Source organism: Stegostoma tigrinum, chromosome 42 (genome assembly GCF_030684315.1).
Source record: "Stegostoma tigrinum isolate sSteTig4 chromosome 42, sSteTig4.hap1, whole genome shotgun sequence".
NCBI classification, from domain to species: domain Eukaryota; kingdom Metazoa; phylum Chordata; class Chondrichthyes; order Orectolobiformes; family Stegostomatidae; genus Stegostoma; species Stegostoma tigrinum.
Window position 1 is genome coordinate 9,055,436 of NC_081395.1, and position 71,940 is coordinate 9,127,375.

Genomic DNA, 71,940 nt, shown 5'->3' on the forward strand with positions numbered 1-71,940 from the left:
GTATGTGTGTGTGAGTGAGTATGTGTGTGTGTGTGTGTGTGTGTATGTGTGTGTGTGTGTGTGTGTGTGTGTGTGAGAGGATGCGTGAGTGAGAGTGTGGGTGAGAGTGTGTGTGTGAGTGGGTGAGAGTGTATATATGGGTGAGAGTGTAAGTCTGTATGTGACTATATGCGTGTGTGCCTGTCTGCGTGTGAGTGTGTGTGAGTATGTGTGTGTGCATGTGTGTTTGTGTGTGTGTGAGTGAGAGTGTGTGAATGTGTGTGTGTGTGTGTGTGTGTGTGTGAATATGTGTGTGTGAGAATATGTGGTAGTGTGAATATGTGTGTGTGTGTGTCAGTGTGTGAGTAAGAGAGAATGTGTGTGTGTGAGTGAGTGTGTGTGTGAGTATATGTGTGAGTGAGTGAGTGTGTGTGTCTGTGTGTGAGTATATGTGTGAGTGTGTGTCTGTGTGTGTGTGAGTGAGTGTGTGTGTGTCTGTGTGTGTCTGTTTGTGTGTGTGTGTGTGTGTGTGTGTGTGTGAGAGAGAGAGAGAGAATGTGTGTGTGTGAGAGAAAATGTGAGTGTAAATATGTGTGTGTGAGTGAGTGTGTGTGTGTATGTGAGTATGGATATGTGTGAGTGTGTGTGTGTGAGAGAGAGATTGTGTGAGTGAGTGTGTGTGAGAGAGAATGTGAGTGTGAATATCCATGTGTGAGTGAGTGTGTGTGAGAGAGAATGTGAGTGTGAAAATGTGTGTGTGAGTGTGTGGAGTGTGTATGTGAGTGAGAGAGAGAATGTGAGTGTGAATATGTGTGCGTGAGTGTGTGTGAGTGAGTGTGTGGAGTGTGTGTGTATGTGAGTGAGAGAGAGAATGTGGGTGTGAGTGTGTGTGAGAGAGTGAGTGTGAATGTGTGTGTGTGAGAGAGAGAGAATCTGTGTGTGAATATGTGTGTGTGTGTGTGTGTGTGTGTGTGTGAGTGTGTGGGGTATGTGTGTATGTGAGTGAGAGAGAGAATGTGAGCGTGAATATGTGTGTGAGTGTGTGTGAGTGTGCATATGTGTGTGTGAGTGAGTGTGTGTGTGTGGAGTATGAGTATGTATGTGTGAGAGAGAATGTGAGCGTGAATATGTCTGTGAGTGTGAATATGTGTGTGTGAGTGAGTATGTGTGTGGAGTGTGAGTATGTGTGTGAGAGAGAGAATGTGAGTGTGAGTATGTGTGTGAGTGTGAATATGTGTGTGTGAGTGTGTGTGTGGAGTGTGAGTATGTGTGTGAGAGAGAATGTGTGTGTGAATATGTGTGTGTGAGTGTGTGTGTGTGAGCATGTGGGGTATGTGTGTATGTGAGTGAGAGAGAGAATGTGAGGGTGAATATGTGTGTGAGTGTGTGTGTGTGGAGTATTAGTATGTGTGTGTGAGAGAGAATGTGAGCGTGAATATGTGTGTGAGTGTGAATATGTGTGTGTGAATATGTGTGTGTGAGTGAGTGTGTGTGTGGAGTGTGAGTATGTGTGTGAGAGAGAGAATGTGAGTGTGTGGAGTATGTGTGTGTGTGTGAGTGAGAGAGAGAATGTGAGTGTGAGTATGTGTGTGTGAGTATGTGAGTATGTGTGTGTGAGTGAGTGTGTGTGTGGAGTGTGAGTATGTGTGTGAGAGAGAGCATTTGAGTGTGAGTATGTGTGTGAGTGTGAATATGTGTGTGTGTGGAGTGTGAGTATGTGTGTGTGAGAGAGAATTTGAGTGTGAGTATGTGTGTGAGTGTGAATATGTGTGTGTGAGTGTGTGTGTGGAGTGTGAGCATGTGTGTGTGAGAGAGAATGTGAGTGTGAGTATGTGTGTGAGTGTGAATATGTGTGTGTGAGTGTGTGTGTGGAGTGTGAGCATGTGTGTGTGAGAGAGAATGTGAGTGTGAGTATGTGTGTGAGCTCTGCTGAGGACCGGTGCCCTGGCTTGGCCCAGTCTGCCCGTTTGATTGCTCCCATCCGATTGACCTGGCCAAGGTAGGGTTCACTTTGGCTTCTTTTTAAAATGGCATTAATCCGGGCAGATTCCCGGGGGCTGGGCCTGACCTCAGCGTCTTGAGCACACAAAAACCTTCCAATGTTCTCCTATTCAAGTGCTCCTTGAGAATGTCTGTTGTGAAGGATGTCGGCTTTGATTATGTTATTAGGGGTCACTTCTACCAGTGAGGAACCGGGATGAACAATTCAGCTCCCTCTACATTCGGAAAAGGTCATGGCTAGTCTACCTGGGTCCTCAGGTACACGCTCCTGTCCAACCCCAGTCTGTGAGACAGAGTTCCGTCCACAACAAAATTCTGGCTGAAATTACTCTGAAGCACTCTCCTTCCTGACCTCTCCCCTCACCTACAGTGTGATGACCCTCAGGTCCAACCAGTCCAGCTGTCTCTCTCCCTCGCTCCCTAGTGCGAGGGTAGCCCTCTGAGTTGGTGGAATGGTGTCATCCTTACCTCCTGTTTTAGTCTCTTCCACAAGGATAAACATCCCTTCCAGCATCTCCCCTGTGAGTTCCCTCAAGGTCTCTTCCTTAACACACTTTTCCTCTTTATTCGTTCACAATTTGAGAGCGTGGCTGGCTGGACCCAGCATTTATTGCCCCCTCTCTAATTGCCCAGAGGGCAGTTAAGAGTCAGCCACATTGCTGTGGGTCTGGAGTCACATGTAGGCCCAGATCGAGTAAGGATGGTAGTTTCCTTCCCTAAAGGATATTAGTGAATCAGGTGGGTTTTTACAACAACGCTCATCATTAGATTCTCAATTCCAGATTTATTTAAATTGAATTCAAATTCCACCACCTGCCGTGGGCGGGATTCGAACCCGGGTCCCCAGAACATACCCGGGTCTCTGGATTGACAGTCCAGCGATAATATCAGTAGGACTTGCCTCTCAACCCCACCGCCCCAACTTTGTTGTGGGGCAGATCAGACCCCCTCAAAATATTTTAAGATGACAGCCATACCCTAACTTTTTCTTATTTCTGAAGCAAATGTAATAGATCCAGATGCAATATGTCTGTTAAATCTACAACATTAAGTGAAGCATAATTTATTCAAACACTGTAGTTAAAATACATCAAAAGAAAGAACTTCGAATAACTGAAACTCTGTTGGAAAACTTAACAGAATAACAGAGACAGTCACTATCATTAACTAACTGTTCCAATATAGTAACATCCCATAAATGCATCCCTTGGCAAAAAATGCAAATTTCGAAAATGTAGATTTTCCTCATGGGTGACCCAGGGCAGAGACAGATACCCCAGCTTCCATCTGTAACTGAGAAAGGGAAAAGATAGTCTGAAAACTCCAGCCCTTTGAGACTCCAACAGCAATTGTCTAAAACTAAACCTAAAAACTGAAAATTAAGCTGGAAACCCTGGTCTGTGAGAGCTGGCTACACCCGGCCAGGCTGCTTCTATTGTTCCAGCTTCAAAATGAACACACCAGGCCTCACTTCACTAGCATTCCAAGTAGACAGTTTGGCATCTCTGTCTTAAAACCCATCCTCAAAAAAAACAACAGGACCAAAATAACCTCTTAAAGCTACCGCATTGTCACAGACTCACACAGGGGATGTGGGTGTGGTCGGCTGGGCTCAGCAATTATTTCCCTCTTTGGGAAGGTGGTGCCTTCCTGAACTGTTGTAGCCCAAGTGCTAAAACGTTTCAATATCATTGCTTCCATTTATCTAAACTGCAACGGACACTAGCCCAAACAATCCTGACTCAGGCATCAGGCCAATGAACCTTCTCTGAACTACTTACCCCCAGGAGTGGCTCGGCAGCATACTACTGATCGAGCCGGTCAGGTCCGACAGGACATAGCTGCTAGACTGGGTCTGTGGCAGGTGGTGAGGAAACCAACTAGAGAGATAAACATAGTTGACCTCATCCTTACTAATCTGTCAGCTACAGTTGCATCTGTCCATGACAGTGTCGGTCAGAATGACTATTGCACAGTCCTTGTGGCGTTAAAGCCCCACCCTCACATTGAGAGCAACCTCTATCGTGTTGTGTGGCACTATCACCGTGCTAAATGAGACAGACTTCGTATACAACATAGAACAGTGCAGCACAGTACAGGCCCTTTGGCTCACGATGTTGTGCCAAAGTTTTACCCTAAAGCTAAGGTCTGTCTAACCCCCACCCCTACCTTATACTACCATCCATATGCCTATCTAATAGCTGCTTAAATGCCCCTAATGAGGCCAACTCCACTACCCTCTCCGGGAATGCATTCCACGCCCCGACCACTCTCTGAGTAAAGAACCTACCTCTGACGTCTCCCCGATATCTGCCTCCTTTCACTTTAAAACTATGCCCCCTATAAAAGCTACCTCCACCCTAGGAAAAAGTCTCTGACTGTCCACTCTATCTATACCTCTGATCATTTTATACACCTCTATCAAGCCCCCTCTCAATCCTTTGTCGTTCTAAAGAGAAAAGCCCTCGCTCTCTCAACCTTTCCTTGTAAGACCTTACCTCCATTCCAGGCAACATCCTGGTAAATCTCCTCTGCAACTCTTCCAACGCTTGCACACCTTTCCTGATATGAGGTGACCAGAACTGGACACAATGCCCCAGACATGGCTGAACCAGGCATAGATTTAGCAACTCAAGACTGGGGATCCATCACACGGTGTGGGCCATCAACAGCAGAATTATACCCCAGCACAATCTGTAACCTCATGGTCCAGCATGTCCCCCACTCAATCACTACCATCAGGCCAGGGGGATTGTTATTTTGCAAATTATCGTAAGCTATTTTTAATTTGGCTACTTATTAAGAAATATCACAGGCAATCGAATACTAAAACAGTGATTTCAACTCTTAAAAAAGACCCCTCAAATAACCTGACAACTCATCTTAGCAGTCCTGATGAAGGGTCCCGACCCAAAGCGTCAGCTTTCCTGCTCCTCTGATGCTTCCTGACCTCCTGCGCTCCTCCAGCTCCACACTGTGTTATCTCTGGCTCCAGCATCTGCAGTCCTTGCTGTCTCCTCACCTTAGCAATTATCCAATTAATGGTGGAATTAGGTACGGTTCCAACCAATGGTGGCATGTCTTTGGAGGTGGTCGGAGGGTTAATCCAGTCCCATTCCCCAGCATTTGGCCCATATCCCTCTAACCCCTTCCTATCCATGTCCCCATCCAGATGTCTTTTAAATGCTGTAACTGTACCAGCCCCCACCACTTCCTCTGGCAGCTCTTTCCATACACGCACCACCCTCTGTGTGAAAAAGTTGCCTCTTTGATAACAAGGTGTAGAGCTGGGTGGACACAGCAGGCCAAGCAGCATCAGAGGAGCAGGAAAGCTGACGTCATGGCCCGAAACCTCAGCCTTCCTGCTCCTCTGATGCTGTGCTCATCCAGCTCCACACCGTGTTATCTCAGATTCTCCAGCATCTGCAGTACCTACTGTCTCTTTAAAATCTTTCCCCTCTCACCTCGAGTCCTGAGGAAGTGTCGCCGGACCCGAAATGTTAACTCTGTTTTCCTTCACAGGTGCTGCCAGACCTGCTGAGCATTTCCAGCAACTTTGTATTTGTTCCTGATTTACAGCAGTTCTTCTGTTTCTTATTTATCTTGATTTCTCAGATGGTGGTTTGCTCTCACTCTGATTTTCGAAAAAAACCCTCTCCTTATATACCTTTAGATACATCGATTTCCTTACAACAGCATTGACCCCAGATTGTCAAAACCATCATTTAATTTAGAATCAAAGCCAATTTTCTGTGAGTCGCTAAGTGCTTGGTTTAAATTAATTGGCTAATTCCAGCTCGTTGCCAAAACATCAAACCATGCCCCCGTTTCCAAATTACACAGCTAACTGATCCTTGTTTCAGTGTCAGAACTGGCTATACCCCTTCAGCTGCTTACAGACACCTTCTTTTGGTCACAGCTCTGAGCTTAGAAAAGCGCCTCACCTCTTTTTCCTGGCCTTTTTGTTTTATTAAACAAACCAGTTCTAGATGCTTGCCTTCCAATTCAGGGCTCCTCTGCACAACTTTGTAACAGTTGCGCAAAGCGTTACCTTGTTTTCCTTTATACAGGATCACGTTAGAGATTAAAACATTCCTGCGTCCGTGTCGTAATCCCTGCCTCAAAGTTTATTTATGTTGCCGTGGGTTGATTTTCATGCTCGGCCTCCGAAAAGAGTACAGGATAGTTTTTGCCTTCACTAAACCTTTCATATACCTACGTATATCTTATACCTTTACTAAACATTGCCGATATAATTCACTTCCTTTTTAAACAGTCTTATTGCTGAGTCCTGTGGAGGGAACTGGCCTAATTTTTTGGGATCGAAGCAGTTACTGAGAGCACGCAATGCTACTATCGCCATCTTCTCACTTTTACACATTCTGACTTCCTCTCCTGGAGCTGCTGCCTTTGTTGAACATGAGACCATAATAAACAGGAGCAGGATTAGGGCATCTGGCCCTTTCAATAGGATCATGGCTGATCTTTTCAGGGACTCAGCTCCACGCACACACCCACTCACCAAAACCCTTAATTCCTCTACTGTTCAAAAATCCATCTGTCTTTGCATTAAAAACATTCAACGAGGGAGCCTCACTGGGCAGGGAATTCCATAGATTCACAACCCTTTGGGTGAGTAAGTTCCTCCTCAGCTCAATCCGAAATCTGTTCCCTCCTTATTTTGAGACGATGCCCTCTACGTAGAACATAGAACATTACAGCACAGCACAGACCCTTTGGCCCTCAAAGTTGTGCTGACCTGTGAAACCAATCTGAAGCCCATCTAACCTACGCTATTCCATTCTCATCACTATGTTTATCCAATGTCCATTTAAATGCCTTCAAAGTCGGTGAGTCTACTACTGTTGCAGGCAGAGCATCCCATGCCCTTACTACTCTCTGAGTAAAGAAACTACCTCTGACATCTGTCCTATATCTATCACCCCTCAATTTAAAGCTACGTCCCCTCAAGCTAGCCATCTCCATCCGAGGAAAAAGGCTCTCACTGTCCGCCCTATCTAATCCTCTGATCATCTTGTATGTCTCAATTAAGTCACCTCTTAACCTTCTTCTCTCTAATGAAAACAGCCTCAAGTCCCTCAGCCTTTCCTCATAAGACCTTCCCTCCATACCAGGCAACATCCTGGTAAATCTCCTCTGCACCCTTTCCAAAGCTTCCACATCCTTCTTATAATGCGGTGACCAGAACTATACACAATACTCCAAGTGCGGCCGCACCAGAGTTTTGTACAGCTACAACATGACCTCATGGCTCCGAAACTCAATCCCTCTACTGATAAAACCTAACACCCTGCCTCAGCTCGAGACCTCTCGTCCTGTATTTTTGGTGGCTCGTCTTAATTTTGGGAGATTGTACCCACCAAAGTTACCACGAGCGACTGCGAATTTCACTCTGATTAATTCCAATGATGCCCCTGCTCTGATATTTGCATTGCTCGGCTCAAATGATGACGTCGTGTGCAAACTCTTCTGTATTAAAATAAAAACCTGACTGATTTATTCGAAGCTGGGTCTGCTGTTGAAAGGCGACAAACTGCAACAGCGTGGGCTCAGGGTGCGTCGATAAGGTCATTTCTCACTCCCCTGGCACCACAACATGAAGCACCCCCTTCCTTCGGTTGCGAACCTCTGTCTCTGCCATCACAGATTCAGTTGCTCCCACAAGCATGTTGCAGAGATATCTCCAGAAGCTCAGAATCTTTTGTTAGAATTTAAGACCCGTGATGACGTCTTTACACAGACCCGATATTGGTGAGAGGCAGCTTTGCGCAAACGTAGAATCCCTACTGTGTGTAAATTTGAATATTTTACCGATTTGAGACTCTTTAATTTCCTTTTTCTGAACACGGGGCTTGTTGAGCAGAGTTAATTGTTAAGCTGATTCGGCTAAGTGAATATACAGGGTATCACGCACTGAATTCTACCATTCCAGTATGTTTTTACAAGTTGCGCCTTTACAAACTAACAAAAATGCAAATTGGATCCATCCAGTCCATGCCGACCATAATCCCCAAACTAAACTAGTCCCACCTGCCTGCTCCTGGCACATATCCCTCTGAACCCTTCCTATTCATGTACCCATCCAAATGCCTTTTTAAATGTGGTAGAGTCATACAGCACAGAAAAAGACCCTCCGGCCCAACCAGTCCGTGCTGACCATAATCCCCAACCTAAACCAGTCCCACCTGCCTGCTCCTGGTCCATATCCCTCCAAACCTTTCCCTGTTCATGTACTTATCCAAATGTCTTTTAAATGCTGTAACTGTACCCACACCCACCACTTCCTCTGAAGCTCATTCCACACACGGACCATCCTCTGTGTAAAAAAAGTTGCCCCTTGTGTCCTTTTCAAATCTCTCTACTCTTCCCTTAAAAATATGCCCCTCAAGTCTTTAAATCCGCCCCCCCAGGGAAAAGGCAGCTACTACCATTAACCCTCTCTATACCCCACATGATGTTATAAACCTCTATAAGGTCACCCCTCAACCTGCTCCACTCCAGTGAAAAAGAAAGTCCCAGCCTCCCCTGAAAACTGAAGCCCCCCATTTGCGGCAATATCCCGGTAGATCTCCTCTGAGCCCTTCTCTAGATAAATGATATCCTTACTGTAATAAGGAGGCCAGAACTGGACACAGTATTCGAGAATGGGCCTCCTGTACAACCTCAACATGACGTCCCAGCTCCTGTACTCAAAGGTCTGAGAAATTAAGGGAGACGTGCTAAACTCCTTCTTAACCCCCACCCCCGTCTACCTGTGATGAAAACTTCAAAGAATTGTGGACCTGAGCCCCTAGGTCTCTCTCTGTTCTACACCACTGCCCAATCTTGTTGCAAACAGTGGTCAAAATCTGTGTCCAATTTTCTCTGCATTGGCACCCAGTCGCCCAAAGCAGTGCATTGGCGATCATGGGTACATCAACATTGGCATGACTAAGCAATTCAACATTGATTCGAACTCCTCCACTCAGTTCCCTTAACTGGTTGGCAGACCAAATTGGGTCCACCGTTCTGCACAGGCTATTCCTCAAAGTTGACCTCAACCCCGTCGATAGAGAAACTAAACAAGGCGCGTTGGGCAATTCAGGTTTTCGAAAAGTAAATCTGTTATCACCGGATTAAACATTACTCAAATCCGTGAATGCTGCAGTGTTTCTGAAAACTTAAGTTTCCTCACCAGTTATCACGATCTCTCAGTCCCTGGCAGCCTTCCGTCTGACATCTGTCTCTCTCCTGCCCCCCAAGACGGAAACATGAGCTTTGCCGATGTCCTGGAGACGGTCGGGAGTGTGGGAAAATTCCAAGTCATCCACATTTTGCTGCTGGCCATTCCCGTTCTCTTCATGGCGAGCCACAACCTTCTCCAGAACTTTGTAGCCATAGTGCCTGACCATCACTGTCTGGTCCAGTTTACCGGTTTGAACGGGTCTGGTCAAGCCAACGCCATGGGTGACCTTCAGACGGAGGGCCTTCTCCGCGCTTTCATCCCCCAGGACCCGGACGGGCAGCCGGAGAAGTGCCTGGTGTACTCCTCGCCTCAGTGGCACCTCCTGAACCACACCGAGAGCTGGGAGAACGCCACGGAGACCAGCACGCGCCTCTGCACAGAGGGTTGGACGTACAACCTCTCCAAATTTAAAGCCACCATTGTTTCCGAGGTATGGCACGAAGTGTCTGTTTCCAAGGGCCGTGGAAATTCCGTCGTGTTCTATAAAGCAAGTTTTCTTTTCATTCATTCACGATTTGAGGGTGTCGCTGGTTTTTACATAAACGCCAGCATTTATTACCCCACCCCTGATTGCCCAGAGGGCAGTTCGGAGTCAACCTCATTGCTGTGGGTCTGGAGTCACATGTAGGACAGACCAGGTAAGGATGGCACATTCCTTCCCTAAAGTACGTTAGAAACCAAGGGTAAGGGAGTCCAGAACTAGGGGGCATAGGCTCGAGGCAAAAGGGGAAAGAATTACCTGCGTCTACCCTGTCTACCCCTTTAAGTATCTTGCATCATCGAGATCACCTCTTGCTCTCCAAACTCTAGTGTTTGTCCGACCTCTCTCCATTGCAAGTGTCCCACTGTGAACCAGAGGGGTATAGGTTTCAAACAAATGGGGAAAGATTTAACAGGGGTCTAAGGGGCATCTTTTTCACACAGAGGGTGGTGCGTGTATGGAATGAGCTGCCAGAGGAAGTGGTGGAGGCTGGTACAGTTACAGCATTTAAAAGGCATCTGGATGGGGACATGGGTAGGAAGGGGTTAGAGGGACAGGGGCTAAATGCTGGCAAATCGGATGGATTAATTTGGGATATCTGGTCGGCTTGGCTGAGTTAGGATGAAGGGTCTGTTCCTGTGCTGTGTATCTTTATGCCTCCAAGTGAGCTTTGATTTAATGGCATAGATCACAGTGGGAAGGCCAACTCACAGCAACACAAGACCAGAGATAACACAGTGTAGAGCTGGATGAACACAGCAGGCCAGGCAGCATCAGAGGAGCAGGAAAGCCGACATTTCAGGTCGGGACCCTTCTTCAGAAATGGGCAGGGTCAGAAGTGTGTGCATTAGAGAGGTGACCAGCACAGGACATTCCAGTGAGTTGGAGAATCTGGAGGAGATGAGATAGTTCTCCTAACAATCATACGAATTGGGCTGGGCCATTCACATCTTCCATATGATCATGACTGATTGAACAGCTCAGTACGTTTTACTGATCCCATCGTCATAACGCTGTAGACCCCTGGTAATCAGAAATCTATCATTCTCCATCTCAAACTGAACGTCCACAGTCTTCTGAATTCCAAAGGCTCTCAGAAAAAGAGAAAGATCATTTCTCTTTGTTTTGGAATAAATTCATCTATCCTGTCCAAAATGACCTTCCTCATATTTTAAATTGTGCCTCCCAGCTACAATCGGGGACAGCCCATACCTGCTTCTACCCTGTCTATCCCTTCAAGTATTTTGTATCATCGTGGTCGCCTCTCGCTCTCCAAACTATAGAGTCGGTCCAATCTCTCTTCCCACCTTCCCTGAAACAACTCCCGTGAACCTTTGTCATAATCTCTTTCCTGACAGAAGGAGATCACACAGTACACCGGGTGTGGTCAGATCAAGCTCCGACACAATTAAAGAAAGATTCCTTGCTCTTGCAAGAACGGCCAACATCCAATGATCCTTTGCCCTAACTGCATGCGGCACCCGAACATTCACCTTCAGTGTCATTTCGTTCAGAGGCTGAGCGCGCGATCAAGAAATCTGCTTTCACCTCCTCATTAAATGTTCTGCAGAATTTCTCTCCGAGGGCATTTGGGGGCAATGACACACTACCTGGGCCCTGATTAAGGCTGGAGGACAAATTAGCCCCACATCTGGAACAACAAAAGTCGCTGGAAAAGCTCAGCAGGTCTGGCAGCATCTGTGGAGGAGAAAACAGAGTTAACGTTTCGGGATCCGGTGACCCTTCCTCAGAACCCGAAACGTTAACTCTGTTTTCTCCTCCACAGACGCTGCCAGACCTGCTGAGCTTTTCCAGCAGCTTCTGTTTTTGTTCTTGATTGACAGCATCCCGCAGTTCTTTCGGTTTTTGTAGCCTCGCTTCTGTGTTGGCTCAGTGCTTAGCGCTGCTGCCCCACGGCGCCAGGGACCAGGGTTCGATCCCACCCTCGGGCAACTGTCTGTGTGGAGTTTGCACATTCTCCCCGTGTCTGCGTGAGTTTCCTCCGGGATCTCCGGTTTCCTCCCACAGTTCAAAGATGTGCAGGTTAGGGTGGATTGACCGTGCTAAATTGTCCCATAGTGCCCAGGGATGTGCAGGTTAGGGTGGATTGGCCGTGCTAAATTGTCCCATAGTGCCCAGGGATGTGCAGGTTAGGGTGGATTGGCCGTGCTAAATTGTCCCATAGTGCCCAGGTATGTGCAGGTTAGGGTGGATTGACCGTGCTAAATTGTCCCATAGTGCCCAGGGATGTGCGGGTTAGGGTGGATTGGCTGTGCTAAATTGTCCGATAGTGCCCAGGGATGTGCGGGTTAGGGTGGATTGGACGTGCTAAATTGTCCCATAGTGCCCAGGGATGTGCAGGCTAGGGTGGGTTGGCCGTGCTAAATTGTCCCATAGTGCCCAGGGATGTGCAGGTTAGGGTGGATTGACCGTGCTAAATTGTCCCATAGTGCCCAGGGATGTGCAGGTTAGGGTGGGATTGGCCGTGCTAAATTGTCCCATAGTGCCCAGGGATGTGCGGGTTAGGGTGGATTGGCCGTGCTAAATTGTCCCATAGTGTTCAGGGATGTGCGGGTTAGGATGGATTGGCCGTGATAAATTGTCCCATAGTGCCCAGGGATGTGCGGGTTAGGGTGGATTGGCTGTGCTAAATTGTCCCATAGTGCCCAGGGATGTGCGGGTTAGGGTGGATTGGACGTGCTAAATTGTCCCATAGTGCCCAGGGATGTGCAGGCTAGGGTGGGTTGGCCGTGCTAAATTGTCCCGTAGTGCCCAGGGATGTGCGGGTTAGGGTGGATTGGCCGTGCTAAATTGTCCCATAGTGCCCAGGGATGTGCAGGTTAGGTTGGGTTGGCCGTGCTAAATTGTCCCATAGTGCCCAGGTTCGGGTGGATTGGCCGTGGAATATGCAGGATTACAGGATACAGCGGGTTTGGGCAGGATGATCTCCAAAGGGTCAGCGTGGACACAATGGGCCGAATGGCCTGCCCCCACACCGTAGGGAGTCTACTTCACAGTGTCTCGAGCTGGGAAGTTTCACGTGTGGGTGAAAATCCGCTTTTGCCACGGCCAAACGCTGAACTTTCATCCTCTGAGCCAAGTGCTACGTTCGAAGAAGGGGTTCTGTCATTTGTGTTGCTGTTTGAACCAATAAACCCACAGCGTTGAATTTTAATGACCACACCCTGACCCGTAGGGTTTAAGAATGTTTACTCTCAAAGTGCACAAGCACCGTAGCAAAATTGCACAGATAAAGGAGATGATTTATGTGTTAACGTGAAGCTGGGATCACCTGAGGGGGGAACATTGTCCCCAGTATGGCAGCCCTCTGCTGATAAAGCAGCGATATATCAGTGCTGCGCTGGAGGGTCAGACTGAAAGAGATACAAGGGTCAAGGTGAACCTCATGATCGGGCAGCTCTGAAGATTTCGCGGTGTCGTCTCCTGTCTCCGGCCGCTCCACCCAGCCAGTCAGCCGTTCCACCCTTCACGCTCTCTGCTCCGTGTCTGATCAACTCTAGCTGAGCGAAAAAAGGGATAAAAATGAGCCTCTCCCACCCCTGCGAGTTTCTCAAAGTCGCACATTAATCTTTGAAGGCGATCCTGGCCAGCTGTGGGCTGCGTGGGCCAAGCCTGATGCTTGGGCACTTCGACGCGTCAGAGTCTGAGGGCAAAATAAGAGAAAGGCCCTTCTGCCCGGCCTTGCTAGCACCGAGAGTCCTGGCAAGAAGGATCCCTAGAGCTGATGGACCTGATCAGTCCCTACCCCTGCACCCTGCTGGGGGTGGGGGGGTCCCGCTGGTGAAATTGCCATTTCACCTTTCGTGTGGCAATGATGGATGATATTAAAGACACTAAGCGTTGGACGCAACCAGAGGCGAGAAAATGCAGCCCTGCAAGAAGGAGTGAGTCCTGTCTTGAACACGCTGCAGTGAATTCCAACTGCAGGCAGGGCAAGCCCTCCGCTCCCTCACTCACCTCCCCACTGTGACCGAAATGGCAAAAATTCATTGTGTTGCATTGATGTGAAAGCTCCCGTTTCGGGACTGGCTAATGGAACGGCCAGACTCAGGAGGAGGCCAGAAAGTTACGAAGGGAATAGATAAGGTAGAAGCAGGGAGCTTGAGGTGGGGGGGACAGTGAGACCAGGACTAGGGGGGGGTGCACAGCCTCAAAAATAAGGGGGGAGCAGAGCTGGGACTGAGCTGAGGAGGAACTTCTTCACCCGAAGGGTTGTGAATCTGTCGAATTCCCTGCCCAGTGAGGCGACCTCGTTGAATGTTTTTAAGGATTTTTGGTCAGTAAAGGGACTAAGGATGAGGGTGAGTGAGCGTGTAAGGGGAGCTGAGCCCATGAGAAAGATCAACCATGATCTTATTGAGCAGGGGAGCAAGCTAGAGGGAACAGATGGCCCACTCCTACCCCTTTAAGCTCTTATGAGCTGAATCTCTGCAAGCCTTCCCACTATTCAATTATAGTATGGCTGATCTGTGGCTTAACTCCATTCACCTGCTTTGATACCCCGATGGGCGCATGAGGGAGAAAGGAGTAGGATAGCCTGGCAAGGTGAGGGTGGACTCTCAAATATACCAGGAGACATCAACTGAGCTGAATGGCCTATTGGATATTCCATCTTTTAAAACTCTTTCATGGGTTAGCAAGGTTATAGAACATAGAACATAGAACAATACAGCGCAGAACAGGCCCTTCGGCCCTCGATGGTGTGCCAACCTGTGAACTAATCTAAGCCACTCCCCCTACAGGTTCAGTGCTCCCTGCCAATCACAGATTCCCAACGGAATGAAAGGAGAGCATTTGGCACATCATGTCCACACACCAGCACTCCAAAAAGCATCCCACCCTAACCTGCCCATCCCTGGGCACTATGGGACAATTTAGCACGGCCAATCCCCCCTAACCTGTACATCCCTGGGCACTAGGGGACAATTTAGCAGGGCCAATCCACCCTAACCCGCACATCCCTGGGCACTATGGGACAATTTAGCACGGCCAATCTACCCCAACCTGTACATCCCTGGGCACTATGGGACAATTTAGCATGACCAACCCACCCTAACTTGCACATCCCTGGGCACTAGGGGACAATTTAGCACGGCCAATCCACCCTAACCTGCACATCCCTGGGCACTATGGGACAATTTAGCACGGCCAACCCACCCTAACTTGCACATCCCTGGGCACTACGGGACAATTTAGCACGGCCAATCCACCCTAACCCGCACATCCCTGGGCACTATGGGACAATTTAGCACGGCCAATCCCACCCTAACCCGCACATCCCTGGGCACTATGGGACAATTTAGCACGGCCAATCCACCCTAACTAGCACATCCCTGGGCACTATGGGACAATTTAGCACGGCCAATCCACCCTAACCTGCACATCCCTGGGCACTATGGGACAATTTAGCACGGCCAATCCACCCTAACCTGCACATCCCTGGGCACTTTGGGATAATTTAGCACGGCCAATCCACCCTAACCCGCACATCCCTGGGCACTATGGGGCAATTTAGCACGGCCAATCCACCCTAACCTGCACATCCCTGGGCACTATGGGACAATTTAGCACGGCCAATCTACCCTAACCCGCACATCCCTGGGCACTATGGGACAATTTAGCACGGCCAATCCACCCTAACCTGCACATCCCTGGGCACTATGGGACAATTTAGCATGACCAACCCACCCTAACCCGCACATCCCTGGGCACTAGGGGACAATTTAGCACGGCCAACCCACCCTAACTTGCACATCCCTGGGCACTAGGGGACAATTTAGCACGGCCAACCCACCCTAACTTGCACATCCCTGGGCACTAGGGGACAATTTAGCACGGCCAATCCCACCCTAACCCGCACATCCCTGGGCACTATGGGACAATTTAGCACGGCCAATCCACCCTAACCTGCACATCCCTGGGCACTTTGGGATAATTTAGCACGGCCAATCCACCCTAACCCGCACATCCCTGGGCACTATGGGGCAATTTAGCACGGCCAATCCACCCTAACCTGCACATCCCTGGGCACTATGGGACAATTTAGCACGGCCAATCTACCCTAACCTGTACATCCCTGGGCACTATGGGACAATTTAGCAGGGCCAATCCACCCTAACCCGCACATCCCTGGGCACTATGGGACAATTTAGCACGGCCAATCCACCCTAACCTGCACATCTTTGGACTGTGGGTGGAAACCCACGCAGACACAGAGAGAATGTGTAAACTCCACACAGACAATCACCTGAGGGTGGGATCAAACCCGGGTCCCCTGTTGCTAAGAGAGAGCAGCACTAACCTCTGAGCCCACACACCAACCCCCCTCACACTGCTCCCCCGCCGACCCTGCTACCCTGACTCGCATGATGACCTTGAGCTGAGGTGATGACCTAGCAGTATTTTTGCTAGACTGTTAACCCAGAGGCCCAGGCATTGTTCTGGGGATCCAGGTTCAAATCCCTGCTGTGGAAGAAGGCGGGATTTGAATTCATTAGGAAATCTAAAGATTACCTTGAATCCACTTCTGATTGTCCGGAGAAAAAAACGCCATGTGATGTCATTTAGGGAAGGAAATTGACATCCTTACCTGGTCTGGGCCTACACATGTGACTCCAGGCCCACAGCAATGTGGTTGACTCTGAACTGCCCTCTGGGCAATTAGAGATCGGTGATAAATACTGGCCTAGCTAGCGAATGAATAAGTTGAATAAAAAGTGGTCTAGCTGTGACATTTCAGAGGGAATTTTAAGAACCAACTGCACTGTATTGGGTCTGGAGTCACATGTAGGCCAGACCAGGTAAAGATGGCAGATTCCTCTCCTTAGAGGACAGTGATGAACCCAGTGAGTTTTTCCAACAAATGGCACTATTTTTATTGTCACCATCACTGAGAGCTCGCTTTAAAATGAACAGGTTGGGGTCTCTACACCCTGGAGTTTAGAGGATGAGAGGTGATCTTTTATTGAAACATAAGAGAGCCTCGGGGCCTGTTATGTAGAGTTTGTTTCCCTTTATGGGAGAGTCTAGGACAAGGGGGCATCCTCTCAGAATAAGGTGACATTAAACATAGAGTCTAGGGGGAGTTAGCTTTCTCAGAGGCTATCAGATTTGTGGATTGTTGATTCTGGCTCATTAAGTATACTCAAGGCTGAGATTGACGCCTCAGGAAGGGTTATTGAGGGGGTGAAGACAGGAATAGTGGGGCTAGAGGATGGCCAGATTGGCCACGATCTCGCCGAATGGCCAGCAGACTAGATGGGCTGAATGGCCCATCTTCCTACGCCTCACGGTCTTTTACAGCCTCACTCTAACCGAAGCTTCAATTCTGCATGCGTTGGCTCTTAACAAGGGTCCAGCCCCCTCAGTTGGAGCTTCCCTCACATCTGTCCAAGAAAATTTCCAGATTGGTCCAAACGGCCCATCTCTCACCTGAAGCTTACACGATGATCTGGAATCCAAAATCCCTTGCTTTGACATGAAGAGGGCAATTGGGCATTGGCCCCCTCTGCTGCTCCAGTGCTGTTAGAGGAGACAGGGTCTAAAACATGTGACCGACACAATACTGCCAGTGCTGAGATAACACAGTGTAGAGCTGGATGAACACAGGAGGCCAGGCAGCATCAGAGGAGCAGGAAAGCTGATGTTTTGGACCTAGGCCCTTCTTCAGAAATCCAGGGGCGGGGGGGTTTACTGAAGAAGGTGGATTGGGCGTGCTAAATTGCCCGTAGTGTTCAGGGGTGTGTGGGTTATAGCGGGATGGGTCTGGGCGGGATGCTTAAAGGGGCAGTGTGGACTTGTTGGGCCGAAGGGCCTGTTTCCACACTGTGGGGATTCTAATCCAGAAGGGTCTAGGCCCGAAACGTCGGCCCTCCCGCTCCTCTGATGCTGCTGTGTTCATCCAGCTCCACACCGTGTTATCTCAGATTCTCCAGCATCGGGAGTTCCTGCTATCTCAGTTAGTGCTAAGGTCAGTTTTAAGTGAGTGCACCAGCACTCCCCGTTTGAAGTCTGTTTTTAACAATCGTCTCACGATGCGATTTCCCGAAGTATGTAAGTTGGAGTCTTGTTTGTTTTCTTTTTGACAGTGGGACCTCGTGTGCAGTCGTAAGCCTCTGAGACAAATGGCACAGTCTGTCTACATGGGTGGAGTGTTGACAGGGTCGATCGTACTGGGATGGCTTTCTGACAGGTAAGGCTGGCCAGAGAGATAAGCTACCACAAACAGGAGGTTTGCCCCATTCACCTGGGTGAGTTGAAGCTGCCAGGGAAAGACGTGGCACCTAGCTAGGGCAAGGTTGGCTTCAATGTTGGTCGGGGCTGAAGACATGGCAACATTCATGCCCTGCCCCACCAGTGACCACACAGGAGGCGATCCACAGCAAAGAGAGGCAGAAGAGAGCATGCCATACGGTTCTGGAACCTTCCACCGTGCCCCCCCCGCCGACTTTTACTCTCCTATGCTCTCCAGCATTTCCCACCACCCTGCTGTTCCTCCATCCCACCCTCTTCATGGCCACCTTTGGGTTCCCCAATCCCCTCTTGTCCCTGCCGTTGTTTGTGGGGGTGGGGGGGGGGAGCGTGGCAGGGAGCAGAGGAAGTGAGCCAGTTGCGAAGGAAGCAATGAGGACTCATGGGAGTAAAGTGGTGGGGGATGCAAGGGTTGAGCTGGCAGAGTGGCATGGATACGCGGGAGGGGGTGGCAAGGTGAAGAGGGGCCGGGCCGTAGAGGGAGCAGGAGGAAGTGAGGGGAGAAGTGACAGAGAGAGAGGCAGGGTCATTGTGAAACGGGGTGGGGCGTGGGGGCGAATACTCTGTCGATTGGAAAGGAAGATGGCGATGGCTGCCGGGGGTGGGGTGTTGGGGGGGTGGGGGGTTGGTCAGTCCTCTTCATTCCAGGAAGTCACGGAAGGTGTTTCTTTTAAGAAATTTATTCACAGGATGAGTGTATCGCTGGCCAGGCCCAGCATTTAGTGCCCATCCCTAATTGCCCAGAGGACAGTTAAAAGTCAACCACGTTGCTGTGGGTCTGGAGTCACATGTAGACCCAGACCGGGTAAGGATGGCAGTCTCTTTCCCTAAAGGGGCATTAGTGAACCAGATGGGGTTTTATTACTGTTGGAACAGAAACAAACGCAGCCCCATGCTGCCCACAATAACAAACTAAACTACTGCCACATTGGCCCACGTTCTTCCAAACCTTTCCCATTCATGTACTTATCCAAATGCCCTTTAAAAATTGTAACTGTACCCGCACTATAATTGACAATGGGTTCATGGTGATCAGTAGACTCTGAATTTCTGAATTTGGTTGGATTCAAATGCCACCCTCAGCCCTGAGAGGTTTGGAACTCAGGTCCCCAGAACGCGACCTGGATCTACTGGATTAACAGTTCGATAATAATGCCACAAGATCATTGTCTCCCCTATCCTGCCACCCCTCTGCATTCCCAATTAAAAGTAGCTAGCTCCACTAATAGGCCTTGTCCATTAAAGAGACCAGGCTGTCATGACAGCAGAAAATAAACTGACCATCTAACATACGCAAAACAACAATCCCTGGGAGTTAAGTAATGTTCACAAGCTTATGCCTCACAGCGCCAGGGACCAGGTTCAACCCCACCCTCGGGCGACTGTCTGTGTGGAGTTTGCACATTCTCCCCGTGTCTGCGTGGGTTTTCTCCGGGTGCTCCGGTTTCCGCACACAGTCCAAAGGTGTGCAGGTTAGGGTGGGTTGGCCGTGCTAAATTGTCCCATAGTGCCCAGGGATGTGCAGGTTAGGGTGGATTGGCCGTGCTAAATTGTCCCATAGTGCCCAGGGATGTGCAGGTTAGGGTGGATTGGCCGTGCTAAATTGCCCCGTAGTGTCCAGGGATGTGCGGGTTAGGGTGGATTGGCCGTGCTAAATTGTCCCATAGTGCCCAGGGATGTGCGGGTTAGGGTTGGATTGGCCGTGCTAAATTGTCCCATAGTGTCCAGGGATGTGCAGGTTAGGGTGGATTGGCCGTGCTAAATTGTCCCATAGTGTCCAGGGATGTGCAGGTTAGGGTGGGTTGGCCGTGCTAAATTGTCCCATAGTGCCCAGGGATGTGCGGGTTAGGGTGGATTGGCCGTGCTAAATTGTCCCATAGTGTCCAGGGATGTGCGGGTTAGGGTGGATTGGCCGTGCTAAATTGTCCCATAGTGCCCAGGGATGTGCGGGTTAGGGTGGATTGGCCGTGCTAAATTGTCCCATAGTGCCCAGGGATGTGCAGGTTAGGGTGGATTGGCCGTGCTAAATTGTCCCATAGTGCCCAGGGATGTGCGGGTTAGGGTGGATTGGCCGTGCTAAATTGTCCCATAGTGTCCAGGGATGTGCAGGTTAGGGTGGATTGGCCGTGCTAAATTGTCCCATAGTGTCCAGGGATGTGCAGGTTAGGGTGGGTTGGCCGTGCTAAATTGTCCCATAGTGCCCAGGGATGTGCGGGTTAGGGTGGATTGGCCGTGCTAAATTGTCCCATAGTGCCCAGGGATGTGCGGGTTAGGGTGGATTGGCCGTGCTAAATTGTCCCATAGTGCCCAGGGATGTGCGGGTTAGGGTGGATTGACCGTGCTAAATTGTCCCATAGTGCCCAGGGATGTGCAGGTTAGGGTGGATTGGCCGTGCTAAATTGTCCCATAGTGCCCAGGGATGTGCGGGTTAGGGTGGATTGGCCGTGCTAAATTGTCCCATAGTGCCCAGGGATGTGCGGGTTAGGGTGGATTGGCCGTGCTAAATTGTCCCATAGTGCCCAGGGATGTGCGGGTTAGGGTGGATTGGCCGTGCTAAATTGTCCCATAGTGTCCAGGGATGTGCAGGTTAGGGTGGATTGGCCGTGCTAAATTGCCCCATAGTGTCCAGGGATGTGCAGGTTAGGGTGGATTGGCCATGCTAAATTGTCCCATAGTGTCCAGGGATGTGCAGGTTAGGGTGGATTGGCCATGCTAAATTGTCCCATAGTGTCCAGGGATGTGCAGGTTAGGGTGGATTGGCCGTGCTAAATTGCCCCATAGTGTCCAGGGATGTGCAGGTTAGGGTGGATTGGCCATGCTAAATTGTCCCATAGTGTCCAGGGATGTGCGGGTTAGGGTGGATTGGCCGTGCTAAATTGCCCCATAGTGTCCAGGGATGTGCGGGTTAGGGTGGATTGGCCGTGCTAAATTGCCCCATAGTGTCCAGGGATGTGCGGGTTAGGGTGGGATTGGCCATGCTAAATTGTCCCATAGTGTCCAGGGATGTGCGGGTTAGGGTGGGATTGGCCATGCTAAATTGTCCCATAGTGCCCAGGGATGTGCGGGTTAGGGTGGATTGGCCGTGCTAAATTGTCCCATAGTGCCCAGTGATGTGCGGGTTAGGGTGGATTGACCGTGCTAAATTGTCCCATAGTGCCCAGGGATGTGTGGGTTAGGGTGGATTGGCCGTGCTAAATTGTCCCATAGTGCCCAGTGAATTGCGGGTTAGGGTGGATTGGCCATGCTAAATTGTCCCATAGTGCCCAGGGATGTGCGGGTTAGGGTGGATTGGCCATGCTAAATTGTCCCATAGTGTCCAGGGATGTGCGGGTTAGGGTGGGATTGGCCATGCTAAATTGTCCCATAGTGCCCAGGGATGTGCGGGTTAGGGTGGATTGGCCGTGCTAAATTGTCCCATAGTGCCCAGTGATGTGCGGGTTAGGGTGGATTGGCCGTGCTAAATTGTCCCATAGTGTCCAGGGATGTGCAGGTTAGGGTGGGTTGGCCGTGCTAAATTGTCCTGTAGTGCCCAGGGATGTGCAGGTTAGGGTGGATTGGCCGTGCTAAATTGTCCCATAGTGCCCAGTGGTGTGCGGGTTAGGGTGGATTGGCCGTGCTGAATTGTCCCATAGTGTCCAGGGATGTGCGGGTTAGGGTGGATTGGCCGTGCTAAATTGTCCCATAGTGCCCAGGGATGTGCGTGTTAGGGTGGATTGGCCGTGCTAAATTGTTCCATAGTACCCAGGGATGTGCAGGTTAGGGTGGCTTGGCCGTGCTAAATTGTCCCATAGTGCCCAGGGATGTGCAGGTTAGGGTGGGTTGGCCGTGCTAAATTGTCCCATAGTGCCCAGGGATGTGCAGGTTAGGGTGGCTTGGCCGTGCTAAATTGTCCCATAGTGCCCAGGGATGTGCAGGTTAGGGTGGATTGGTCGTGGGAAATGCAGGGTTACAGGAATGCTGTAGAGGGATGCTCTTTGGAGAGTCAGTGTGGACTTGTTGGGCCAAGTGGCCCGTTTGCACACTGCAGGAATTCTGTCAAACGTGAAGCTGTTAGAAACGGGACAATCTGATGGATTAGGGCACCAGCCTCCCCTCAAGCTCAGTGCTGGCCTATGGTCCAGTGACAGCTGGAAGATTGAGATCTGAAGATCATGCGCAACACCCTCGAGAAACCCAGCAGAGGCAGCTCCCAAGACGTACCTTTGAGAGATGGTTGGCAGGTGAAGTGGTTGGCGAATGGGAATGTGATGGAATAAGTCACTTTATCTGAATGTGTTTCTCATTGACAGGTTTGGGAGACGGACGCTCCTGCTGTGGTCACACTTCCAGATGGCGGTGTCTGGAACTTGTGCTGCTTTCTCGTCCTCCTATCCCTTGTTCTGCTTCTGGAGGTTCCTCTGTGGGATGGCACTGTCAGGGATCATACTCAACATTTTCTGCCTGAGTACATGAATTACCCAGTTCCAGTCATTTTGTCGTTTCCCTTTGAGGGCTCCTGAAACCGCAGCGTCCTGACGAGGACTAATCTGAAAATGCTCATGCCAAATGGCAGGTGGAAAGAGTAGAAAAAGCTGCGTTGGTGATTCGGCAGCTGTTTTCAATGTTGCAGAATCCCCAAAGCGTGGAAGCAGGACATTTGGCACTGATGCTCTGCATATCATCACACGGCCAACCCACCCTAACCCTCACATCCCTGGGCACTATGGGACAATTTAGCACAGCCAATCCACCCTAACCCGCACATCCCTGGGCACTATGGGGCAATTTAGCACGGCCAATCCACCCTAACCCTCACATCCCTGGGCACTATGGGACAATTTAGCATGGCCAATCCACCCTAACCTGCACATCCCTGGGCATTATGGGACAATTTAGCACGGCCAATCCACCCTAACCCGCACATCCCTGGACACTATGGGACAATTTAGCATGGCCAATCCACCCTAACCTGCACATCCCTGGGCATTATGGGACAATTTAGCACGGCCAATCCACCCTAACCCTCACATCCCTGGGCACTATGGGACAATTTAGCATGGCCAATCCACCCTAACCTGCACATCCCTGGGCACTATGGGACAATTTAGCACAGCCAATCCACCCTAACCCGCACATCCCTGGGCACTATGGGGCAATTTAGCACGGCCAATCCACCCTAACCCTCACATCCCTGGGCACTATGGGGCAATTTAGCACGGCCAATCCACCCTAACCTGCACATCCCTGGGCACTATGGGACAATTTAGCACGGCCAATCCACCCTAACCCACACATCCCTGGGCACTATGGGACAATTTAGCACGGCCAATCCACCCTAACCCACACATCCCTGGGCACTATGGGACAATTTAGCACGGCCAATCCACCCTAACCTGCACATCCCTGGGCACTATGGGACAATTTAACACGGCCAATCCACCCTAACCAGCACATCCCTGGGCACTATGGGGCAATTTAACACGGCCAATCCACACTAACCCGCACATCCCTGGGCACTATGGGACAATTTAGCACGGCCAATCCACCCTAACCCGCACATCCCTGGGCACTATGGGACTATTTAGCACGGCCAAGCCACCCTAACCCTCACATCCCTGGGCACTACGGGACAATTTAGCACGGCCAATCCACCCTAACCTGCACATCCCTGGGCACTATGGGACAATTTAGCACGGCCAATCCACCTTAACCCGCTCATCCCTGGGCACTATGGGACAATTTAGCACGGCCAATCCACCCTAACCCGCACATCCCTGGGCACTACGGGACAATTTAGCACGGCCAATCCACCCTAACCTGCACATCCCTGGGCACTATGGGACAATTTAGCACGGCCAATCCACCCTAACCTGCACATCCCTGGGCACTATGGGACAATTTAGCACGGCCAATCCACCCTAACCCGCACATCCCTGGGCACTACGGGACAATTTAGCACGGCCAATCCACCCTAACCTGCACATCCCTGGGCACTATGGGACAATTTAGCACGGCCAATCCACCCTAACCCGCACATCCCTGGGCACTATGGGACAATTTAGCACGGCCAATCCACCCTAACCTGCACATCCCTGGGCACTATGGGACAATTTAGCACGGCCAATCCCACCCTAACCTGCACATCCCTGGGCACTATGGGACAATTTAGCACGGCCAATCCACCCTAACCCTCACATCCCTGGGCACTACGGGACAATTTAGCACGGCCAATCCACCCTAACCTGCACATCCCTGGGCACTATGGGACAATTTAGCACGGCCAATCCACCTTAACCCGCTCATCCCTGGGCACTATGGGACAATTTAGCACGGCCAATCCACCCTAACCCGCACATCCCTGGGCACTACGGGACAATTTAGCACGGCCAATCCACCCTAACCTGCACATCCCTGGGCACTATGGGACAATTTAGCACGGCCAATCCACCCTAACCTGCACATCCCTGGGCACTATGGGACAATTTAGCACGGCCAATCCACCCTAACCCGCACATCCCTGGGCACTACGGGACAATTTAGCACGGCCAATCCACCCTAACCCGCACATCCCTGGGCACTATGGGACAATTTAGCACGGCCAATCCACCCTAATCTGCACATCCCTGGGCACTATGGGGCAATTTAGCACGGCCAATCCACCCTAACCCACACATCCCTGGGCACTATGGGACAATTTAGCACGGCCAATCCACCCTAATCTGCACATCCCTGGACACTACGGGACAATTTAGCACGGCCGATCCACCCTAACCCGCACATCCCTGGGCACTATGGGACAATTTAGCACGGCCAATCCACCCTAACCTGCACATCCCTGGGCACTATGGGACAATTTAGCACGGCCAATCCACCCTAACCTGCACATCCGTGGGCACTATGGGACAATTTAGCACGGCCAATCCCACCCTAACCTGCACATCCCTGGGCACTATGGGACAATTTAGCACGGCCAATCCACCCTAACCTGCACATCCCTGGGCACTATGGGACAATATAGCACGGCCAATCCACCCTAACCTGCACATCCCTGGGCACTATGGGACAATTTGACACGGCCAATCCACCCTAACCTGTGCATCTTTGGACTGTAGGAGGAAACCGGAGCACCCGGAGAAAACCCATGCAGACAGGGGGAGAATGTGCAAACTCCACGCAGGCAGTCGCCCGAGGGTGGGATTGAACCGGGGTCCCTGTGGTGGCCGTGCTAACACCCGAAGCACTCATGGACTGTACTGAGCTTACTTGAGTGAGGTCCCAGCAGGTATGACCCACGCTGGTACCTATAAAAACCACCGGTAGCTTCGTTCGTCCATCTATTCCCCCACATGTCATTGCTGCTCATTGCTGTGATAAATAATCTGGAGGGGATTAGCTACACTCGATCACCGCTTGCATTTGAAATGCTCTTCATTGTCTTTGAGTCACTTTGGGACACTTTGTGACCTCCACAGCGACATAACGAAGCAAGTGAGTCATATCGTTGATTTAGTGCCGTGAATCTCTCTCTCTCCCTCTCTCTCGTTCTTAATTCCTCTCAGGCCTCGAATGGATCCCGACGAAAGTGCGGACCGCAGTTTCCACTTACTTCAATTATTCGTACACATTCGGCCAGCTGATCCTGGCTGGCATGGCATTCACAATCCAAGATTGGCGCTGGCTGCAGTTCACCGTGGCCGCTCCATTTTGTATCTTCTTCCTGTCCGCATGGTAAAGACGGGCACTCGTGCCAGGAGGGGATGAAGGGTCAGAGAGAGTCAGGGGGTGGGGTGGGGGGGTGCGGGTTTGGTGGAGGGAGGTCAGGAGTTACGAAGATGCCTCGTGAGGGCAACTTTAAAGATCAGCACAGCACAGGAACAGGCCCTTCGGCCCTCCAAGCCTCTGCTGACCCGTTTTGCCCTTCCATAATAGAATTGCCTTCACTTACAGGATCCCTATCCCACTATTCCCTTCCTATTCGTCCAGGTGCTTGTCAAATGCAGCTACTATGTCTGCTTCCACCAGCTCCCCTGGCAGCGTGTTCCAGGCATTCACCACCCTTTGTGGGAAAAACCTGTGTCTCTTTTAAACTTGCCCCCACCTCGCACCTTGAACCTGCATCCCTTCGTAAGTGATCCCTCCACCCTGGGGACAAGCCTTCATAGTTCCCACTCCATGCGCGCCATTCACAATCGTATAAACTTCAATCAGGTCGCCACCATCCCCCCCACCCCCCAACACCATGTGTGTATCCATAACTACAGTAGAATTTGAATTCAACAAAAAAAAATCTGGAATTAACAGTTCAATGATAGCCATGAATCTGTTGTTGGGAAAAACCCATCTGCTTCACTAAGCTCGCATCCTTACCTGGTCTGGCCTACACGTGACTCCAGGCCCACAGCGATGTGGCAGGAGTGGTCGTCAAGCAGCCAGCGAAACCCTCGTCCTGTGAGTGACATTGAGAAGGGGACAGAGCAGGGAGTAAGAGCGACACTTATAGCATGGTTGTTAACAGTGACGTCTCCTTAATGGACTGCGGGAGTTCTCGCTAAGGTGCTGCTCTTGTGGTCAGGTGGTTCCCGGAGTCAGCGCGCTGGCTCATTCTGAACAACAAGGCCCACGTGGCCCTGAAACATCTCAAGCGGGTGGCAAAGCTGAACAACAAGGACGAAGAGGGCGAAAAGCTCACCACAGCTGTAAGTGTTGACTCTAAAATTTAGATTTTGTGTTGCCGATTCCCCCCCCCCACCAGACCACGCACCACTGCTGTTTGGGGGACCAGAGACGTACAGCGCGAAAACAGATCCTTCGACCCAACTCATCCGTGCTGACCAGATATCCTAAATTAATCCAGTCCCATTTGCCAGCATATCCCTCTAAACCCTTCCTATCCATGTCCCCATCCAGGTGCCTTTTAAATGTTGTCATTGTACCAGCCCCCACCACTTCCTCTGGCAGCTCATTCCATACACGCACCACCCTCTGTGGGAAAAAGTTACCCCTCAGGTCCCTTTTAAATCTTTCCCCTCTCACCTTAAACCTATGTCCCTCTAGTTTTGGACTCCCCTACCCTGGGGAAAGACCTTGTTTATTCACCCTATCCATGCCCCTCATGGTTTTATAAACCTCTGTAAGGTCACCCTCCGACACTCCAGGGAAAATAGCCCCAGCCTCTCCCTGTAGCTCAAACCCTCAACCCCGGCAAAATCCTTACATAGCCGATAACATTGAAGCTGATAGCTGATACTGGGATCTTTCTGTGTTAGTATTTCTACCTGGCAACAGCGACCACGCATTACAGCACTTCGGGGCCTGTTAAGGGAGTGCAAGAAGCAATAGGAAGTCCGACGGTTATCCACTGTGGGTGGAGTGATTGTAATGAGGACAGCTGAGTTCCCCGATTGGGGCTATTAACCTGGTCCAGTTAGGGAGCCCTGGCTGACAGATATAAACAGGAACGTCAGGGGTTTTGCTCACTTCGAGAGCTGGCTCAGCGTCACGGACTTGCCGCATGTGAATAAATACCAAAATAAGGATTTTTCTGGAGTTATTTCAGTGCAACACTTTGTCGCCTGTCGAGCACCTTGACTCGCTCTGCTTGTAAAGTCAAATTAAACACCCATCTCTTGCCCATTGTGAGAGGTGCGCAGTCTCAAACTCTTCGTTCCCTGCTCAACTGAAATGCTGTGGCAGAATAATGGAACATTCAGCTGGTATCACTGTGGCTGTAACATTATCACAGGTTGTGAGTTTCCATTTTACACAGAATCAAATTGATGGCTCGGTTAAATTATCAGCAAGTGGATTCCTCTAGTAGCTCAAAGACTCTCCACCCTCCGCTTTCCCATCTCAGTCTAACCAGTCTGTTAAAACCTAAAACGATTATTTGACTTTCAAGTGATAATGGGAACGGCAGATGCTGGAGAATCCAAGATATCAAAGTGTGGAGCTGGATGAACACAGCAGGCCTAGGAGCATCTCAGGAGCACAAAAGCTGACATTTCGGGCCAAGACCAAGCTCCTGAGATGCTGCTTGGCGTGCTGTGTTCATCCAGCTTCACACTTTGTTATCTTTGACTTTCAAGTGTTTTGTAACATTCTGCAGAAATGATAAGATGTAAGATGTACTCTTTCACGCCTGGGAGCATATAAACTGTGGGAAGGTGTAGACTGTATAGAAGCCCCCACAAGCCTGCAATGCCACTCCAATAGATCTAAACTCCCTACAGTGCAGAAAGACACCATTCTTCCCATTGAGTCTGCGCCAACCGCCCCCACCCCCACAAGGGCATTCCTACCCAAACCCATCCTATCCCCATCACCCTGCATTTCCCAGGGCTACTGCGCCCAGCCCGCGCATCTCTGCACACTGTGGACTGGCTCGTGGTCGACTGTGTTTGCTTCAGATCGCCAGCGTTTTAGCTTTGAGTACATGGACAGTTGGCTTTCACCTTGTCTGTACCCGTTGAGTTGGGGGGGTGGGGGGCAGGGTGCGTGCTGGATAAGACCATTTCATATCTATCTTTCAACTTCAGGTACCAGTTTGGCAGCAACTTTTCTCATTGCTCTGTTACAGCGATATTCTCTGTTTGACGCACTTCTGAAAATGTCCCTTTACTTCTTTACAAACAATGTCCCTCTAGTTTCGGACTCCGCCTACCCTGGGGGTAAGGACCGTTGTTTATTCACCCTATCCATGCCCCTCATCATTTTATAAACCTCTGTAAGGTCACTGCCTCAACGCTCCAGGGAAAATAGCCCCAGCACCTCTCTGTGGCTCAAACCCTCCGACCCCGGCAACATCCCTACGTAGCCGATATCGTCGAAGCTGATAATTTGGGATCTTAGATAATAAAGTGTGGAGCTGGATGAACACAGCAGGCCAAGCAGCATCTCAGGAGCACAAAAGCTGACGTTTCGGGCCTTGACCCTTCATCAGAGAGGATATCTGCAGTCCCTTTTTGTTGCCACAGAGACCTTTCCAACCTTTTCATTTTACTTCAGTTGAATATCTAAGCTGTCCTGCAAAATCCTGAGTCACCATATCTTGTCTACAGCTCCTTATGATCTTAATTAAATTGTAGGGCCTTACAGCATGGAAACAGCCCAACCAGTCCACGCTGAACATAACCCCCAAACTAAACCAGTCCCACCTGCCTGATCCTGACCCATATCCCTCCAAACCTTTCCCTGTTCATGTACTTATCCAAATGTCTTTTAAACGCTATAACTGTACCCACACCCACCACTTCCCCGAAGCTCATTCCGCATGCTCTGTGTAAAACAAGGTTGCCCCCACCCGTGCCTTTTCAAAGTCTCTCTCCTCTCACTGTAAGTGCCCCCTAGTCTTGAAATCTGTCATTCTGCCCATTTATATCTCTCATTATTGTATAACCCTTTAGATGGCCTCATCTCAACCACCTACGCTCCAGCACAAAAGAACTCCCAGCCTTTCTTTATAATTCCTAGCCTCATCATATACCTTTTATTGTAAGAGAGGCTGCTCCTGCTCTTCAATCCTTAATAAAACTGGGTCATAAGTTGATCATGAGCCTGGAGTGTTGGCGCAGACCCGATGGGCCGAATGGTGCCTTTCTGCACTGTAGGGAATCCCACGATCTGTTGGATGGCATTACAGGCTTGGTGGGGGGATGGTGGTGATGGAGGGCATGTTATACAGTCTACCCCTTACCATGTTTTACACGCTCTTAAGCGATGAACGGAAACACGCCGTGATACTGATGTTTCGTCTCGTTGTGTGTGCTCCCAAAGATCCTCAAGTCCAGTATGGAGAAGGAACTGTTGAACATGAAGGGAAAGTACAGTGTGCTTGATCTGTTCAAAACACCAGTGATGTGCAAGACTGCCTACTGTACAATGCTTGTCTGGTAAGGTATTAAACAATGGTGTACGGCACACTCGGCTTTATTGGTCGGAGAATTGTGTGCATGAGTCAGGATGTCATGTTGCAGCTTTATAAGACTTTGGTTAGGCCACACTTAGAGTATTGCGTTCAATTCTGGTCAACACGTTACAGGAAGGACATAGAGGCTTTGGGGAGAGGGTGCAGAAGAGGATTTACCAGAATTTGAGGGTATGAGCTAAAGGGAGAGGCTGGAAAACTCGAGTTGTTTTCTCCGGAGTTTTCGAACCCAGATAGAAATCTATAAAACCATGAGAGGCATAGCTCGGGGTTGATGGTCAGAATTTTTTCCCCAGAGTTAAAATGTCTGATACTCGGGGACATGTATTAAAGGCGAGGTGTGGGGGGAGTTCCAAAGGAGATGTGAGGGGCGAGTTTTTTACACAGAGAGCAGTTGGAGTGTGAAACGCACAGCCGGGGAATGGTGGTGGAGGCAGGAACGATAGGAACATTTAAGAGGCTTTTAGAAAAATGCATGAATATACAAGGAATGGAGGGATATGGACCAAAGGCAGGTAAAAGGGGCTAGTTTAATTTGGTGTCATGTTCAGCACAGCACTGTGGGCCGAAGGGCCCGTTGCTGAGCTGTATTTTCTATGATCAATGTACTAATGGGCTCTGAACTGGACTCAGGACATAATTTTTATGGGACACAGTGTAACAATGCTGTCCCTTTGAGAGGTTAGTTTTTTTTTGAAGAGGGGTTGTAAGGCAGAGGTGTTGATCTGCCTACTGAAGACCACTTGAGTAAATATCTTGGGAGGCCTTGGGATTTTTAGTTTTAAACTGTCTGAGTGGGTGTGACCAGCTCTCCCAGATCAGGATTTCTGAGTAGCATCAGAAGCTACTGGGATCTCAACAGAGTTGGAAACCTCAGCGAATGTCTCCGGGCTGCTACTCTCTTGGAATTTTCTCTTGATTGTTTTTTTCCTCCTGGATTGGAGAACTGCAAGTGAGAGTCTGTATCTGAGTTTTTGCCAAGACGTGTGTGCTAATGGGCTGCAACAGTTAATCAGTAGTAGTTAATACATCCTTTGTTCTGTTACGCTTTCCAATACAGTTAAATTATTCTAAATTCCTTTCTCTTTGGTCATATTTTAACTACAGTGTTTACATAATTGTCATTTGCTTAGCGCCGAGTTGTCTGAATGGTCGTTTCACATTTGGAAACAAACTCTTTACAATCTGCCTTTGAAAATAAGAAAAAGTTAGGGTCTAGGCTACCTTTGGAAAATATTTTGAGGAACTATCTGGTTCATAGTAACAGGAAGGTTGGGATAGGTGCTGGGGGTGTGAAGTTATAGTGAAGTGATAACAGGGATGGCAGGCCAACTGAATACTGCCTTTCATTCTTACATAGACATAGAAAGGAGGAAAGCACAAGCTCTTAGAGGGACAACAGCAGTCTTTTCCCCACACCGGAGCTGACAGAACATTCCATAAGACCATAAGACATGGGAGTGGAAGTAAGGCCATTCGGCCCATCGAGTCCACTCCGCCATTTAAATCATGGCTGATGGGCATTTCAACACCACTTCCCTGCACTCTCCCCGTAGCCTTTGATTCCTTGTGAGATCAAGAATTTATCGATCTCTGCCTTGAAGACATTTAACGGCCTGGCACTCCGTGACAATGAATTCCACAGGTCCACCACTCTCTGGCTGAAGAAATGTCTCCTCATTTCAGTTTTAAATTGACCGCCTCTAATTCTAATTCCGTGCCCACGGGTCCTAGTCTCCCCGCCTAACAGAAACAACTTCCTAGCGTCCACCTTTCCTAAGCCATACATTATCTTGTAATAATTCTGGAAGACAGTCTGTGCCGACTTGGAGAGATTACGTTAGAATTCATTGTTCTCTTCTTATCTGGGTTTATTAAGTGGAACTTGTGTTTATTTGAACAGTGTTCCAGTAGAATTTAGACCAGTTAGGGAGTAGTTAGTCATCGAAGGGGGCTTTGGAGGGATATAGGCCAGGAGCAGGCAGCTGGGACCAGTTTAGTTTGGGGATTATGGTCAGCAAGGACTGGATGGGTCAAAGGGTCTGTTTCCATGCTGTATGACCCAATGACCTCCGTAAGGGGACATTATTGAACAAGATGGGGGACTTTTTTTAACGGCGATGTGGATACATAATTTCCATTAAGTTCACTTTTTAACTCCAGATTTTTATGGAAGTCAAATTTCGCCATCAGAGGTGGTAGATTCCAACCCAATAGCCTCCAGGAATTAGAGATGATGGGAACTGCAGATGCTGGAGAATTCATAGATAACAAAGTGTGGGGCTGGATGAACACAGCAGGCCAAGCAGCATCTCAGGAGCACAAAAGCTGACGTTTCGGGCCTAGACCCTTCATCAGAGACCCTCTCTGATGAAAGGTCTAGGCCCGAAACGTCAGCTTTTGCGCTCCTGAGATGCTGCTTGGCCTGCTGTGTTCATCCAGCCCCACACTTTGTTATCTAGCCTCCAGGAATTAGCTTGAAGTTCTGAAATGCTGGCCCAGAGTCATTACCACTGATAAATCTCGATCTGGACCGTCTCCATCCTCCTCCAGGTTCTCAACCAGCTTTGCATATTATGGGCTAGCGATAGACCTGCAAGGATTTGGAGTTGACATTTACCTCATCCAGGTCATTTTCGGAGCGGTCGACATTCCCGCAAAGCTTCTTGGCGTTGTGACGTTAACTTATATAGGCAGACGGTTCACGCAAGGCACTTCCCTTATCCTTGCGGGCAGCATCATCATCATAAACATCTTAATTCCAAAAGGTAAGGCTTTGCGCACCTCACACATCTACCACCTTTCCAACAGGCCTCAGGTGAAATGCCCTCTCCAAGAAGAATGCAGGAGATTTACCTCAGTTGGCACCGTCGTATTCTTGTGACATTTGAAGTGGGTTTTTGAGAGTCCCGCGTGGAGCCAAACCTGGCAGTGCACAGCAGGATCCCAGGAGTGGTGCTGACAGGATACCTCCCTGCCCAGAAAGGGGCATCTTTCTTTCTCGGGGCCCCACAAGGATTCAAGAGCTGTCCCAGGCCAACCTTGTTCTCCCTGTCAGCGCTGGCACTACATCACAAGGCTCCATGGACAGGGGAGGTGGGGGGTGGGGGGTTGGGGTTCATTCCCTGGTCTTCTGACTCAATTCCCGCTGCGGGACCTGATGTAATGCGTTTGAGATAGAGGATCAGGGCTAAGCCTGAGGCCTAGTTGCCAAAATGACGCCAACCACACACACACTGGTTTATCTCCACAGAGAGGGCTGAGCCTGAGGCCTAGTTGCTTCTTTGTGGAGATAAACCAGTGTGTGTGTGTGGTTGGCATCATTTTGGCATCTAGGCCTCAGGCTTAGCCCTGATCCTCTATCACAAATGCACAAAATCAGGTCCCGTAGCGGGAATTGAGTCAGAAGGCCAAGGGAATGAACCCTCCTCCACAGTACTGAAACCTGAGGCCTAGTTGCCGCTCTGTGGAGATATGCCTGTGTGTGTGTGTATGTGTGTGTGTGTGTGTGTGTGTGTGTGTGTGTGTGTGTGCGTGTGTGTGTGTGTGTGTGTGTGTTTGTGTGTGGGGGGAATGGCGGGGGTGGAGCCGGGGGTTGGCAACGTTTTGGCAACTAGGCCTCAGGTTTCGGTACCGTCACACCATCTTCTCATCCAAACACACAATACCAGAGGCGGAATGGGAATTGGGTGAAAGGCCCAAGGAAATGTGTGGAGAGGGAGAGCAAGGTTGGTTTGGCTGTCAGCCCATTCCAGGCCCATTTGAATGTGCTGCTAAAAGTGAGGTTTCTGAAGCTGAAAGGCCCACCACCTACTAGCTTTGGGTGGCACGGTGGCTCAGTGGTTAGCACTGCTGCCTCATAGCGCCTGGGTTCGATTCCACCCTCAGGAGACTGTCCGTGTAGAGTTTGCACATTCTCCCCGTGTCAGCGTGGGTTTCCTCCGGGTGCTCCGGTTTCCTCCCACAGTCCAAAAATAGATTGGCCGTGCTAAATTGTCCCATAGTGCCCGGGGATGTGTAGGTTAGGGTAGATTGGCCGTGATAAATTGTCCCATAGTGTCCAGGGATGTGCAGGTTAGGGTGGGTTGGCCGTGCTAAATTGTCCCATAGTGCCCAGGGATGTGCAGGTTAGGGTGGATTGGCCGTGCTAAATTGTCCCATAGTGCCCAGGGATGTGCGGGTTAGGGTGGGATTGGCCGTGCTAAATTGTCCCATAGTGCCCAGGGATGTGCAGGTTAGGGTGGATTGGCCGTGCTAAATTGCCCCATAGTGTCCAGGGATGTGCAGGTTAGGGTGGATTGGCCATGCTAAATTGTCCCATAGTGCCCAGGGATGTGCAGGTTAGGGTGGATTGGCCGTGCTAAATTACCCCATAGTGCCCAGGGATGTGCAGGTTAGGGTGGATTGGCCGTGCTAAATTGTCCCATAGTGCCCAGGGATGTGCTGGTTAGGGTGGATTGGCCATGCTAAATTACCCCATAGTGCCCAGGGATGTGCAGGTTAGGGTGGATTGGCCGTGCTAAATTGTCCCATAGTGCCCAGGGATGTGCAGGTTAGGGTGGATTGGCCGTGCTAAATTGTCCCATAGTGCCCAGGGATGTGCAGGTTAGGGTGGATTGGCCATGATAAATTGTCCCATAGTGTCCAGGGATGTGCAGGTTAGGGTGGATTGGCCGTGCTAAATTACCCCATAGTGCCCAGGGATGTGCAGGTTAGGGTGGATTGGCCGTGCTAAATTGTCCCATAGTGTCCAGGGACGTGCAGGTTAGGGTGGATTGGCCGTGCTAAATTGCCCCATAGTGCCCAGGGATGTGCTGGTTAGGGTGGATTGGCCGTGCTAAATTGCCCCATAGTGCCCAGGGATGTGCGGGTTAGGGTGGATTGGCCGTGCTAAATTGCCCCATAGTGCCCAGGGATGTGCGGGTTAGTGTGGGTTGGCCGTGCTAAATTGTCCCATAGTGCCCAGGGATGTGCAGGTTAGGGTGGGTTGGCCGTGATAAATTGTCCTGTAGTGCCCAGGGATGTGCAGATGTAGGTGGGCTAGCCATGGGGAAATGCAGGGTTACGGGGATTGGGTATGAGTGAGATCCTGGATGAGATGCCCTTTAGAGGGTTGTTGTGTACTCGATGTGCTGAATGGCCTGCTTCCACACTGGAGGGATTCTTCGCTGCTTAGCGACATAGATCCAGGCTTGTCCCATCAGACTGGGGAGATTCTGGAAATGCTCTCAATTTTGTCCTGCATTCCAATAAATTCCAAAGCAAGTCTGAGGGGACAATATGTCATTTTACAGCCATGAAGGCCCAGTATTGAACTCGACAACTGCAGAAGATAAACTCTGTCCTGAATTTTGCTTACCCCCATTGGCCTTCAGTTGAGCTGATCCATTTTCCTTTATCGACATCCTCCAATCATTAACACCTACCTTTCCTCTCTATCACTTCTCTGCTGCTCCTAGCACCGCTTTGGCCTCCCTCCTTTACCCCCTTTCGCTGCGGCGTCAAACTCGTCATGATTTCTGGCTCCTTCTGATACAGTACCACACTCTGGGTTTCTCTCTCTCTCTCTCACACACACACACACACACACACACACACACACACACAGACACACACATACACATACATACACACACACACACAGAGGGACACACACACACACACATAGACACACACACACACACACACACACACACACACACACACACACACACAGGGACACACACACAACACACACACACACACACAGGGACACACATACACATACACACACACACACACACAGAGGGACACACACACACACACACACACACACACACAGGAACACACATACACACACACACACACATAGACACACACACACAGGGACACACACACACACACAGGGACACATACACACACACACACACACACACACTCACACACACACACACACACACTCACACACACACACACACACACACAGACGGACACACACACACACACTCATAGACACGCACACGCACGCACACACACAAACACTAACACACACACACAGACATACACGCACAGACATACACAAACACACTCATAGAGACACACATACACTCATAGACACACACACACACGCACGCACAGACACACATGCAGGACCTGAAACGTTAACTCTGATTTATTTCCTCGCAGATGCTGCCAGACCTGCTGAGCTTTTCCAGCCATTTCTGTTTCTGTGTCCCTCGCTCCAATGCTCCCACCAGGGCCACTGCCGAGTTTCTGCAGCCTTTCGCCTTGTTATTGCGCTCCGCGCCCCCCGGCTCCAATGTGAGCCATGCGACAACGCCGCAAGTTGCCAAACCACGTGGGGAAACATTATTCACCTTGATGTCCCCTTTCCTCTGTCACTCTCGCAGACACGCTGGCCCTTCGTACATCATTCGCTGCTATCGGAAAGGGATGTCTCGCGACTGCATTCAGCTGTTGTTATCTCCACGCTGGAGAACTATACCCAACCGTGGTCAGGTGGGCTCTCCTGTTTCTGTGTTACAACTGAGGCCGTGAAGCTGGGCTGGGAGAGCGAGTCACGGGGAAAGACAGGAAGGAGGCTGAGATACAACATGAGCAGCGTTCAAGCATGTTTTGCCATTTAGGGGCCATAAAAACAGGGCTCCCTGAACGGGCGAGTAGGTAGAGAACCTACTTGACACATTGCTTTACGTACGCGCACGCACGCACACGCATGCACACGCACACACGCATGCACACTCACGCATGCACACACAGACACGCGCGCACATGCATGCACACACACGCGCACGCACGCACACACACGCACATACAGACACACACGCACACGCACACACATGCACACACACACACACACACACGCACACACATGCACACACAGACACACACGCACATGCATGCACACACAGACAGGCACGCACACATGCATGCACACAGACGCACGCACGCACACACACGCACGCACGCACACGCATGCTTTACATAGCAGAAGCATCAAATCCAGGAGGTGCCTTACACCATATATAGGAGCAGGGGTAGCTAATCAGCTCATTGAGTCTGAAGATCATGGTTGATCATCTCCTCCATGCATTTCCCTCCACCCCTTCTCGATCCCATAACTGTTAGCCTGCAGAGACCCGCCACAAACCTGCTATAATTCTTGGCCAGACTCAAATCGAGGTACTCAATGAAATGAAACAAGCTGTTGACAGCAGGTGAGAACATAGTTAGATAAGGCTGTCGCAGTGCAGTAGTCTCACAAACGTAGAACGGTTAAGTGGACAAGGTCCTCACTCGTGCCCAGAAACTGTGGAACCGAGGCAAGCAAACGTCAGCACCGTTCATGACCACGGGATGTGAGTGATGATCTAGCAACAGCCTCTGATTCTCTGCTTACCTCTGCAGGCAGACGGGAATGGGTCTTGTGACCACGATGGCCCGCATCGGAGCGATGGTGGCGCCGGTTGTGAAAATGACGGGCGATTACGTTGCGTTTCTGCCCATGGCAATCTACGGCGGCATGGCGATAATCTCCGGAATTGCCAGCTTTCTTCTCCCAGAAACTCTCAACATCCCGCTGCCGGACACGATCGAGGAGGTGGAGAACAGGTTTGTAACAGCCAGCGTTTTCTCGTCGATTGGCACTACCTGTCGACCCACAGCGAACACGCCATTGGAGAATATTGGCTTCCCCATCCTTTAGCCGCTGCGTTGGCTCACATTCCCAACACCCATCACTCCAGGATTCCCACCGCGTAACCCTGTCTGGGATTGCTCATCAGGAATTCAGAGCTGTCTCCCAAACATGGTACCCCCTGGCACCTGTTCTCTATTAGCACAGTTGGCCACACTCTCATCATGGAGCTCAATCTGGACCTTTGCTAGGTGTTGCATTTTGATAAAACTAACAAGGGTAGGTCTTAGGCAATCAATGATGGGGTCTTACATGCTGTTGTCGAACAGAGGGACCTAAGGGTGCAGGTACACATTGCTTTGACCTATGTCCCTCTAGTTTTGGACTCCACTACCCCTGGGAAAGATCTTGGCTATTCAGCCTCACCCATGCCCCTCATGATTTTATAAACCTCTAGAAGATCACCCCCTCAGCCTCCGACACTCCAGGGAAAATAACCCCCAGCCTCTCCCAGTAGCTCAAACCCTCCCAAACCCCAGCAAATCTGTAAAAGCTGAACAAGCCTGGCTTCCCAACCAGAGACAATGGGAACTGCAGATGCTGGAGAATCCCAGATAACAAAGTGTGGAGCTGGATGAACACAGCAGGCCAAGCAGCTTCTCAGGAGCACAAAAGCTGACGTTTCGGGACTAGACCCTTCATCAGAGTTATGTCTGATGAAGGGTCTAGGCCTGAAACGTCAGCTTTTGTGCTCCTGAGTTGCTGCTTGGCCTGCTGTGTTCATCCAGCCCCACACTTTGTTACCTTGGCATCCCAGCCAGACAGCTTGCCTTAAAACCGCTCTTTAAAACAATGCAAGACAACAAAGACAGGACAAAATATCCCGTTAAAAACACAGCATCGTCAGATCGCTGGCGTTCAGCGTCTCCGGAAGAAGAGGTGGGGGTGGGAGTCAGAAAGATGAAGTTGCAACACGATTTACAGTCTGTAATCTGCAGTGTGTTCTTGCTCAGAGCCAAGAGAAGGGTGGAGAAAGATGCCGACCCAAAGAAAGATGAGATTCCTCTACAGGAGACGCTCACATCGAAGGCGGAGGCAGACCATTTACCCTAAGGCCGTGTGCTCTCGATAACTCCGTAGCTCGCTGAATGGTGACTGGCATTCTTCAATGCCCCTGAGGGAAAACAAAATCAGTGCCATTTGGAGACAAAAATACTGCCATTCAAGGGAAGGAAGACCAGTGTTCGTCATCCACAAACTTTACTGGTATTCTCTTCACCCGCTTCTCCCAAACTGTGTTGCATTCTCAACTTCTGCTGCGAACTGTTCTATTACCGAGGGGATTGAGTCACAGCTGTCTCGAAGCGAACACGCAGGGACTGGAATTACATTTCGGTCTTCCCCCACCCCTCTCCCCCCGCGGTTTAAAGCTTAAACTCTGCGGCGCACTTGCGCTGATCGATCCCGCAGCTGGCAGTTAGCCCGATCTGATGGGATTGGCTTCCAACTGGGGAGGGAGCTTTCCAGGGAAGCCTACGCGATGAGACAGGCCTGATCTGGCCTGAGGGGAGGGCACTGCTGGCGCCTATGATCTCTTGACTCCTTTGGAGGATTCATACATTGTGAGTGTTTGCCCCTGGCTGGTGTGGGGGGTTAGGTGGCGGGGGGGGCGGGGGGGGGGAAATGGGGTGGGGGAGAAATCTTGTAGAGGCCATGTGGTGGAAAGACATGTTCCTCTTCTGGCCAATAAGCCAGGCTGTAAAGGTATTCCTCCTTCCCTCGGCCTATAAGTCAGGCTGTTAAGGTATCCCTCCTTCCCTCGGCCTATAAGTCAGGCCGTTAAGGTATTCTTCCTTCCCTCGGCCTGTAAGCCAGGCTGTAAAGGTATTCCTCCTTCCCTCGGCCTGTAAGCCAGGCCGTAAAGGTATTCCTCCTTCCCTCGGCCTATAAGTCAGGTCGTTAAGGTATTCTTCCTTCCCCCGGCCTCTAAGCCAGGCCTTAAAGGTATTCCTCCTTCCCTCGGTCTATAAGCCAGGCTGTAAAGGAATTCCTCCTTGTCTTGGCCTATATGCCAGGCCGTAAAGATATTCCTCCTTCTCTCGGCCTATTAACAAAGAATTTTAGGCATTAGTTTACCGTCACCTTGCTCCCAGAAGTTTGTAAAGGCCTTATTGTAACTTATCAGTAGATTTTCCAGGGCATCTCATCAAAAACTTCACCGAGATTCTATCAATTTCTTCATCTATTGAGTAAGTTATAGAGCATAGAAACTGACCATTTGGTCCAACTCATCCATGCTGACCTGCTATCCTAAATTAATCCAGGCCCATTCTCCAGCATTTGGCCCATATCCCTCTAATCCCTTCCTGTCCATGTCCCCATCCAGATGCCTTTTAAATGCTGTAACTGTACCAGCCTCCACCACTTCCTCTGGCAGCTCATTCCACACACGCACCACCCTCTGTGTGAAAAAGTTGCCCCTCAGGTCCCTTTTAAATCTTTCCCCTCTCACCTTAAACCTACGCCCCTCTAGTTTTGGACTCCCCTACAATGGGGGAGAAAGACCTTGTCTATTCACCCTGTCCATGTCCCTCGTGATTTTATAAACCTCTATAAGGTCACCCCCTCAGCCTCTGACGCTCCAGCAAAAATAGCCCCAGCCTCTCCCTGTAGCTCAAACGCTCAACCCCGACAATATCCTTATTTGTAAAACCCATCCAAGTTTCACAACATCCTTCCTGTAGCAGGGAGACCAGGATTGAAGGCAGTATTCCAATAGCGGCCTCACCAATGTCCTGTACAGCGGCGACATGACCGTCCCAACTCCTATACTCAATGCACTGACCAATAAAGGCGAGCGTACCGAACACTTTCCTCACCGCCCTGTCTACTGCGACTCCACTTTCAGGGAGCAATGTACCTGCCCCCATAGCTGCCTTTGCTCAGCAACACTCCCCAGGGGCCTGCTATTAACTGTGTAAGTCCTGCCCTAAATTGCCTTTTCAAAATGAGCCATGTTACCTTATTGGATATTCCATGGGGTTGGCCACACGAAGGGGATTGCTTAGTTACATGCAAGTTGTTTGAGGGATGCAGGAGGTATGGGAGAAGAACATGGCCGAGCAACAGCCAAGGCAATATGGGTGACTCCTGCCTGTTTCTTGTTTACGGACCGTCTTTCCTGCTCAGGACCTCCTCTCTGGTGGATGTACACTGTTGCTGCTGGTAAGCTGTATGGCCTCTCACTCCTGAACCACTGGGTGTCATACAGCATACCTCTCACCCTCAAACGGCTTGTCCACTGCTGACTAACGGCCTACCTTTGCCAGGGCCTTTCATTTTGCACTTATCTGGACAATTTGCAAGAATACAACGTAAAGAGGAATATCACTTTATACTGAATTAGAGGAGCCGTAGAGTCATACAGCACAGGAACAGACCCTTCGGCCCAGCCAGTCTGTGCCGACCATAATCCCAAACTAAACCAGTCCCACCTCCCTGCTCCTGGCACATATCCCTCCAAACCTTTCCCTATTCTTGAACTTATCCAAATGCCTTTTAAACGCTGTAACTGTACCCACACCCACCACTTCCTCTGGAAGCTCATTCCACTCGTGAACTGCCCTCTGTGTAAAATATCTGCCCCTCATGTTTTTTTAAAACCTCTCTCCTTTCTCCTTAAAAAATATATCCCTTTAGTTTTAAAGCCCCCTACCTTCAGGAAAAGATCTTGACTATTCACTTTATCCATACACCTCATGCTCCTACACTCCAGGGAATGAAGTTCCAGCCTATCCAGTCTATTTTTGGAATTCAAACCCTCCATTCCCGATAAATTTTTTCTCAACCCTAAGAGAGCAATGAATTGTCAGCAAGTGGATTCTGATTTGAGGATTTTACCTTCAGAATAAGTACGAGCAATGTTACCTTAATGGATAATTCATAGGATTTACCAGGAGAAGGGGAGTGTTTCGTTATCAATTAGTTGACGTCCGACAGTTAACTGCCAGGTTTGTTTAAATTTGCACCATGTCAGTTGACCCTGACTAGTCCTGGCATTGCTTAGAGGGATGATGCAGAAAATGACTATCTTAGGAACGTAATTACATAACCAGCATCACACTGGCACTGAAATTCCTCCACTACATTGCTCACTTGAGAGCAGGATGTAGACATTCGGGATCATCTTACAGACACAGGTAGAATCAGCTTTTTTTTTGACGGGGCATTCAGCCCCTTTCTTTCACATTAGCATCTCTCGCTGATGAGTTTTCGAGTTGGAAATCTTTGATGAAATGTGTCCTTTCATCAGCAAATGCCCTTGGAGCAAGTGGGTGATGGAGCCCAGATAAATCATTTCTCCTCATTGCTTCTGATCAGTGCTTGTTTCAGTTTCTCCTGGCCACTTCAATCTCAAAGTTGAAGCAGAATCGTGTGTTAAAAGCAGACTTTCAAACCGTTGTAGCTCACTTAATCGGTCGCATGTTTAGTGTCAGATTTCATCTTGTCTGAATCAGCTCTGGCAGTCTTCCTTGGAGGGAACAGGGAATTACAGCAGTTGGGAATTGCGCACTGGGCAGGATTTCAGAAGAAGACAAAAAGCCTGTTAAAAGAATACCCATATATTCTGTCTTTGTCATGTGTTCTATGACTGGAACACAGAAAATTAACTTAATAAAGTGAAGTTTGCCAAAACTGGTCATGGTGTATAATTACTAACAGAGTACAGAGAAGAGGAAGTTACAGATAAGTGACACATGCAGTATTCTCCGAAATGGAGTCTTAACCAGGCTGAGGTCAAACAGCAAGAAAGCAGACCCTTCGGTCCGACTTGTCCATGCTAACCAGACAGAGAGCCGTAGCGGTGTACAACATCGAAACAGACCCTTCGCTCCTACTCATCCGTGCCAGCCAGATATCCTAAATTAATCCAGTCCCATTTGCCAGCATTTGGCCCATATCCCTCTAATCCCTTCCTACCCATGTCCCCATCCAGATGCCTTTTAAATGCTGTAACTGTACCAGCTTCCACCACTTCCTCTGGCAGCTCGTTCCACACACGCACCACCCTCTGTGTGAAAAAGTTACCCCTCAGGTCCCTTTTAAATCTTTTCTCTCTCACCTTAAACCTATGCCCCTCTAGTTTTGGACACCCTCCCTCCCAGTCCTGTGGAAAAGACCTTGTCTACTCACCCTATCCATGCCCCTCATGATTTTATAAACCTCTATAATGTCACCACCTCAGGGAATAAAACTCTCAGATGACTGGGCAGCATGGTGGCTCAGTGGTTAGCAGTGTTACCTCAAAGCAGTTCAATTCCAGCCTTTGGAGACTGCATGTGGAGAGTTTGCCAATACTCCTCGTGTCTGCGTGGGTTTCCTCCCGCAGTCCAAAGATGTGCAGGTTAGGGTGGATTGCCCGTGCTAAATTGTCCGATAGTGTCCAGGGATGTGCGGGTTAGGGTGGATTGGCCGTGCTAAATTGTCCCATAGTGCCCAGGGATGTGCAGACAGGATGGGTTAGCCATGGGAAACACAAGGTTACAGGGATAGGATGGGTCTGGCTGGGATACTTTTCAGAGAGTCAGTGTTGACCCCACGGGCTGAATAGCCTGCTTCGGCAGTGTAGGGATTCTGTTGAACTCTCCTTTATAGTTCAAATCCCCCCAAACCCAGCAACATCCCTGTAAATCTCTTCCGAACACTCTCAAGTTTAACAACATCGTTCCTGTAGCAGGGAGACCAGAATTGAATGCAGTATTCCAAAAGTGGCCTCACCGATGCCCTGTATAGCAACAACATGACCCTCCCAACCCCTACACTCAATGCTCTGGTGTTAAGAGAGTTAAGATTGGTGCAGACTGGAAGAGGCCAGTCATCTGCTCTGTAGGGATTCCACAATTCTGTGAAGACGTTATCCCCTCCAGACTGATCTCAAAGCTCCATATCCCTAGACGCGCACTAATCCCTGGAACATTTGGACATCAAAGACACCCACGGCAGTGTCCTGCTTGATTACAGCTCCACCTTCAACACCATTATCCCCTCCAGACTGATCTCAAAACTCCTTGGCCTTGGTCATCTTTCTGCCGTCTGCAACTGGATCCTCAGCTTTCTGACCCACAGGCCGCAATCAGTGAGGATAGGTAACTGCACCCCCTCCATAATACCCTCAACATTGGAGCCCCCCAATGATGCATCCTCAGCCCCCTACTGTATTCCCTGTACACCTACAGACGTGTTGCCAAATTCCTAATGAATACCATCTACAAGTTCACTGACAACATCACTGCAACAACAACGAGTCAAAACACAGAATGGAGATAGAGGGCTCGGTGATGTGGTTCAGTGAAAATGATCTGTCTCTCAATGTCGGCAAAACTAAAGAACTGATCATTGACTTCAGAGAGCAGGGAGGAGAACATGCCCCTATCTACATCAATGGAAGTGAGGGTGAAGATCACCAAGTTCCTCAGATTGATGATAACTGACAACCTGTCCTGGACCACCCACGTAGATGTGATAGTCACGAAGGCGCATCAACACCTCTTCTTCCTCAGGCGGCTCAGGAAATTCGGCACGTCCATAAGGTCCCTCACCAACTTCTACAGATGTCCCATTGAAAGCGTACTGTCCAGGAGCACAATGGCCTGGCATGGCGACTGCTCTGCCCAGGACCATGAGAAACTACAGAAGGAGGTGCGCACAGCCCAGACCATCGCGGAAGCCAACCTTCCATCCATGGACTCCATGTACATGGCTCACTGCTGTGGAAAGACTGCCAAAGACCCATCGCAACCCGGTAATGCTCTCCTCCAACCTCTTCTGTCAGGCAGAAGGCACAGAATCCTGAACGCACGCACAGGCAGGTTCAGGAACAGCGTCTTGCCAGCCGTTATCAGACTGTCGAAGGGACTCTGTCGCGTCAATGTTGCCCGTCCACCTCTGAGGCTTTTTGATCTGTATGTCCCTCGCTTGCTGTGATCTGCCTGCGCCGCTCGTAAACAGAGCTTTTCACTGTATATCAGTACTCATGACAATAAAATTAAAATCAATTAATCAATCAATCAATTTGGAAAAATAGTGGGAGATCGACAGAAAGAATATTCTCGACGCCCAGAGGGAAAGGCTTGAATTGTAACACCGTCCTTCACTTCCAGAAGGAAGGCAAGGATTTTAAAGTGAATCCAGAAAATTTCGTTGGTTTCCAGACCCAGGTTGACAGAAAATGCCGAAAGCGTTTCTGTACTTAACAAGAGTAACTATTTATCATGGCGGATTAGACTCTTCAGATAAACCATGTGTGTACAAGTCTATAAATTGGATCTATAGTCCATATAAACTTCCCTCTTACACAGACAGAGAAGGGGAAACTAGTTGACAAACAGGAGGATAGAAGAGCTCAGCATCTGGAGGAAAGTCAATGTTTCAGGTATTAGCCTACTTCAGTCCCGAAACGTTGAGAGCCCCCTTCCTCCAGATGTTGCCTAGCTTGACTGTCTGTGTGGGTGGGTTGGCCGTGCTAAATTATCCCATAGTGCCCAGGGATGTGCAGGTTAGGGTGGATTGGCCGTGCTAAATTGTCCCATAGTGCCCAGGGATGTGCGAGTTAGGGTGGGTTGGCCGTGCTAAATTATCCCATAGTGCCCAGGGATGTGTTGGGTGGGTGGATTGGCCGTGCTAAATTGTCCCATAATGCCCAGGGATGTGCAGGTTAGGGTGGATTGGCCGTGCTAAATTGCCCGCAGTGTTCAGGGGTGTGTGGGTTATAGGGGGATGGGTCTGGGTGGGATGTTCCAAGGAGCAGTGTGGACTTGTTGGGCCGAAGGGCCTGTTTCCACACTGTAGAGAATCTAATCTAAACTCTGCCTGCCACTCCTTGGCCCATCTGGTCTAGATCCCGCTGTACCCTGAGGTAACATTCTTCGCTGTCCGCGATACTGCAAATTTTGGAGTCCTTTGCAAACTTACCAATCATGCCTCTGATACTCCCATCCCTATAGACTGAAGAAACATGAGGAATCGCCAGATTCCTAGTTCAGATTTGTTCCATTGGGAATTCTCACCGTCTGGTTTCTAACTGGCAGATGGGAGAATGGGAAACCGAATGCAAATGAGGTGACATGGGGCTATAATGGCAGGTGAATAGCGTGTGGCAAGGTGAGTCCTCATTGTCACGAGCAAGATTCTCATCCTGCAACTTCAAACCTGGTTAGACGTACTGCAAAGATAGTTTCAGTTTAATCTGTGAAGAGCTGCATTGTTTAACCAAATAGTAACTGAAGTTTGGACTATAAATACACTGAAACTGAGGGGTTGTGTACAGATACAGTTATTTGGTCTATGGACTAGTGACCAGTTATTGGTGGGAAAAGCCAAAAGCCTTTGGCCAGCCAATCACAGCATGATTGGTTCTCAAGTAACTGAGTCATAGTCCTCTTAAGGGTCAAATTATTGCATTTTGGATATTCAACCTTGTCTGTAAAACAATAAGAAAACGATGGGTGGGGGTAGGAAGTAGAGCGCACAATTTGGTTTAAAAACCAAAAGAACTGCAGATGCTGTAAATCAGGAACAGAAACAGAAGTCGCTGGAAAAGCTCAGCAGGTCTGGCAGCATCTGAGAAGAAAAAAAATCAGTGTTCACATTTCAGGTCCGGTGACACATCCCTCAGAACTCAGCGTGGTTTATGGTGTACTTAACACAGATTCCCTACAGCGTGCAAACAGGTCCTTTCACCCAACAAGTCCACAGTGACCCTCAGAGCATCCCACCCACCCTAACCCGCACATCCCTGGACACTATGGGACAATTTAGCATGGCCAATCCACCCTAACCTGCACATCCCTGGGCACTATGGGGCAATTTAGCACGGCCAATCCACCCTAACCTACACATCCCTGGGCACTATGGGGCAATTTAGCACGGCCAATCCACCATAACCTGCACATCCCTGGACACTATGGGACAATTTAGCACGGCCAATCCACCCTAACCCACACATCCCTGGGCACTATGGGACAATTTAGCACGGCCAATCCACCCTAACCTACACATCCCGGGACACTATGGGACAATTTAGCACGGCCAATCCACCCTAACCCACACATCCCTGGACACTATGGGACAATTTAGCACGGCCAATCCACCCTAACCTACACATCCCGGGACACTATGGGACAATTTAGCACGGCCAATCCACCCTAACCCACACATCCCTGGACACTATGGGACAATTTAGCATGGCCAATCCACCCTAACCTGCACATCCCTGGGCACTATGGGGCAATTTAGCATGGCCAATCCACCCTAACCTGCACATCCCTGGACACTATGGGACAGTTTAGCACGGCTAATCCACCCTAACCCGCACATCCCTGGACACTATGGGGCAATTTAGCATGGCCAATCCACCCTAACCTACACATCCCTGGACACTATGGGACAATTTAGCACGGCCAATCCACCCTAACCCACACATCCCTGGACACTATGGGACAATTTAGCACGGCCAATCCACCCTAACCTACACATCCCTGGACACTATGGGACAATTTAGCATGGCCAATCCACCCTAACCTGCACATCCCTGGACACTATGGGACAATTTAGCACGGCCAACCCACCCTAACCTGCACATCCCTGGACACTATGGGACAATTTAGCACGGCCAATCCACCCTAACCCGCACATCCCTGGACACTATGGGACAATTTAGCACGGCCAATCCACCCTAACCCACACATCCCTGGACACTATGGGACAATTTAGCATGGCCAATCCACCCTAACCTGCACATCCCTGGACACTATGGGACAATTTAGCACGGCCAACCCACCCTAACCTGCACATCCCTGGGCACTATGGGACAGTTTAGCACGGCCAATCCACCCTAACCCGCACATCCCTGGGCACTATGGGACAATTTAGCACGGCTAATCCACCCTAACCTGCACATCCCTGGGCACTCTGGGGCAATTTAGCACGGCCAACCCACCCTAACCTGCACATCCCTGGGCACTATGGGACAGTTTAGCACGGCCAATCCACCCTAACCCGCACATCCCTGGGCACTATGGGACAATATAGCACGGCCAATCCACCCTAACCCGCACATCCCTGGGCACTATGGGACAATTTAGCACGGCCAATCCACCCTAACCCACACATCCCTGGGCACTATGGGACAATTTAGCATGGCCAATCCACCCTAACCCGCACATCCCTGGGCACTATGGGACAACTTAGCACGGCTAATCCACCCTAACCCGCACATCCCTGGACACTATGAGACAATTTAGCACGGCCAATCCACCCTAACCTGCACATCCCTGGACACTATGGGACAATTTAGCACGGCCAATCCACCCTAACCTACACATCCCTGGACACTATGGGACAATTTAGCATGGCTAATCCACCCTAACCCGCACATCCCTGGACACTATGAGACAATTTAGCACAGCCAATCCACCCTAACTTGCACATCCCTGGGCACTATGGGACAATTTAGCACGGCCAATCCACCCTAACCCACACATCCCTGGGCACTATGGGACAATTTAGCATAGCTAATCCACCCTAACCCGCACATCCCTGGACACTATGAGACAATTTAGCACGGCCAATCCACCCTAACCTGCACATCCCTGGGCACTATGGGACAATTTAGCACGGCCAATCCACCCTAACCTGCACATCCCTGGGCACTATGGGACAATTTAGCACGGCCAATCCACCCTAACCTGCACATCCCTGGACACTATGGGACAATTTAGCACGGCTAATCCACCCTAACCCGCACATCCCTGGACACTATGAGACAATTTAGCACGGCCAATCCACCCTAACCTGCACATCCCTGGGCACTATGGGACAATTTAGCACGGCCAATCCACCCTAACCCGCACATCCCTGGGCACTATGGGACAATTTAGCACGGCCAATCCACCCTAACCTGCACATCCCTGGACACTATGGGACAATTTAGCACGGCCAATCCATCCTAACCTGCACATCCCTGGACACTATGGGACAATTTAGCACGGCCAATCCATCCTAACCTGCACATCCCTGGGCACTATGGGACAATTTAGCACGGCCAATCCACCCTAACCTGCACATCCCTGGGCACTATGGGACAATTTAGCACGGCCAATCCACCCTAACCTGCACATCCCTGGGCACTATGGGACAATTTAGCACGGCCAATCCACCCTAACCCGCACATCCCTGGGCACTATGGGACAATTTAGCACGGCCAATCCACCCTAACCTGCACATCCCTGGGCACTATGGGACAATTTAGCACGGCCAATCCACCCTAACCCGCACATCCCTGGACACTATGGGACAATTTAGCACGGCCAATCCACCCTAACCTGCACATCCCTGGGCACTATGGGACAATTTAGCACGGCCAATCCACCCTAACCCGCACATCCCTGGCACTATGGGACAATTTAGCACGGCCAATCCACCCTAACCTGCACATCCCTGGGCACTACGGGACAATTTAGCACGGCCAATCCACCCTCACCTGCACATCCCTGGACACTATGGGACAATTTAGCACGGCCAATCCACCCTAACCTGCACATCCCTGGACACTACGGGACAATTTAGCACGGCCAATCCACCCTAACCTGCACATCCCTGAACATGATGGGCAATTTAGCACGGCCAATCCACCCTAACCTGCACGTCTTTGGACTGTGGGAGGAAACCGGAGCACCTGGAGGAAACCCACGCAGACATGGGGAGAATGTGCAAACTCCACGCAGACAGTTACCCGAGGGTGGAATCGAACCCGGTGCTGTGAGGCTGCAGTGCTAACCACTGAGACACCCATCGGATAAAGGTAAGATGTTGCATTTTTGTAAGATGCAGCAGGACAGGAAGTGCAAAAGTTAATGATAGGGCCCTTGGAAGTCTTATCAAACAGAGAGACCTAGGGTTGCAGGTGCATAGTTCCCTGAGAGTGGAGTTGCAGGTAGACAGGGCGGTGAGGAAGGTGTTTGGGACGCTGGCCTTTATTAGTCAGTGCATTGAGTGTAGGAGTTGGGAGGGTCATGTTGTGTCTGTACAGGACTCTGGTTAGGGCCACTGCGTACCATTATGGCCTCCCTGCTATTGAAAAGATGTTAATAAACGGAAAACGATGTGACAAAGGCTGACCGAGATGCAGCCGAGATTGGAGGGTTAGAGTTAAAAGGAGAGGCTGGGTCTATTTTCCCTGGAGTGTCGGAGGCTGAGGGGGTGATGTTATAGATGTTTATAAAATCATGAGGGGCATGGATAGGGTGAATAGACAAGGTCTTTTCCCCAGGGTAGGGGAGTCCAAAACTAGAGGGGCATAGGTTTAAGGTGAGAGGGGAAAGATTTAAAAGGAACCTGAGAGGTAACATTTTCACACAGAGGGTGGTGCATGTGTGGAAGGAGCTGCCAGAGGAAGTGGTGGGGGCTGGTAGTTACAGCATTTAAAGGGCACCTGGATGGGGACATGGAGAGGAAGGGTTTAGGGGAAGCTGTAAGGAAGGACCACTTTATCCAAAACGTTAACTCTGATCTCCCTCCACAGACGCTGCCAGAGCCGCTGGGCTTCTGCAGCAACTTCTGTTTTTGATCCTGACTTACAGCGTCCGCGGTTCTTTCGGATGTTTTGTGAGGTTTAGAGGGAGGCTGGCCAAACGGGAGTGTGTGTTCAGACGAGGAGAGCTGGACAGTGTAGGGCCGAAGGGTGTGTTTCCCTGCCCTATGACTCTACCTGGGGCAGCCAATTCTGACATCCCGGGTCACAGACCATGGGCAGCAACTGCACACCTCGTGTAAGTTTGGCATCAGCCTGATGGCACCCTCATGGCACATCTGTGACCCACGTTCAACCCGGTGCACCATCATTGTGGTTTGAGCAGGGAGGGATGGGCACCCATCTCACCCAGCCTGACAGGGCATCTCAGAACCGAACGCTCGCTCGGCCACCACACTGACACTTTCGCTAGCCCCCTCGGCCAGAGCTGAAAGGTTCAGAGCCCTTCCTGTCCCGCCTCGCTACTGGGCTCACGCAGCAACACAGCAGTGAGAGCAGCCACGGGGGTCTGTTTTTATGATGTGTGACTCCATCCGGGCAACGGCGGGAAGGCGGGACGGGCATGGTACTGTGACATCCGGCACTGTGCCAACGGCTTTGGAGGGCAAACAGGCCGAAAGGCATTTCTGCCAGTTGGCCTTATCTTGCAGTCCACGGGGACATGGCCCTCAGTCAGGCTAGCCTTCAGTCAGGAGATCCTGACAGCAGTAAGCCATGGGCATCATCTGGATTATGTGAGCGTCTCCCATCTCAACTTGGAATGCTTCTAAAAAGCCTGGTGGGGTGGGGGCTAGGTACACCAGTGCTAGAGAAAACCGAGAAGACCATACCACCGATAGACAAGAAACTGTTTAATGAGGCTTCTCAAACGTTGACAATGCAGAACATTTACGCAGGGAGTGTAAACTCAAGCCAAGTGTTGCGGGTCATAGAGTCATACAGCATGGAAACAGACCATTCGGCCCAAACAGTCCGTGTTGACCGTAATCCCACCTGCCTGCTCCTGGCCCATATCCCTCCAAACCTTTCCCTGTTCATGTCCTTATCCAAATGGCTTTTAAATGCTGTAACTGTACCCACACCCACCACTTCCCCTGGAAGCTCATTCCACACACAAACCACTCTCTGTGTTAAAAAAAAATTTGCCCCCTCCATGTCCTTTTCAAATTTTTCTCCTCTCACCTTAAAAATAGCTGTGTCATCCTCCAACCCACCTATCATTCACCTTATCAATATTCCTAACATCTCCTTATGTCTTGAACCTTCCAGTCCACGCATTATCCTAGTAAATATTTTCTGCACTCTTTCTAATTTAATAATATCCTTTCTCTCACAGGGATAATATTCAAGTCTAGATATTATTAAATTAGAAAGAGTGCAGAAAATATTTACTAGGATAATGCGTGGACTGGAAGGTTCAAGTCATAAGGAGATGTTAGAGAAGCTGAACTTTTTATCCCGGAGTGTAGGGACTGAGGGTGTGACCTTACAGAGGTCGATACAATCATGAGGGCCATATATATGGTAGGGGGCTGACAGCTTTTTCCCCAGGGTAGGGGAGTCTAAAACTAGAGGGCATTAGATTTAAGGTGAGAGGGCAGAGATACACAAGCGTCCGGAGGGGCAATTTTTACAAACAGAGGGTGGTGAGTGCCTGGAACGGACTGCCAGAGGTAATGGTGGAGGGGAGTACAATTTTGTCATTTAGGAAACATTTGGACAGGTACATGGATGGGATAGGGAAGGATTGATACGGACTAAATGCAAGTAAACGGGGCTCGTCTAAATTGTGAAAACTGGGCAGCATAGGCAAGATGGGCCGAAGGGCCTGTTTCCCTGCTGCAGACCTGTGAGACTCTATCTATAAATCACACTTGTGCAAGAGAAAACAGAAGGAACTGACGAGCTGCAGTAAGTCAATAGTTTAACAGACCGTAGAATGCAGGGTGAGTGAGCGAAGGTGAAAAGGTTCACAATTTGCAGATCCCTCTGAATTTTGTGGATGGACCCTCAATCTCTTTTTTTAAAATTATTTATTCATTTGTGGGATGTGGGATGACCAGCACTTATCTCCCGATCCCTAATTGCCCCCTTGAGAAGGAGCTGCCTTCTTGAACCGCTGCAGTCTGTGTGCTGTGGGGAGACCCACGATGCCCCTTTAGGGAGGGAATTCCAGGATTCTGACCCAGTGACACTGAAGGGACGACCAATATATTTCCCAGTCGGGATGGGGAGTGGCTCGGAGGGGAACTTGCAGGGGATGGTGTTCCCATGTATCTGCTGCCCCTTGTCCTTCTGGATGGAAGTGGTGGTGGGTTTGGAAGGTGCTGTCTAAGGAGCCTCGGTGAGTTGCTGCAGGGCGTCTTGTAGATGGTACACACTGCTGCGGCTGAGCGTCGGTGACTGGAGGGAGCAGGATGTTTGTGGGTGTGGGACCTGTTTTTATAAATTGACTTGAAATGCTTCTAAAAAGACAAGAAGTTGATACATACACCTGTGCTAGGGAAAAGTCAGAAGACCAAACTTCCTGTGTACAAAGGACTGTTTAGTGAGGTTTCTGAAACACTGGTGATTAGTACAATAACTCTCCCAGCCACAACTCAGTCACCTTCCTTTCATAGAGTTGAGACTTTGTTAAACCAGCTTAGTGTGATAAAGTGAGGTCAGTTATCACCAGCTTAAACATTAATGAAATGGGTGGATTAATGATCAGTTCAGCCCAAGAGACGGTGCATCCCTGCTTCAGCCTCTCCGTCAGTGTCACGATCTCTCGCTCAGCCCCAGTCCTTCTCCCGCAGCGTCGCCTTCCCTGAGCTGCGACCATGGGCTTCGGCGATATCCTGGAGGACGTCGGGAGCATGGGCAAGTTCCAAATCGTCCACGTTTTGTTGCTGGTGTTGCCATCCATTCTAGCACCAAGCCACAACTTGCTCCAGAACTTCATGGCTGCTGTCCCCGACCATCACTGCCGGATGCCTTGGGAAACAGTGAACGGCTCCAGGCACGTCAACGTGACGGACAGGGCGCGTGCGGAGGATCTTCTCCGGGTTTTCATCCCTCTGGACCAGAACCAGCGGCCGGAGAAATGCCTCATGTACTCCTCTCCTCAATGGCACCTCCTGGATCTCAATGGGACCCATGGGAGCACAGCTGAATACCACACACAGAAGTGTACGGACGGGTGGACTTATGATGAATCGAAGTTCAAAGCCACAATTGTCACAGAGGTAACGCAATAGAATTTCTATTTATTGAAGGTTTCAATGACGTTGGGCATGTTGTGAAATGGAAGGAAGGGTTACAGCTGAAGTGGGCACACACCTTTTCTCAATGAGAGGTTTTCAGTTCAAACAGCTGGTAATGTTAGCAGGAGATGGACCAACGGACCTGATCTAAGGGATTCCTGATAAGGAAGAGATAAACAAGCAAGGGCAGGACTTACACAGTTAACAATAGGGCCTTGTGGAGGGCCTTGAAACAGAGAGCCCTAAGGGTGCAGATACTTAGTCCTGAGATGTTCATGTCACACATAGACAGGGGGGTTAAGAAGGCGTTGAGCACGCTTCCCTTCATTGCTCAGACCTTGGAGTACAGGAGCTGGGACGTCATGTTGAGGTTGTACAGGACGTGGGTGAGGCCTCTTCTGGAGCACAGTGTCCAGTTCTGGTCCCCCTGTAATAGGAAGAATATTAAGCTGGAGAGGATTCAGAAGGGATTTACCAGGATGTTGCTGGGAATGGAGGGTTTGATTTATGAGGAGAGGCTGGGACACTTGTCACTGGCACAAAGGAGGTTGAGGGGGTGACCTTATAGAGGTTTACAAAACCATGAGGGGTATAGATGAATGAGAGGTGTCTTTTCCCCCAGGGTGGGGGGATTTGAAGACCGGGGGCATATTTTTAAGGTGAGAGGAGAAAGGTTTAAAAAGACACACGGGGCAAATTATTTCACACAGAGAGTGGTCCGTGTGTGGAATGAGCTTCCAGAGGAAGTGGTGGGTGTGGGTACAGTTACAGCGTTTAAAAGACATTTGGATAAGTACATGAACAGGGAAAGGTTTGGAGGGATATGGGCCGGGAGCGGGAAGGTGGGACGGGTTTAAGAGATAGTAGGAACTGCAGAAGGGTCTGGGTCTGAAACGTCAGCTTTCCTGCTCCTCTGATGCTGCTTGGCCTGCTGTGTTCATCCAGCTCCACACCTTGTTATCTGGGACTAGTTTAAATTGGGATTATGGTCAGCATGGACTGTTTGGGCCGAATGGTCTGTTTCCGTGACTCGATGAGTGAAAGCACACAAATATATAAATAAGGAACACATTTAGGCCATGTGGCCCCTTGAATCTATCCTGCCATTTAACAAGACTATGGCAGATCTGATTATAACGAAATCCAATCTCCTATTTCCTCCTGATTAATTTCCATCCCCTTCCTTTCCAAGAATCAGTGTGGGCCTACCTTAAAAATGCTCAAAGATTCCGCTTCTATTATCTTTAGATGAGAAGAGCTGTGAAGGTACATGGCAAATCTGTGAGAAACTTTTGTTAACCCTATCTGCTAAACTCAAAAGGGTTCAGGAAGGATTTACAGGGATGTTGCCAGGGCTGGAGGGTTTGAGCTACAGGGAGAGGCTGGGGCTATGTTCCCCGGAGCATTAGAGGCTGAGGGGGTGACCTTATAGAGGTTTATAAAACCATGAGGGGCATGGATAGGGTGAATAGACAAGGTCTTTTCCCCAGGGTAGGGGAGTCCAAAACTAGAGGGGCACAGGTTTAAGGTGAGAGGGAAAAGATTTAAAAGGGGACCTGAGGGGTAACTTTTTCACACAGAGGGCGGTGCATGTATGGAACGAGCTGCCAAGGGAAGGGGTGGAGGCTGGTACAGTTACAGCATTTAAAAGGCACCTGGATGGGGACATGGACAGGAAGGGTTTAGAGGGACAGGGGCCAAATGCTGGCAAATGGGACTGGATTCATTTAGGATACCTGGTCAGCACAGATGAGTTGGACCGAAGGGTCTGTTTCCACGCTGCACAGCTCTAAGACTCTAACTCCGTCTTAAATGGGCCTGTCCTTATTTTTAAACAGAGATGGCAGGTTGTTTACCATCCCATAGGGAACGACACCCTTTCCTCATCTACATCCTCATGATCTTGAATGTTTCAATCAAATTGCCTTTGATTCTTCAGAGGTCTGGCCAGCACAAACCTGTCCCAGGCATTTGCTCACAAGGCAATTTGCTCCTCCCAGTTATTAGTTGAGCCAAACTACTCTGGACTCCTTCCAAAGCCATCAACATCCTTCCTTTAGAGAGCTGGCCAATAATTTATTCCCCCTTCTCCCCTCTGTCCATTCACGCGCTGAGGGCGTTGCTGGCCAGGTGGCATTTATTGCCCATCCCTAATTGCCCAGAGGGCAGTTACATGCCACCCACTTCACCATGGGTCTGGAATCATGTGTAGGCCCAGTCCAGGTAAGGATGGCAGTTTGACCTCCGAAAGGGGCCATTAGTGAACCAGGTGGGTTTTCCCTGACAACTGATTCATTGCCATTGTTAGATTCTTAATCCCAGAATTTTAGCAAACTCAAATTCCACCATCGGCCGTGGCGGGATTCGAACCTGGGTCCCCGGAGCGTTGGCCGAGTTTCTGGATTAACGGACCAATGATAATACTGCTAGGTGATTGCCTCCCCTCAAATACAGACAGGGTCTCTTCAGTGCCCCGAATGTTTAGCCGAAACACAACCTCACCACTTTTGTATCTCACTCCTCTTGTAACAAAATAATTACACTCCATTAGCTTTCTTAAATAGTTCTACCTGCATAGTAGCCGTTGTGTGATCCCAGCACCAGGACACCCAGATCCCTCTGCTTCTCAGAGCTCTACAATCTCTTCCATGCAACTTTTGAGTCTTCTTGAGTAAAAGGACATTTTCACATCCTGTCCCATTTTACTTCATTTCTGCCCACTCACTTATGGAGCCATACGGCATAGAAACAGACCCTTCGGCCCATCCAGTCCATGCCGACCGTAATCCCCAAACTAAACTAGTCCCACCTGCCTGCTCCTGGCCCCTATCCCTCCAAACCTTTCCCTGTTCATGCACTTATCCAAATGTTTTTTAAAAGCTGTAACTGCACCCACACCCACCACTTCCTCTGGAAGCTCATTCCACACACGCACCACCCTCCATGTAAAAAAAAATGGACACCCTCATCCTTTTAGTGTCGCTCCTCTTATGTTAACAATGTGCCACTCCGGTCTTGAAATCCCACTACCTAATGAAGCACCTTACGGCTCAGAGGTTAGTCCTGCGGCCTCACTGATCCCACCCTTGGGTGATTCTCGGTGTAGAGTTTGCACATTCTCCCTGTGTCTGCGTGGGTTTCCTCCCACAGTCCAAAGATGTGCAGGCTAGTGTGGGTTAACCGTAGGAAATGCTGGGCTACAGGGATAGGGTAGAGGGGTTGGATGCTCTGCGGAGGGTCTATGATGGGCTGAATGGTCTGCTTCCACACTGTATTCTATGAAACTCAATACTTTCACCCCTTAACTTCTATGCTCCAGGTTGGGGGGAGGGGGTGAGGGGGGGAATTCCCAGCCTTTCTTCATAAGAAAACCTTCCTTACCTAGCAACATCCTGGTAACTCTCTTCTGAGGCCTCTCTGACTTCATGATAGGGGGACGAGAACTGCACACAGTGCTCCAGAAAACACCTCGTCCCAACTCCGATACTCAAAGGTCCACAAAATGAAGTCAAGTGTGCTAAATGCCTTCTTAACATCGATAGTTTTGTGCAGTCTCCTTTGATTTTCTTAGATCTTAGAATCCCGACAGTGCGGAAACAGGTCCTTCAGCCCTACAAGCTCACGCCAATCCTCAAAGCATCCCACCCAGACCCATCCCTCTATAGCCTACACTATGGGACAATTTAGCATGGCAAATCCACCCAAACCCGCACATCCCTGGGCACTATGGGAACAATTTAGCATGGCCAATTCCACCCTAACCCGCACATCCCTGGGCACTATGGGAACAATTTAGCACGGCCAATCCACCCTAACCCGCACATCCCTGGGCACTATGGGACAATTTAGCACGGCCAATCCACTCTAACCTGCACATCCCTGGGCACTATGGGACAATTTAGCACGGCCAATCCACCCTAACCTGCACATCCCTGGGCACTATGGGACAATTTAGCACGGCCAAGCCACCATAACCCACACATCCCTGGGCACTATGGGAACAATTTAGCACGGCCAATCCACCCTAACCCGCACATCCCTGGGCACTATGGGAACAATTTAGCACGGCCAATCCACCCTAACCCGCACATCCCTGGGCACTATGGGAACAATTTAGCACGGCCAATCCACCCTAACCCGCACATCCCTGGGCACTATGGGACAATTTAGCACGGCCAATCCACCCTAACCCGCACATCCCTGGGCACTATGGGACAATTTAGCACGGCCAATCCACCCTAACCTGCACATCCCTGGGCACTATGGGACAATTTAGCATGGCCAACCCACCCTAACCCGCAAATCCCTGGGCACTATGGGACAATTTAGCATGGCCAATCCACCCTAGCCTGCACATCCCTGGACACTATGGGACAATTTAGCATGGCCAATCCACCATAACCTGCACATCCCTGGGCACTATGGGACAATTTAGCACGGCCAACCCACCCTAGCCTGCATATCCCTGGACACTATGGGACAATTTAGCACGGCCAATCCACCCTAAGCTGCACACCTTTGGATTGTGGGAGGAATCCGGAGCACCCGGAGGAAACCCACGCAGGCACAGGGAGAACGTGTAAACTCCACACAGACAGTCGCCCGAGGGTGGGATCGAACCCGGGTCCCTGGCACCATGAGGTAGCAGCGCTAACCACTGAGACACCGTGCGAGCAACAAAGCTAAGCATGCCAAACAGTTGCTTCACATCTATATCCTTGTGTGGAGATTGTAGGAATTGCCGATTCTGGGGAATCTGAGGTAACAAGGCGTAGAGCTGAATTTTCTGAAGAAGGGTCTAAGCCCGAAACATCAGTCTTCCTGCTCCCCTGATGCTGCTTGGCCTGCTGTGTTCACCCAGCTCCACACCTTGTTATCTATATCTCTGTGCAAACTCCTTCTGCCTTCTTTATAATTTACTTCCTAACCTTGTGGCAAATTCAGGAAGCCTACCTTCAGTCCCGGCACAAAATCTTTCAAGAAAATTGTGAAAAAAAAAAGTTGAGCTGTGTGTCTCATACTTGTTGCAATTTGCTTATCACAGAAAGAGCCTCTCATGTTGGCTCTGTGTGCCCTTTCCGTCATTCCCCTGAGCCTGTGTGGTACGTCCCCTACACCAAATGATCTTCCATTTCACCCTAACCCGCACATCCCTGGGCACTATGGGAACAATTTAGCACGGCCAATCCACCCTAACCCGCACATCCCTGGGCACTATGGGACAATTTAGCACGGCCAATCCAAGAAACTTTGGTGTTGCATTTCATCGCTAGCCTTCTGTAAATCCATGTGCAGTTCCCTCCCCTCCATCGACTACATGTTAGTCATGAGAGACCCCCAACCAAGTCTCTGAGTATGATAACCCTTTCGCAAAGCCAGATAGAATCGAAATAAAAGCCAGGAAGAACTGCGGATGCTCTCAATCAGGATTATGAACCGAAATCGCTGGAAAAGCTCAGCAGCTCTGGCAGCTGACAGAAATCAGAGTTAACGTTTCGGGTCGAGTGACCCTTCCTTCTAGAGTCATAGAGTCGGAAAGCACAGAAACAGACCCTCCGTGCCGGCCGGGTCTCCTAAAATAGGCCGAGGGGTGACCTTATAGAGGTTTATGAAACCATGAGGGGCGTGGATAGGGTGAATAGACAAGGTCTTTTCCCCAGGATAGGGGGAGTCCAAAACTAGAGGGGCATAGGTTTAAGGTGAGAGGGGGAAAGATTTAAAAGGGACCTGAGGGGTAACTTTTTCACTCAGAGAGTGGTGTGTGTATGGAACGAGCTGCCAGAGGAAGTGGTGGAGGCTGGTACAGTTACAGCATTTAAAAGGCATCTGGATGGGGACATGGATAGGAAAGGTTCAGAGGGATATGCTGGCAAATGGGCCTAGATTAATTTGGGATATCAGCTTGGCACGGACGGGTCCGGCCCAAGGGCTGTGTGATAGAGACACCGCCAGATCGTTCCGCGTCCGCGAATCCCACCATCAGCAGCTTAAGAGCCTGCTTGGTGATCACTAGGGTAGATCGATTGGTCGGCATCCTATCTCACCATGGGAGGGATCCACACATCCCATGCAGAGTCACTCTTACCGCAGGCCATTCAGCGCTGAAGGTCTAGGACTGATGGGGCCCGCTTGGCAATTTAAGGGATGCTGCCAGGAAAGCTGGCTCCAAATGTGTAGGATGCCATGTGGTTGCCTGTTGGCAGGTCCCTGGTGGGCACTGAATAACCCTTCATTGCCATGCGCACTCAAGTACAGGAGTACAGAGTAGAGGTTGAGAATGTCGCCTCTCCTGGCACCATCTGAGACACAGATCTTACGTGCAATAAAAACTCCAATGAGAAGAAAAATAGTTGCAGAATCTGAAAGAATGAGTTTGAAATGTAGTTAAAGGATTGATGTGACTGTGAAGCGATTACAGGAGATGGCACATTGCAGCAGCTCAGTTCCGGGGCTAATGCACCCCCCCCCACCCCCCCCCACCCACCATCCCACCCCCACGGGTCTGACCCCAGACCCTGTTCCAGTATCCGACCCCCTTCCCTTCCAGTCCACTCCGCACCGGCTCTCAGCCCCTTCCATAGAACTTCCAGGGCTGTGCTCCTCCCCTGCCCACTGCCCCGGGACTGCACTTCCACCCCCAACCCCCCTGACGCTTCCCCCCCGCCACAACACTGCCCACTGCCCCAGGACTACACTTCCAACCCTAACCCCCCTGACAGGTCCCCCACCCCCCGACACTGCCCACTGCCCCGGGACTGCACTCCCCCCCACCCCCGACACTGCTCACTGTCCCCGGGACTTCATTCCACAAGCACCCGTCCCCTCAACACTGCCCACTGCCCCGGGACTGCACTCCCCACGCCCCCCCCGACACTGCCCACTGCCCCAGGACTGCACTCCCCACGCCCCCTCAACACTGCCCACTGCCCCGGGACTGCACTCCCCATCCCCCCGACACTGCCCACTGCCCTGGGACTGCACTCCCCACGATCCCCCGACACTGCCCACTGCCCCTGAGACTTCATTCCTAACACCCCCGCACTGCCCAGTGCCTGGGAATGCACTCCCCCCTGCTCTCATCCCACACTGCCCTGGGACTGCACTCCCCCCTGCCCCCATTTATTTCAGAGCTCCCTACCCCCTCCCCCAATTCTGAAGAAGGGTCCGGACCCGAAATGTCAGCTTTCCTGCTCCTCTAATACTGCCCGGCCTGCTGTGTTCATCCAGCTCTACAATGGACGGAAGGCTGGTTTGTGTGATGGACTGTGTGTGAGCGTGTGTGTGTGTGTGTGTGTGTGTGTGTGTGTGTGTGTGTGTGTGTGTGTGTGTGTGTGTGTGTGTGTGTGAGAGAGAGCGTGAGCATGTGTGTGTGTGTGTGTGTGTGTGTGTGTGTGTGTGAGAGCGTGAGCGTGTGTGTGTGTGCGCATGAACGTGTGCGTGAGCGTGTGCGTGTGTATGTGCATCTGTGTGTGCGTGTGTAAGCGTGTGTGTGTGCGTGTATGTGAGCGTGTGTGAGCATGTGTGTGTGTGTGTGTGTGCGTGCGCGTGAACGTGTGTGTGAGCATGTGCGTGTGTACGTGCATCCGTGTGTGCGTGTGCGAGCATGTGTGTGTGCGTGTGTGTGTGCGTGTGTGTGTGCGTGTATGTGAGCGTGTGTGAGCATGTGTGTGTGTGTGTGTGAGTGTGTGTGTGTGTGAGAGAGAGAGTGTGTGTGTGTGTGAGCATGTGTGTGTATGTGTGTGAGCGTGCGTGTCTGCGTGTGTGAGAGTGAGTGTGTGTGAGTGTGTCTGTGTGTGAGTGTGTGTGTATGCGCATGTGAACGTGTGTGTGAGCGTGTGTGTGTGTATGTGCATCTGTGTGTGCGTGTGTGAGCGTGTGTGTGTGCGTGTTTGTGAGCGTGTGTGTGTGTATGTGCGTGTATGTGAGCGTGTGTGTGTGTGTGTGTGTGCGTGTATGTGAGCGTGTGTGTGTGTGTGAGAGTGTGTGTGTGTGTGTGTGTATGTGAGCGTGTGTGTGTGTGAGAGCGCGTGTGTGTGTGTGTGTGTGTGTGTGTATGTGTGTGAGAGAGTGCGTGTCTGCGTGTGTGAGAGTGAGTGTGCGTGTGAGGTGACCTTTCGACTATCCTGAGCAGACTATCCTAAAAAGTGCTGAGGAAACAGGAGCTTGTTTGCTCCTCGATAGCGAAACAAATGGGCCGCCACCTGATCAGTGATCAGCCCTCACCTCGCGGGGTCAGCGGGAATGTGGCGGAAATAAATGTCAGGATAATCTTTAACCGGTTCCAGACAACAGGAATTCCACTCACATCCACAATGATTAACCTGTTCACCGCTGAACTTCTAGAAATCGTTACAATAACTGGAGAGAATGAGCCGTGTTTCGCAGAATCCTTTTCATTCCTCGGTGAATTAATTCCCATTTCCTGGAGCTACAGGGTGGGAAAGTAAGACCTGCCTGTACATTAGAACATAGTATATAGAACAGTACAGCACAGTACAGGCCCTTCGGCCCACAGTGTTGTGCCAACCTATTACCCTGCTCCATGATCAATCTACCCTGCATTTTGCTATCCTCCATGTGCCTATCCAACTGTTCATTAGATGTCCCTAAAGTATCTGACTCCACCACCACTGCCGGCAGCACATTCCATGCGCCCACCACTCTCTGTGTGAAGATCCTACCTCTGACATCTCCCCTATACCTTCCTCCAATCACCTTAAAGTTATGCCCCCCATAATAGTCATTTCCACCCTGGGAAAATGTCTGTGACTATCCATTCTATCTATGCCTCTCATCATCTTGTAAACCTCTACCAAGTCACCTCTCATCCTTCTTTGCTCCAATGAAAAACGCCCTAGCTTCCTCAACCTTTCCTTGTTAGACCTATCCTTCAGTCCAGGCAGCATCCTAGTAAATCTCCTCTGCACCTTCTCTAAAACTTCCTCATCCTTCCTATAATGAGGTGACCAGGACAATATTCTAAGTGTGGTCTAACCAGAGTTTTTTAGAGCTGCAGCATAACCTCACGGCTCTTAAACTCAATTCCCCTGCCAATGAAAGCCAACATACCATACACCTTCTTTGCAGCCCTATCAACTTGGGTTGCAACTTTGAAGGATCTATGGGCGTGGACCCCAAGATCCCTTGGGTTCCTCAACACTGCCGAGAATCCTGCCACTAACCTTGTATTCTGTGCTCAAATTCGACCTTCCAACATGCACACTTTGTTCAAAACTCCAGAGAGTATCGCCTTAAACCGCTCAAGCTCTGCATTAGACCAAAGCCAATATCTCTGGGATCAACTGAGTGAACATTCTCTGAGATGCGTCCAATTCAACTACATACCTCCTCAAGTAATGACACCAAAGTTGTAATCAATGCCCCAGGTATGGACTCATTAATACTTTATGCACTTCCCTACATCTATACTCCATTCCTTTTCAAATAACGGCCAAACTTTCACTTTCTCCCCTTATTAACTGCCAGACCCACCTACTAGTTTTTAGTGGCTCACATGCCAGGGAACCCAGATCCCTCTGCCATCCAATGTTTCTCTCCATTTCAATAAGATGATGACATTTGAATTCAATACTATTAAAGTGGAGAGGGCCCAGAAGGGATTTACCAGGATGTTGCTGGGAATGGAGGGTTTGAGTTATAAGGAGAGGCTGGGACTGTTTTCGCTGGAGTGTAGGAGGGTTGAGGGGGTGACCTTATAGAGGTTTATAAAACCACAAGGAGTATAGATAAGGTAGGTAGCGAGCAGCTTTTCCCGCAGGGTCTAAAACTCGAGGGTACAGGTTTAAGGTGAGAGGGGAGAGATACAAAAGGGTCCAGAGGGGCAAATTCTGGTGGTGAGTGTCTGGGATGGGTTGCGAGACAGTGGTGAAGGGGGGTATAGTATTGTTATTATTAGGAAACATTTGGATGGGATAGGGACGGAGGGTTATGGACCAAACTCGTGTAAGTGGAGATAGCATAGGAGGCTGAGGAGTGAGCTTGTAAAGGATTATAAAATCATGAGGGGTATAGATAGGCTGAATTACAGGCGTCTTTTCTCTAGGGTGGGGGGATTTTAAGACTAGGGGCATGTTTTTAAGGTGAGAGGGGGCCTGGAAGCTGGACCTCCATCGCCGCACTGGCCTCGCCCTCGGGGTCTCAGACCACCGGTGTGACGGTAACCGTCTGCTTCTGTTCTTATTTTGACAGTGGGACCTGGTCTGCGATCAGAAGTCCCTGAAACGGATCACGCAGTCGATCTACATGTCTGGATTGCTGGTGGGAGCCATAGTGCTGGGCAGGCTCTCCGACAAGTAAGAGAGGCGGGAATATTGCGATGTCAGCTCGGGGAGTTTTTTTCTTAGCTGCTGACTGGTCACTTGTAGGACTTCTACAACCCCCGATAACGTCAACCCTTAACGCTCCAGTGGAAAAAACTCCCTTTTACAACTCAAACTTCCATACACGGCAAGATCCTGGTAAATCTCTTCTGAACCCTCTCCAGTTAAATAATACCCTTTCTATAACTGGGGGACCAGAACTGGACACAGTGCTCCAGGAGAGGCCTTGCCAATGTCCTGTACAACCTCAACATGACGTCCCAGCTGATGTACTCTGACCAATGAAGGCTAGTGTGCTTACCACCTTCTTAACCAGCCTATACGTAACATAAACTTCAAAGAATTGTGGACCTGAATCCCTCGGCCTGTCTGTTCGACAACACCACCCAAGGCCCTCCCATTAACCGTATAAGCTGAGCTGTAGAGGTTCAAATGTCAGATCTGTCACTCAATGCAGCATTAGCTACGCCTGTTTGTGTAAAGGCAAGGACATACAGCCGGTTAAAAAGTGGCCAGGGAAGGAGAACATCAGTCACAATCCTTGCTCCAGATTGACACACAAGTCACCGCCCCCCCCTCAACTGTTCATGGACAGGATTGCATCCATGAACATTGAGCGGGAATGGAGGTGGCGATGGGAAAGATGACGAAAAATATCCCCATTCACTGCCCTGTGCTGTCCAACAGAACAGCCAGTGATCTAGCCCCACGCAGAGTTAAACCAGAGAGTTGTGAGTGCATGAAATAGTTTGCCAGTGGAAGTCGTGGAAGCGGAGTCATTAGTGACATTTAAGCAACTGCTGGACATGCACATGGACAGCAGTGAATTGAGGGGAATGTAGGTTAGGTTATTTTATTTTTGGATTAGGATTATTCCACGGCACAACATCGTGGGCCAAAGGGCCTGTACTGTGCTGTACTTCTCTATGTTCTATGTTCTGATGCCTTGGAGTGAAGTGTGAGGGAGGGGTTGTAAGGAGACCCCAAAACAAGCCCCTTTCCCCAGTGGGAGTTGGCTCAGCGGTTAGCAGGATCGTAGAATCCCTACAGGGTGGAAACAGGCCCAAACAGTCCATACCAACCCTCAGAACATCCCACCCAGACCCACCGCTCCACGCCACCCCCCATAACCCACCTAATCCAGACATCCCTGAACACTACGGGCAATTTAGCGTGGCCAATCCAACCCTAACCTGCACATCTTTGGACTGCTGCCTCACAGCACCAGGGACCCGGGTTCAATTCCTGCGTCGGGTGTCTGTCTGGAGTTTGCACATTCTCCCTGTGTCTGCGTGGGTTACCTCCCACAGTCCAAAGATGTGCGGGTTAGGGTGGATTGTCCATACTGTAGTGTCCAGGCTGGGTAGGTTGGCCATGAGAAATTGTTTTTTTCATGGGATGAGGGCATCGCTGACCAGGGCAGCATTTGTTGCCCAGAGGGCAGTTCAGAGTCAACCATGTTGTGTGAGTCTGGAGTCACGTGTAGGCCCAGACCAGGTAAAGATGGCAGTTTCCTTCTCTGAAGGACATTTGTGAGCCAGACGGGTCTTTCCCCTCACAACTGGCAACAGACTCATCGTCGTTGTCATTAGATTTAATTCCAGATATTTTAGTGGATTCAAATTCCACCATCTGCCGCGGAGGGATTTGAACGCAGGTCCCCCAGAACATTACCTGGGTCACTGGGTTAACAGTCCAGCAATAACGCCACCGGGTCATCGCCTCCCTGCCAGGGTTATAGGGTGGGGCTGGGGGGCAAGGGTGAGTGTGCCTGTGGTGGGGTCAGTGTGGGCGCAATGGGCCGAATGGCCTCCTTCCAGACCGTAGGGTTTCCATGATATCGCTGCAATAGCTGAAGGTTGGAGAGAGCAAGTATTTAAACTCAGACAAGCTATAAAAGTTATGCACAACATCAATTAAACGCTGAGTTCCAAACATCGAACATATCATCAGACAGGAGAATGACTAACTCAGACTGTGTTGTAACTACTAAGCGTGTAATTTTTTTTATAATTTTGACTTAATGTTTACCCTGGTGTTTGTTCCAGGTTCGGGAGGCGCTCTCTGCTGCTGTGGTCCCATTTCCAGCTAGCTGTGTCGGGGATGTGTGGGGCTTTCTCTTCTTCCTATTCCTTATTCTGCTTCTGGAGGTTTTTGTGTGGACTAGCAATGTCTGGGATCATACTCAATGCTTTCTCCCTCAGTAAGTGAAATGATGCACACATTTATCGAGCAAAGACCATTCCAACAGGACCGAATCTGCTCACCTACCTTTGATATTCATTTGCACAGTCACTTTTGAATCTCCCGAAGCATTGCACTGACCTGGAACCAAATCAAACTGACTAATGAGGGCTTCTGTGGTAGCATCCATCTCTCTAGACCAGAAAACTGAGTTCAAGTCTTACCAGCTCCACCAGACAGATCAATTGAAAATGACTGCAGCTGCTGTTATGAATGCTCCAAGAACTTGCAAGAGACTGGGGATTATGTAGCAAGCAGCTCCCCTCTAATTCCCCAAAACCCTCTCCATAACTCAGAACTGTTGTAGAATATTTAAGCCTCAACAATTCTCAGGACCAACCAAGAGAATCAAATTGAGGCTTGTGCTGGACGTTCTGAAAGCAAGGTGCCCAGCTCCTTGCTCCCTCTCTCTTTCTCCCACTTGGAAGACCTCACTAACTTAGGAACATTAGGAAGGAGTTTAGCACGCCTGCCTTCATTGTTCAGATCTTTGAGCAGAGGAGCTGCGACGTCATGTTGAGGTTGTACAGTATGTTGGTGAGGCCTCTTCTGGAGCTCTGCGTCCAGTTCCTTGGTGGAAAGGATATTATTGAGATGGAGAGGGTTCGGACTTTGCCGGGAAATGGGGGGGTTGAGTTATCAGGAGAGGGATGGAGAGGTTGGGACTTTTTTTCACTGGAGGTTGAGAGGTAATGATGAAGTTTTGCAAAATCATAAGGACTATGGATAAAGTAAAACACAGGGGGTCTTTTCCCGAGCCTCCATCTAAGAGTTGGGGTCCAAGACGGATTGGTCAAGGAAAGGACAATAGTATCTTCAGGTTTAGGTTTCTTCAGAACGCATATTAATACGAAATGCAAATTCTGAGGATAATTGGGGACGTACCAGACTTGAACCTTACTGTTAGATCGTTAGGAATGGCCTTTTTCTCATGCTCAGACGCACCAATCTCCCCCGCCACACTGTGCCATTCATGCCAGGCAGGCGGATGGGATGTTCTCCGAAGGGACAGCGTGGACCCAACCGGTCCTGCACCACAGGGATCCTACGACCCCATTGCTCTCCCCCGGAGCCACGGCAAAGGCCTTGGGGTTACAGTGGGTGACGGCGCCCTGCTGCTGAGCTAAAGGCACGAGCCCCTCCTGACTCGCAAGGCCGAAGCAGGTCAAAGTTCAACTCGTGCCAAGGCGCGCCAACAGGGAGGCGGCGGGGGCTGGAAGAGACCCTTCGACCGGCAAGTGACGGAAAGGAATTGGGGCCTTTCTTATCGCTGCCTGTATCTCAAGGCTACGGCACGCGCGGTAAAGCGCACGTTGCCGCAGCGAGTTCCATTCCCTGGGTTATGGGATTTGTGGCAACAGCAGGGGGTTTGGTTCGCAGCTCCAGACGGGTTGAATTTGGTGAGGTGGAGGTGGGGGGAGGGCGGGGCGGGGGGGTTGCTGCCCCCTTGACCTTACCTGCGGCAGGTTATTGCCGCATTGTGGCAAGCAACCGGGTTGGTACCGGCGGACCCCCGCGCCGATTCGCTCAGCCTCTCCCTTCTGTCTCCTTGTGTGCTCCTACAGAGGTCGAATGGATCCCCACAAGATGTCGAACGCAAGTTTCAATGCTGAGTGGTTTTCTCTACACCTTCGGCCAACTGCATCTGGCCGGCTTGGCGTATGGAATCCAGGACTGGCGGTGGCTTCAGTTCACAGTGTCCCTGCCTTACTTCGTTTTCTTCCTCTACTCTTGGTAAACTCACATTCCGCCTGCGCCTTTTCCTGACGGCAACGTCGAACGGCCCAGGTTAGGGGGAAGGTTGGAAACGTTGGCCGAACTGGCTCTGGCAGGATTCTGGGTAATCCAAGATGGAGGATGGTGGGGGCGGGGTGGAGAAAATGGCGGCCGAGCGAGGTGCTCTCCTTTGTCTCTGGAGGTCTTTTCAGTGTCAGAGCTGATTTTCTCGAATTCCCGGAGCAGTAATTACCGTTTTGTAAGCTGCGGCAATGTGTCAGAACTTTAGAAATAAAAAGCAATCAATCAACAGCAGAGGGAATTGAGGGTGATACGTGGGACCCACGGAAATAGTGAGGAAAGCGATCAGTCTGAAATGGGTACAGCTGGGACAAAGGAGTAAGTCAAACAGACAGGGCAAGTAGGAACAAGGTAGAGAACACGGAGGACTGATAAATTAAACTACATTTATTTCAATGCAAGAGACCTAACAGGTAAGGCAGGTGAACTCATGGCATGGCACTAGGATATCATAGCAATTGCAGAGATGTGGCTCAAGGATGAACAGGACTGGCAGTTTATTGTTCCAGGGTATAGATGCCAAAGGAAGGATCAAAAGGGGGGTAAGAGAGGAGGGTGTTGACATTTTTGCTTAGGAATAACATTACAGCTATAGTGAGGATATTCCTGGGAATATGTCCAGGGAATTTATTCGGTGGAACTGGGAAATAAGAAAAGAATGGTTACCTTATTGGGATTGGACTATAGTCCCCCAAATAGCGGGACATTGAGAAACAAATTTATAAGGAGATCACAGTCATCTGTAAGAATAATAGGGGGTTATGGTAGGGGATTTTAACTTTCCAAACATAGAAAGGGACTGCCATAGTGTTAAGGGCTTAGATGGAGATGAATTTGTTAAGTGTGTACAAGAACATTTTCTGATTTAGTATGTGGATGTACCTACGAGAGAAAGTGCAAAGCCTGACCTACTCTTGGGAAATAAGGCAGGGCAGGTGACTGAGGTGTCAGTGGGGGAGCACTTTGGGGCTAGTGACCATAATTCTATTAGGTTTAAAATAGTGATGGAAAAGGCGAGACTGGATCTAAATTAGAGGAATGCCAATTTTGATGGGATTAGGTAAAAACCTTCAAAAGTTGATTGGGTCGATGTTCGCAGGTAAAGGGACAGCTGGAAAATGGGAAGCCTTCAAATGCTATAACTAGGGCCCAGAGCCACTATATTTCTGTTAGTGTGAAGGGCAAGGTTGGCAGGTGTAGCAAATGCTGGATGACTAGAGCACTTGAGATTTTGGTCAAGAATAAGAAGCATATGTCAGGTATAGACAGAAGAAATTGAGAGAGTCCCTAGAAAAATATAAAGACAGTAGGGAAATCAGAAGGGCAAAAAGGGGCCATGAGATTGCTTTGGCAAATAGGGTTATGGAGAAACCAAAGGGATTCTACACATATATTTAGGACGAATAGGTAACTAGGGAGAGAATAGGGCCCCTTAAACATCAGCAAGACCGCCTATGTGTGGAACCGCAGAAGGTGTGGAGATACTAAACAAGTATTTTGCATCAATGTTTACTGTACAGAAGGATATGGAAGATAGAAAACATGGTGAAATAAATAGCGACATCTTGAAAAATGTCTATATTACAGAGGAGGAGTGCTAGATGTCTTAAAACACGTAAAAGTGGATAAATCCCTGGGACCTGATTAGGTGTACCCTTGATCTTTGTGAGAAGCTAGGGAAGAGATTGCTGGGCCCCTTGCTGAGATATTCGTACCAAGGATAGTCACAGGTAAGGTGCTAGAAGACCAGAAGTTGGCTAACATGGCGCCACTATTTAAAGAAGGTAGTAAGGAAATGCCAGGGAATACAGACCGACAAGCCAACATCAGTGGTGGGCAATTTGTTGGAGGGAGTCCTGAGGGACAGGATTTACATGCATAAAGGGCTCATTAAGGACATTTAAGGATTAAGGACTTTTTTTTTCTGATGAAGGGTCTAGGCCCGAAACGTCAGCTTTCCTGCTCCTCTAATGCTGTGTTCATCCAGCTCCACACCTGGCTTTCTCAGATTCTACAGCATCTGCAGTTCCTACTATCTCTAAGGGTAGTCAATTATGGCTTTGAGGGTAAGAAGTTGTGTCTCATGAGCTTTGCTTGGGTTTTTTTGAAGTGATAACAAAGAGGGTTGATGAAGGCAGAGCGGTAGATGTGATCTATTAGGACTTCAGAATGGCATCCAACTGCGTTCACCAAGGTAGATTGCGAATCATTTTCTACAGGGAACAGTTTGACCTTCAGTGCAAACATAGAGGAAGTTGCAGGATCCTGTCGGTGTAACTCCCAGCCTCATAAAAACATAACAACCAGGAGCAGGGCGAGGCCATTCGACCCATCCAGCCTGCTTCGATACCATTGTGATCGATCTCACCTCGGCTCCAACTGCACTTTCCTGCCCACTGCCCACAACCCTTCATCCCACTGTCAATTAAAAATCTGCCTCTCTCCTCCTTAAATTCACTCAGGGTCCTGCCACACTGCAGGGGACCCACAACGGCGGTAGATTTGAGAATTTGTGAACCTCACTCCCTTCTGGTCAGCTCCCTCAATTGATGCCGAGATGGTCAGGATTGTCGGTGTCAAGTGAGGTTGGAATTGGATCTAATTTGGATGCTTAATTGCTTTATTCATTCGTGGGACATAGTCAGCATCCAGCACTTTTATTGCCCCATCCCCGTGCCTAGTTGCCCCCTTGAGAAGGTGATGGGGAGCTGTTTTCTCAAACTGCTGCCATCAGATGCTGTGGGTCGTCCCGCAATGCCCTTGGTGGGTGGGGGGGAGGGGTGGAATTCCAAGGATTTTGACCTCGCTCCCTTGACCAAACCAAGATGGCGGCAGTGGGGCAGCAGCTGAGGGGTGAGGGTGTGTCAGCTCCGTTTCGCTTTTTCCCTTCCTTTCCTTTCTTACTTACTTTCTGCGGAGACCGGGGCGGTGGTTGGGTGGGGTGGGGTGGTCGGAGCAGCGCAGGGAAGATCGAGAGCGAGGCGTCGCAGAGGAGGAAGAGTCCAACATGGTGGCTAGAGCAGGCACTTCCCAGAAAGTTGGCCTTGGTGGAAGAGATTGCAGGGAGCGCAGGCTCAGCATGACTCAGCCCTTAGGAAAGACTGTTGAACTTTTAACTTTACTTCTTTAGCTTAATACTAAGAATGACGGGGATGTTTAACTTTCAATTTTTTTTTAGTTTTCTACTTTATGCTAAGAGGGGCTGTAATGTTTAACTTTTTACTTTTTTCTTCCTGCTTTGTGCCTAAGATTTTATGCCCAGGTACTTTCGTACCTAAGACAGTGCCAGGAACGGTGACGTTGTGCACAAATCACTGTACTCCTGTACTTGAGCACAAGTGGCAATAAAATCTAGTTCTAATTCGATGCCCTATTCACGCTCACACCCAAAATCGAGTACTTGTGTGAGGTTACGAGAGAGTTCTGTTCACGACACAGCTACTAAATTAACCTGAGTAAAGGAAGAGAATTGCGGGGACAGGCTACGGTATTGAGAATTTATCCTTCGTTATTATTCCTGGGTCACGGTGTCCTCTGGACTTATCCAGAACTGATTGAGAGATGCACTGACTGTGGAGATAATAATCCCTAGGTATGTGTGGTCCTCCTCTCAAGGTGGTTCCCCGAGTCCGCTCGCTGGCTTATTCTGAATGACAAGGCCGATGTAGCTCTGAAACAGCTCAGGAGGGTGGCCAAGATGAACGGCAAGCAGGATGAAGGGAAAAAGCTCACTGTCGAAGTAAGTGATGGCCGTAAAAATGTAGCTTTACAATGAACCTCATCCTGACTTGCTCAATCTCTGCACCGGGAGTCTTTACCCTAATTATGCAGTAACGTATTGTTAGCAACCAGACCAAGCTTTGGAAAAGCGACCCACCCCGCCCTGGTTATAATCCCTTCCTCCTCCATCAGGCAGAAGTTACGAAAGCTTAAACACACGTGCCAACAGATTCAAGAACAGCTTCTTCGCCAACAAAAACAAAGTTGCTGGAAAAGCTCAGCAGGTCCGAAGAGTTCTGAGGAAGGGTCACCGGACCGGAAACATTAACTCTTTTTTCTCCTCCACAGATGCTGCCAGACCTGCTGAGCTTTTCCCCGACTTTGTTTTTGTTCCTGATTTACAGCATCCTCAGTTCTTTCAGGTTTTTATAGCTTCTTCTCTGCTGTTACTAGAATGGACCACTCAAATTTTAAATTTAATGTTGGTTT

General features: G+C 49.9%; 2 protein-coding genes across 3 annotated transcripts in view; both read left to right on the forward strand.

Annotated features, from left to right (window-relative positions):
* The first annotated feature begins 9,134 nt into the window (after positions 1–9,134).
* On the forward strand, positions 9,135–39,161 carry LOC125449261 (solute carrier family 22 member 6-A-like). Of its 2 annotated transcripts, XM_059641618.1 has the most exons (10): positions 9,136–9,656; positions 17,816–17,919; positions 22,268–22,422; positions 25,517–25,685; positions 26,530–26,653; positions 29,730–29,845; positions 32,434–32,648; positions 36,270–36,378; positions 37,288–37,491; positions 38,530–39,161. In XM_059641618.1, the coding sequence occupies exons 1-10, from the start codon at positions 9,252–9,254 to the stop codon at positions 38,627–38,629; spliced, it is 1,701 nt and encodes a 566-aa protein (XP_059497601.1). In that variant the 5' UTR covers positions 9,136–9,251; the 3' UTR covers positions 38,630–39,161. The 2 variants fall into 2 exon arrangements, with proteins under 2 accessions (XP_059497602.1, XP_059497601.1); XM_059641619.1 differs by lacking the exon at positions 38,530–39,161 and having other exon boundaries at positions 9,135–9,656; positions 37,292–37,432.
* Positions 39,162–52,819: 13,658 nt separating this feature from the next.
* The window catches only part of LOC125449187 (solute carrier family 22 member 6-A-like), a 47,621-nt gene continuing 28,500 nt past the window's right edge, over positions 52,820–71,940 (forward strand). The window contains exons 1-5 of the mRNA XM_059641629.1: positions 52,820–53,332; positions 63,560–63,663; positions 65,739–65,893; positions 67,500–67,668; positions 71,347–71,470. Coding sequence (XP_059497612.1) covers positions 52,928–53,332; positions 63,560–63,663; positions 65,739–65,893; positions 67,500–67,668; positions 71,347–71,470 — 957 coding nt within the window. The 5' untranslated portion in view covers positions 52,820–52,927. The remainder of the gene's footprint in view (positions 53,333–63,559; positions 63,664–65,738; positions 65,894–67,499; positions 67,669–71,346; positions 71,471–71,940) is intronic.

Coding starts and splice junctions, on each gene's coding strand:
- LOC125449261 (XM_059641618.1), top strand. CDS start 9,252: ATGAGCTTTGCCGATGTCCTGGAGACGGTCGGGAGTGTGGGAAAATTC. Junction 9,657..17,815: donor AAGCCACCATTGTTTCCGAG/GTATGGCACGAA, acceptor TCTTTTTGACAG/TGGGACCTCGTGTGCAGTCG. Junction 22,423..25,516: donor ACTCAACATTTTCTGCCTGA/GTACATGAATTA, acceptor AATTCCTCTCAG/GCCTCGAATGGATCCCGACG.